Source organism: Amblyomma mixtum, chromosome 7 (assembly GCF_055824585.1).
Source record: "Amblyomma mixtum isolate Tamu chromosome 7, ASM5582458v1, whole genome shotgun sequence".
Lineage (NCBI taxonomy): Eukaryota > Metazoa > Arthropoda > Arachnida > Ixodida > Ixodidae > Amblyomma > Amblyomma mixtum.
The window spans coordinates 101,329,174-101,401,262 of record NC_143018.1 but is presented as its reverse complement, the minus strand read 5'-3'; positions in this window follow the sequence as shown (position 1 = coordinate 101,401,262).

The window sequence follows — 72,089 nt, the reverse complement described above, 5'->3', positions numbered from 1 at the left end:
ATGAAGGCGACGCACTGCACTGGAGCGCTGGCCGTGGTGTCTGGGCGTTGCTCTTAGGGACATGTTCGTCAGGTCTGGGTCAAGAAGATGAGTCCTCCTTGAAGCTCTGCTTCCTAATCAAGGCCCGCTCCACAACCCGGGGCGCTGAGTTCCTGCGATAGGAGACAGTGAAGAAATCAGGCTGAGAGAGCACCTATCGTGCCATCTACTTGTACTATAGATTGTAGACAGACAGACAGACAGACAGACAGACAGACAGACAGACAGACAGACAGACAGACAGACAGACAAACAGTCCACATAATATGTGACATGCCCAGGCCTATCGTCCTGTATGGGGGAGAGAGCCTTTATTGTATTTACGTTTGTGATTCTACTGTTATCAGTAACTACACTTGGAGGGAATAGCAGGATAGCAGGTAAGCAGCTCCGCGAGATGTCACGTAGTGGTGACGGCAGTCGAAGCAGTGAGGAAGACAGCGCAAATTTCTTCTTAAAGAGAACTGTTTGCTGGGCCGACTTGCGCCCAGAATGGACTGAATGACTCGGCGGCGGCGAAAGCAACAAGCGTGCTCTGCGGTCGTCGAACAGAATACCCGCTGCGCTCGGCAGTGCTAATTTAAAGCTGATAGCGAACTTTCGAGATAAAGCGTGCAAAGTTACTAGAACATCCTGGCACAACATAGAATCGGCTCCGCCTGGATACGATCAATCGAGATAAATCTGGTCGCGTCTTGCGTCACAAACAAGGTGTTACAGCGGTGTGCCGGCAGCTTTTGAAGAATGAGCAAACAAACAATACAAAGATTCGCGGCAATATTGGTCATGGCTTTGCCTGGCGGCATCCGCATTTTGAACTGCAGGGTTTAAACCAAAAACCGTCTAAATCGCGGACGCTCTGGCTTGGCGTCTGCCATAATCTCTCCCAGGAAGCGTGCTTTTCACAATATGCTTTATGCCTATATTAGTTCGACTAATTCTCGGGATTCGGAACCGACTTTCCGACATCTGAACCGGGTTAATACCTAGCTTCTCTAGAGTATGTCTACCTGTGTTTTATCGCGACAGCCTCTCCCTTTGACATATTTTGTGCGCCTCTACCAGTTCTTCAAATGTGTTGATCCCTAGTTTTGAGCATTCCCTCAGTGCTAGCATATTGTGAGGAACACAGGGCCATCTTATGGGCCGTCCGAATTGCACAGTTGAGGGAATTGTGGTCGCTTTGCCGCAAAAGGACGTATGGGAAGGCATACGTTATTCTAGTCATGCGAAAGACTTGCACTACTTTGCACATGTCATGTTCTTTGAGGTCTCTATGCTTATTGGCAGTCCTTCTAAGCATACCCCCTATTTCTTTAGCTTTTATTTGAAGCCGTTTTCAAGCTTCCTGATTTCCGGTGTTTTCTTGTATAAGCGTACCCAGTATCCTTATAGTTCTAAGCGTGTTGACCTCTTCCTCATTTACGAGAATGTAATTTTGGCACCCTCATCACTTGGTTTACTGTTGTTGCTCTGTATTTTCCAGATAACCAGCAGTTCCCAATTGCTGGATGAACAGGTTCGACCTTTCGACCTAACATAGCTGCCCACTACAGCTACTGCCTTCTTCAGGCTGTCCTGTATTTCACCGTCATTTCCTGTACAGGTCCATATGGTGACGTCGCCCGCATATATATGTATAGCGTGTTTAATGTACAGTGTGTGCCAGTGCACCCAGGGACTGCAATGCTTTTGCATTCCCACACCTAAGCAGTCTGAAGTGTATCTGGCGAATTTCTTGTTCGCAATATATTGGAAGGATTTCCATCGCGGAGGAACCCGTATAGAAAGTAAATAAATATTTCACTTTATTAGCCTGTTCTTGCTGCAGCGTTTGAAGACTGTTGATGCAATATAAAAGGCTGGTTTTCTTGCGCAGATTATTTACTGGCGTCGAATGTCGCACAGTTTGACTCGTGTTTCAATCAAGCCGACGAGGAGCGCAAACTCCGTTTGTTCCTTTTGACATGCTGTTCGTCACAGAGCTACTGAGCAAGGACCGCGTGTTCGGTACTGTTTCGATGAGGAACGCCACAGTGGACGGCTGCGATAAATTTCGACAACCTGGGGATCTTTAACGTGCATTGACATTACACAGTACACAGGCGTCCAGCATTTCGCCTCCATCGAAATGCGAACGCCGTGGCCGGGATCGAACCCGCGTCTTCCGAGTGAGCAGCTGTGCCCCGTAAACACTGAGCCACCGCGGCGACTGTGTTGGGCAGCAATCACGAGATAAACTGCCCTAGCAGTCTGCCCTATGTACCGCTTGCTGCATTTTAGCGAGATGTGAAAAAAAAATTCTGCCTTTCCCGTAACCGAGAGTAGAGTAAGCATGAAATGTTTGTGGGTATAACACATTGGTTGTAGATGGTACTAGTCAAAATCTTGAAATAGGTCTAGTGTTCAACACACCACACCACACCACACTCTTCTTGTTGCGTCGAAGCGATCGCCTGGAATAGTGCGGGCTTAGGTAGGCAGCTGCGAACCGTGGCGGCCTAGTCGCTTTCGGGAGCGGCCGCATAATGATTGCGTTGTCGGCAGGGAAGACTGCTTAAGTCTTCTGCTGTGGCGTATCACTCGCAAAGCGATCGCTTTCCGCAAGACGCTTCCCACCTCTCCTTTCATAAGGCTCCATTGCTCCGCTTAAGCAGCTGCGACAATGGCGGCATTAAAATGCAGGACGATGCAGAAGCGCACGCGGACACGACGAGACGCAGGCCTGACAAGAATGTATATGCAGTGCGTTCGAATACTCCGCTAGCGTGTATACATCTGCCTGCCAAAGGGGGAAACGTCATGAGCTGAAGGCCCAGCGGCCGGTTTTTTACATGCGTAAGTGTGGGACCGCAGCGCCATCCTTGGGGACGACGCGGAAACAGTTTTTACGCCCAAAGCCCTTCTCGCCCTGGAGCTCCCCTCTTGCTCTACGCGGCCCTCTCTCTTATATTGTCTCGTTAAATCTCGTGGTGTCCGGATGTTCTCGTTTCAGTGCCCGGATGAGTGGAATTCAGTGCCCGGATGTTGGCTCTCGGTCTCGGCGTGACGTCACCACAATGCCGACAACGGGAGCTAAAAGCATTTCATGCTTAAAACACCTTCCGTGGCGCTGGTCACAAACGCGTTATCATGCTTCTTTTTCAGACCTTGTTGCCTAAGCCAGAGATACGCGGCCAAAGTTCTGAGATCTTTTTGGGGGCTCAAACTATCAAGAGCATTCGGCGTCTGCCGCCCGCTTTGTCCATAATGTGAGTGACCGGAACAAAAGGCACAGCTGCTTTTGATGTCATGTGAACTTTCACGGCGGCCTTTAAGTTTTTGTGGAAGGCTTCAGCAGGTGATCTTATGACCACACTACGGAAGCTTGCTACCATAATTATGGAAGCGCAACTCAGTTCTTTCTAGGCCGCGACGGATATTATGCTCCTTCGGTGGTTCTGGCCGATGCTCTGAATAAGTGATAAGATGTTCGAAACCGGATCAGGAGCGCTCTGTAATATTTTTGGTTTATGCTTCGTGCTACGTTTCCGACCTAGCAATGTGGTACGAGTGAAAGAAAAGGGAAAGTCGGGGCTTTTGTGAGTCGGTTCTTGCTGTATTTGGACGTAATTTTTTCTCAACGAACAATGACAAAAGAGTACAGATGGGAGAAGCATTTGTGTGTGTGTTTGTTTTCTTGCACAAGTCGGTTCTTTGCGCTGCAATTATGTAAGAACAATCAAGCCGATGTTCCCAAAAGCTTCTCTGACTGCATATCTACGTTCTTTTGCAAGTGTCCAACACGGGAGAATGATGGTTTCTTCACTGTACAAGCCATGAGCGGCGTGAATGATTGTACGCCTCGTCTTCATGTGTGCCAGGGCTGTGCACTGCGGTTTTCTTATTCGATTTACGAATCCTAAAGGCATCGCTGAGCGCTCTGCCAGGTACATGTTGCCTATCGCAGCGTAAGAAAGGAACAGTTCACTGCCTTTTATTCACATCGCTTGGGACAAGCTGGAAAGTACAGGAATTTCTTGTGGGTAATCCACAAGGAATGCAAAAGTTTTACTTCACCACAAAGCACACATTCGGCTTAGGGAGAAGAGATGCGTATCCAACTGAAAAATGCATAGTTCAGTTAATTTGCTATCACTTCATCACATCTCAAGGTGAGGCCAAATAGATAAGAATGTGTTCTGGATGTTATAGTTGTAACTTACTCAAAAAATCAGGACAAAATCATTTTTGAGCGAGGAAACGTTTATGAATGGAGTTTTTTCCTAGAATGTAAGATTTCACTGTAACAATCAATATATCTGCATGTCACTTGACGGCAATCTTTCATTTTTTTTCTCTTAACGTTTTTGCTATCATCAAACGCGTTCCCCATTGGTTTTCTATGGCAGTCTTAGATGTTGGATGCGATCGATGCAAACACTTTAAGGAAAGATTTTGCTGCGTATCACAATAATAGATCATTACCTTCGATATGTCCATAACCACATCTTAAAATTTGCTGATTTTCAAAATTTTTATCCGAGAATGCTGGTCATGATCCACTTGGCCGTTGCCAGGAGGAAATTAGTTACAAATGAAAAAATAAAAGAAAAACCTTTTGGGCTCTGTTTGTTTTATCCTCGGGATTTACTAATATCTGTGTCGTCCATTTAGCGCCATCGCCTTCCTTAGGGGCTGGCGAGGGCTCGGAGGCCATCAATGTGTGCGCACCCTTTCCAGGCCGCAAATTTGGTTTTCCCAGCACTAAAACAAGCATTTGACAAGAGGAGTTATCTAACATCGCTGATCACACAACTCAGTACATTAAGCAACGCTCACACATCCAACCTTATATCCTATCATTTATGTTTCATGCATGGAGAATGCCAAAAGTTAAACCGACATTTGAACTAGTTGGCCACGCCTCGAGAAGGAAACTCACAAACACATGCGCTCAATTGGGAGCACAGCTGTCCGTTCTTTCTGCGCCCGCCTTCTCTTCGCTATTTTTTATGCGTAGCACATTGCAATCACTCAGTTCAGCCCTTGGGCGCGGCCGAGCAGCCACCAAACCACGTGACGTGACGTCACGTGCTTTGGTGACCACGTAAAAAAGGAAAAAAAACAGCAAAAAAAGGGGAAAAAAGGAAAAAAAGATGGCTGAGCATGGTGGCGGTTGCCACCGCCCTGTTTCAAAGGGGGCGCTCCTATCCATCCATCCATCCATCCATACGTCACGGAGGAAAAGCTGCTGAGAAAATCGAGTGCCGCCAAGCAATACCTCGCGCAAAAAGACCGCGCAATATGCTACGCATTCTTGGCTTAACCAAGCTAAGCCTGGGCATCTTTTTTTTCCCGAGAGATTGCCTATATTTTCCGGTTGTCCAACAACTGATATTTATATCGATGTGCTCCACACCATCGTTTATACAGGGAAAACTTTACTTACTTGGGTTCCCTGATAGTTTCCAGTGTACCTGGGCCAGAAATGTCCACACACGAGATGATTTCTCCATCGCTGTAAAAAAAACTGTCGCTAAAATCTTCCACAGAACGCTAGGGCCGGTTGTTTACGTACGAATTGAGACACTCCGAAATTGCTTTATGAAGCAATTACGAATATCAGTTTGGCGTGTTTATTTATATAAATCTGAAACACAATCTCCTCTAGTGCCCATACTGTGAGACGCAATCAGGAGCTAATCGTAGTCTCAATTACAGCATCCGTTGGAGAAAAAAAAAGATTAACGCTTCGCTGGTTCCTGAATTAATCAAGCTTTGTTACACACACACACAAAATAACGCGCAGGCTCACAGACGACTCAGGCTAGGGTGGAGACACACCACACAATCAATGCAACGTATTGATCCGCCGCGTACTAAAGACACTTGCAAAATGTTATTTGGTGCATTTTTGAGCTCCTTAGGGATTGGATATTGTTAAGAGATCCTGTTGCATCTGAGGCTTATTCGCATGTTTTATTCCGGTGTAATATAGCATTGTAAGGCCAATTCTGCCCACTAGCCATTTTTCGTTCTGAAAACATAGTGTAAATAATTGGTGGTGGTTTAACGTAGTTAAACCGAGAACATGTGCGAAAGCAGGTGTTTATTCTACAACTGGAGGGGGCAATTAAGCTCCGCCTTAAGAGCATGACGCGATACCAGCAGAGGGTGAATGCACAAGCATGCGGAATTTTTCATTCTCTATTTAACATTCATAGATGGCGTTGAGTCCTCATACCAATACCAATACATCGGGATATGGCTAAACGAAGGGCAGATATACACGGAAAAGCATGAACAGGCTCTTAAGGCAAAAGGACGAAGAGACGCCGGGATAATGAAACATAGGGCATTATGGGCGTACAACAAATATGAAGTACTAAGAGGTATTTAGAAAGGAATAATGGTACCGGGGCTTACTTTCGGCAATGCGGTTCTGTGCTTAAGGGCAGAAGTTCAGTCGAGATTAGAATTATATCAGAGAGCTGTTGGAAGATCAGCACTAGGTGCCTACGGCAAAACCACAAAAGAGGCAGTACAAGGGGATATGGGCTGGGCATCGTTCGAAGCACAGGAAGCTAAGAGTTAAATACTATATAATGAACGCCTGAGGAAATTGGACGATAACAGGTGGGCAGCTAAGGTATTTAAATATTTATGCAGAAAGAGCGTTGACTCACAGTGGCGGAAAAGAACTAGAAAACTAACCAGTAAGTATGCCGGTCATGAGGACGGAGAAAGAAAGACCATTAAACGATAGGTTAAAAACGCGGAAGTTAAAAATTGGATGAATTCAATGGAAAAGAAACACAGTGTAGAACTACAGTCTAGCCCGTTTATAACGAAGCCACTTATAGCGAAATAGCGGTTATAACGAAGGGATTTCAGTTTCCCATTCTCATTTTTGCATTTTCAATACTTATAGGGTACGGTTTTAACGAAGTAAATAAGAGCGCGTCAGCGGATATAAAGAAGAGATTTAATACCAACCGAAAAATAATCTGCCAATCAACACATTTTTGCGTCCTTGAGGCGATTTTTTCCGCGAAAATAAAAGGAAAATTCGGCTGACGGCGTACTTTCGTCGCGTCGTCTGCTCTCCTGCGGAGCGAAAGGTTGCTTCACTGCATCGCATGGCATGCCGGTCTCGTGTTGCGCCGTCCTTCAACGGCGTCACGGCGTAGAGCGGTAGAGCACGCCGCGCAGGGAAAAAATGTAAAAAAGAACACAGACGATTTTTTTTTTTTTTTGATGGTATGGAAGCCGCAATACTGAAGTCCGCACTCGCGAAACATGTTCAGGGGACGCTGGACGACTTCTTTCAGCGGCAATAACTCGTTATGCCGATGTTTGAATTTTTTTTTCGTAGTCCGCATATTACGAATTAGCGGATATAGCGAAGTGATTTCCGATTCCCGCCGACTTCGTTATAACCGGGCTAGACTGTATATCGATACTGGAAATGGCAGATCAGGAAAGAATTTTTCTATGATAACTCAAGAGGCAGTGCCGTACTTTTTGAAGCTAGGTCAGGGTGTCTTAGAACGCGCAGCTACATAAAGAAATTTAACGAAGATGACACATGTGCAGTGTGTGGTAGATCTGTGGAAACAATTGAACACCTCATACTCAAATCTGATGGCATCCATCCGGATGTCGATGCAGACACAGTCTCTCTTCCTGAGGCCCTGGGGTTTAAAGATAACAATGCTCATGTAAATAAATCTGCAGTGGAAGTTAGCAAAAAGCGATTGGAGGATTGGTGGCTGAAAAGGAGAGATGTGGCGTAAGGTTAGAATTGTACGAAACCGTAGGTAAAGATGATGGCGAATCTTAATGAGAATTGCCAACACAATAAACAAAAAATAATAAAGAAAGAAAAGCTGAGCATGGTGGCAGGTGGCAATTGCCACCACCCCGTTTCAAAGGGGGCGTCCTATCCATCCATCCATCCACCCATCCATCGATCGATCGATCGATCGATCGATCAATCAATCAATCAATCAATCAATCAATCAATCAATCAATCAATCAATCAATCAATCAATCAATCAATCAATCAATCAATCAATCCATCCATCCATCCATCCATCTACCAGCGCAGTGGCGCCGCGGTTAAGAGATTTTCCACTCCACTGGCAGGTGGATGTTTCTATCACAGTCTCCCGTAGGCTTTGTGCGACCCATGTTGCTCTTACCGAGCCGCCTCTCGCGCAGCTGGCGCGACGCTCTTCCGAACTTACTCGAGCTCACCCGAGTAACTCGGGCAAGCTCGGGTAACTCCGTTTGCTAGGCGAGGCGCCATCTGTTGGAGCGCAGCTGAAGCGATTGCTAGGCAACGGCAAAGGGGGGTCCACGGACCACACGACGAGCGGTTAGACCTGGCGTAGTATTGGTTTCGCAATAATAATTGCTGCTGTACTAGGCTCTTCGGGCACAAAAGCATAGCACGACACAAAGCACAAAGCGCAGAACGGCGTTCACTGACAGTCAGCGGTTCCAGCAGCACCAACCCGAAGCACGCGCTCACCGAGAGCAGTCGTTGTTGTTGTTGTGTTGTCCTCTAAATAGAGGCGCGTACCCACTGCGGGGGATTGGCCAAGACACAGGCGGCAACCCCGCTGCCGTGCGGGCACTTCTTCGTCCTTACAATGGCCTCGTGTGAAAGAGGAGCCATCCTGGCAACTGAAGGCGCAGTACACATCACGGGTTCGTGGTACGGCTTCCCTCTGTAATGCGAAAGCCCTGAGGGTAAAATGAATGAAATTAAATGAACGGTTTCACGGCCACGGCGGAGATTGTGAGAGGAGGGTGTTAATGCTTCCACAACGTAGTTCACGGGGGAACTCTGAGAGAACACGGTAAGGGCCGTGATATTAGAAGAGGGATTTAGACGACAGGCCAGGAGGGCCAGAAGGGACCCAGAGCCAAACAACAGAACCGGCAGGTAGGCGGGTAAAGTGTTGACTAGAATCACGGCGTCCTTTCTGTCGATGTTGATCGTAGAAACGGAGGGATTGGGCTAGTTGGTGGCATTCTTCGGCGTACTAGGTGATTTCAGAAGCAGGCGACCAGTCAGAGGCGTTAGAATGGTAGGGCAGGATGGTGTCAAGCAGGGAGGTAGGTTCGCGTCCGTAAAGGAGGACGAATGGCGAAAACCTAATAGTGGACTGGACGGCGGTATTATAGGCGCATGTGACAAATAGGAGTACGAGGTCCCAGTGAGAGTGGTCGGGAGTGACATACATCGTGAGGATGTCACCGAGCACCCCATTAACCCTTTCGGTCAGCCCGTTCGTAGTGAATGGTACGCCGTGCTTGTTCTGTGAACTACGCGGCCTTCTTGTAGGAGCGCCTGGAAAACATCTGATATAAACACGCCGCCGTGGTCGCTAAGAAGCTCGCGGGGAGCACCGTGGCGAAGAACAAGGTAGCGTAAAAAGAACAAAGTCGGCGTCAGAGTGCTTGCGCCCGGAACGGTAGATGACTCGAATCTAGTACTCCTGAAGTCCCAGTGCCCAACGACGAAATCGGCAGGATGGATACTTCAACGACGACAGAAAACAAAGCATGGTGGTCGTTGACTACGTCAAACGGGCGGCCGTAGAGGTATTGTCGAAATTTGGTTATTACTCAAAAAATGGCCAAACATTCTCTTTAGAACGCGGAGTAATTGATCTCTTCTTTAGACAGCGTGCGGCTGGTATAGGCAACACATTCATGAAATCCAGGTTTCCATTGTGCAAGCACAGCAGCAATGCCGATGCCACTAGCATCCGTGTGGATCTTGGTTGGCGCGTTCGGGTCGCAATGGCTAAGTGTGGGCGGTGAAGTAAGGAGCCGGTGCAGTGTAGCGAAAGCATCATCTTATTTGCAGCACCATGACGACAATGAATTTTGGACTTAAGGTCACGTCAAAAGTGAAACGATGGTGGCGAAATTCCGGATGAGCGCCGAAAATATGAGCACAGGCCGATGAAACTCTGCAGTTCGTTGTGCGTGGATGGCTTCAGAAACTCGGCGACCGCACGAATTTAAGCGGGATCCGGAACCGAGGATGGTCAGTTGGTGAGCTCCGAAATGGCGTTTTTTCAAATTGAGTGGCAGTCCTACGGTGGTGAGGAAAGTCAGCACTTGGCGCAGACTACACAGATGTGTCGAGAAGTCGGCCGAAAACACGACGGCGTTGTCAAGGTAGCAGAAGGCACGCCTTCCAGCGTAGGCCACGCAGGACATTATCCATCATTCTTTCGAATATAGCAGGGGCATTGCAAAGCGCGAATGGCTTTACGTTAAACTCGTAACCCATCAGGCATGACGAATGCTGTTTTTTCGCGGTCATCTTCGGCCATGGGTATTTGCCAATATCCAGATCTCAGATGGAGTGACGAAAAAAATTCTGCTCCTTGTATGTAACCGAGGACGCCTATCCGGGTTACAGTGTTCAGCCGTCGATAATCCCCGCAAGATCGGATAGAGCCGTCTTTCTTTCGAACGAGCACGACCGGGGAACACCATGGGCTCTTCCAGGGCTGTATAATCCCGCGCTCAACATGTCGTCCACTTGCTCGGTGATGACGCGACGTTCCAGAGCTGACACGTGATATGGTCGGTGGCGCAGAGGATGGGTGCCAGTATCGATGGTATGTTTGACAGCGGAAACATGGCCGAGTCGAGTTTGGCACGCATCAAAAGACGAACGAAATTCGCACAAAAGAGAGAACACCTGGTCACGGCACATCGAATGATGCTCTCGATCGATAGCACTTCACAGGATATCAGAGGGTGGTCGGGGCGACAGGGGAGTCTGGGTGAGAGCATCGAGCGACGGTGTAGGAGCGGCTTAAATGCCGTCGACGACTTGTAGGAGTTCAGGCGATGCGACGTATCCAATGCATTCACCACGAAGCAGAGTCGCAGGAGAGGGTAGATGATGCTGATGAGCATGGTTATTGTTCCGGAGGTCACCGTGAGGACATCGAAGGGAAGCGGTAGGTTCCGGCGGCGAACGAACAATTCTGAGGGAGTAAACTGTACAGGTGTGTCGGGTGGGTCGGCTGGAGAGACATACGACAGGAAGACTACAACTGACGAGGATGCAGGAAGGTCGACATGATGGGAAAGAAGTTTGTTCAGATACTCAGGAGTTTCGGCTGTGGAGTCGTCGGATAGAACAGAGAGAGCGACTTCAGCACGGGCGCAGTTGACGACAGCAGTGTTCCGAGAGAAAGTCTCACCCATGAATGACGTAATGCGAGCCGGAGGAAAGTACCACGAACTCAGTTGTGTAGATGACGTTCTGGATAACAACTCGTGCAGTGCAAGCGGCGAGCGGCTAAATTTGCTGGGTGTCAGCAGTACGGAGCGGAATTCCAGAAAATGGCGTCATAACTTTCCTGATGCAGCGGCAAAATTTCGCGTCCATAACTGATAGAGCTGCTCCGGTGTAAACAGGGCACACGTCGCAACACCGTTTACGACCACATCAACGACGTTGGCGGGGGATGTCAGAGGCCTTGTTAAGTTCGCCAGAGGCGTAGCTCTTGCCTTGGGAACTGCACTCACTAGTTTTCCGCTTCGTTGGGGCTGACGCGGCAGCGCATGGGGGAGATGGAACGGCGCCGCGAAAGGGAGCGGTGCGGCGTTGCAGATTGGCTGTCAGTTGTGAACGAAGATGGTGTCGGACTAGCATGCGATAGTGCTGCATGTGAGATCCGTATGGAGATGGCGTCATGATGTCAGGAGGCCAAACAACTGCAAAACAAATGAACCTGTTGTCGCGAGTGCGCCATGGGCGACGTTAGTTCGGAAGGGGTGCCGGCGCCGTACATGTGCTGCAACGATGGTGGTGCCGGAGCCCTATACGTCCTAACAGGCCGCAGTGCCAGAGGCTGCACAATGCGGCGGCGTAGGTAAGCGGGGCAGCCACTGTCTGGTGAACGACGGGTGGCACGGCATCCGCGATCTGCTGGGCATCTGCACCTGTGGCTGGGTGGTCTGCTGAAACGCCGGAAGAAGTGCTGGTAGCAGAGCTGGAGCCCCATGCACGAGCGCGAGTTGACGTGCGACCTCTTCACGGATGAACCGTTTTACCTCCTGCGTGAACTGAGGATCTCCTGCGACCACGGCAGCGGCGAAAAGTACCTCGGCCTATCGTATGGGGCGACGAGCGAGGGCGCGTTGCTTGCGGAGCTCCTCGTAACTCTGGCACAAGCTAATGACGGAGGCTACGGCGTCCGGCTGCCTGGCAAGAAGCATTTGAAAGGTGTCCTTGTCGATGCCTTTCATAATGTGCCCGATCTTATCGGCCTCAGAGATTTGAGAGTTCACGCGCTTGCACAGGTACACCACGTCTTCCACGTAGCTGGTGAACGCCTCATCCGGCTGCTGCGCCCGCTCACGCAAGCGCTGTTCACCGCGGAGCTTGCGCACACAAGCACGGCCAAATTATACCTCGGTGAAATTCATCTTGAAAGCCGACCAGATGGGGATGTCCGCTTCATGGTTGCGGAACCAGAGGTTGGCGACGTCAGCGAGGTAGAAAATGATGTTATTTAGATTAATTGTGCCGTCCCAGCGGTTGTGCGTGCTTACCCTCTCGTAGGACGATAGCGAGTCCTCGCCACCATTATCGCCGGTGCCGCTGAAGACAACTCGGTCCCGCTGCCGTGGCACGCCGGCGCAGACAACAGGTGCTGGCGGTGGCGGCCATGAGGTGTCTCTCGGCATTTGGGTTGTAACGGTGCCGTTTCTCAGCTCCAAGACGGGATCAGAGTCCACCTCCAAAACTTGCAATGGGCTTTTAGGGCACAAAGCACAGCAGGGTACAAAGCACAAAGCGCAGAACGGTGTTCACTGACAGTCAGCGGTTCCAGCAGCACCAACCCGAAGCATACGCTCACAGAGTTGTTGTTGTTCTTGTCCCCAAAATAATAGCGCGTACCCACAGCGGGGGATTAGCCAAGACACAGGTGGCGACTGACAGGTGCTCAAAGTGTCAATGAAATAAATAAATCAATGTATATATAATGGTAATAATAGATAGATACAGAGAGGGGGAAAAAGGCAGGGATGAATGGTAATAACTAAAATAATAATAATAGTAATAATAATAATAAGCCAATGCATAAAGGCATTCAGATATGTAAATTGAAGTAAACTAAACAAATACTATGAGATCGGTGACTGAAAGAGTAAACGGGGCTAAACGTGCCATGTTTTGGGAAGGTATCGTTGCAGATAAATATTCATCATGAGAGCAGTCCCGCAGCCGCGCCGGCACTTCTTCATCGTTACACTGGCCAAAAAATTCTTGAGTCATGTATCAAGTCAGTAAGAGGAAGCATATAACGAAATTTGTTCATCAAAGCTGACGACTAAGTCGTTGCCATCCATTGACGAAGGTGTTCCGAAAGGAATTAACAGCACTGCTGTGACGCGGAGCTCATAGGGATCTGGATTTAATCTTTTTTATCGCGCAGTACCCCTTATGACCTTGAGCTTACCAGGAGCTTGCAAAAACCCTAATATGGTCTTAATGCAGAAGAAAGGAGGCGTCAAGGAATAGAAAAATTACAGACCAATCAGCTTATTTCCGTTGCCTACAAAGTATACTTACTGAGGTAATCGCTAATACAGTCAGGATAACCTTAGACTTCCATCAACCAAGTGATTGGACAGGCTTTCGTAAAGGTTACTCGGCAATAGACCATATTCACATTATCAGTCAGTTTCTAGAGAAATGATCAGATTATAACCAACTCCTATATAAAGCCTTTAATGATTACAAGCAAACATTTGACTCGTTCTAAACCTCAGTAGTCATCCAGGCACTGCGGAATCAGAGTGGAGAAGCGCCTTATGTGAAGATGCTAAGAGATATCTATAGCGGCTGCACAGCTACCATAGTTCTTCATAAAGTTAGCAATAAATTCGAATAAGAAAGGGTGTCAGGCAGGGAGACGCGATCTCGCCAGTGTTATTGATCGCCAGGACTGGGAACTGATAGGGATAAAAGTTAATGACATTGCCTTTATAAGTCACTCAGGACAGGACCTGTAAAGCATGACATTGCCTTTATAAGTCACTCAGGAGATGGCCTGTAAAGCATGATCAATGGCTTGGACAGGCAGAGCAGAACTGTGGGTCTGAAAGTGAATATGCAGAAAACTAAGGTCATGTTCAACAGTTTCGCAAGGGAGCAACAGTCATACAGTATGGGTAGCGATGCACTGGACGTGGTAAGTGATCAGGTCTACTTAGGGCATGTAGTGGCCGCAGATGCGAATCACGAGAGGGAAATAACTAGAAGGATAAGAATGGGGCGAAGCGCATTTGGGCGGCTTCCTCAAATTATGAATGGCAGTTTACAAATAGCCCTCAAGAAAAAAGTATGAAGCAGCTGTACTGTAGAAAGGTGGAGGATAACGAAAGCGGTTCAACTTAAGTTAAGGACAACGCAGGAAGCTGTGCGAAGGAAAATGATAACGTCTCACAGACGCCGAGAGAAACTGCCTGGCTGATCTCGACGCTTTCGAGATGACGAGAATGAAAATTTGCCAAGGAGCTGTGCCGGACGGTCGCCGACAGAAAAAGAAGGCTTCGAGTTCTGGCGGAACTTCGAAAGCAAGAACCACGCTCGATAGAGAAGTAAGCGTTGATAGCTGAGTTCTGTGTTGTAGATACATGATCACGGTGGTGATTTTCGTTGCAACCTAATTTAATCTCCCGTTACTAACGTAACCGAGCATGAAGGTTCAAATTTATTACACTTCGCCTTCATGAACTATGAACTTGAGAAGGCTATGAACTATGATGCTATACAAAGGCTATGAACTTGTAAAACTTCATGCTGGCGGTGGTGCCCTCAGTCAATTAGTTGATAAGGACGATGTTCGGCTGGATCCTCAGATGATTCAGGCTGTCACCAAATTCACAGCGCCGTAGTCAGTACTGAAGGAATTTCGCAGCTTTTTAGGATTATGCTCTTATTTTCACTGTTTTGTTGCGAGCATTGCTGACGTCGCCTCCCTTCTTAAGTGCCTCCTACACAAAGACATGTTCATTCAAGTGGACCTCTGACTGTGACTCTGCATTCCGCCTTGTGAAGTTTCTCCTGACGTCAGGCCCTATCCTGCGCCATTTCTGCCCTTCTGCTCCCATCGAAGTTTGCACCGACGCTATCGCTGTCAGAGTTGGCGCTCTGCTCATCCAGCACCACGACGAAGACCGGCATATGATAGCTTATGGCAGCCGGTCGTTAAGCAAGTCGGAACGCGACTACACAGTTACCGAATATGAGTGCATCGCGGTAGCTTTTGCTGTGCAACGCTTTCGTTCCTACCTCTATGGCAATGCTTTTGCCATCATGACCGACCATCATTCTCTTTGTTGGCTCGTGAACTTCCGTCACACATGCGGCCGGCTTGCATGCTGGGCTTTGCACTTAGAAGAGTTCAATTTCAATGTCATGTAAAAAAGCGGTCGTCAAAATGGCGACGCTGAATGTCTTTCACGCTGCCGCTCCCGACGACCGGTTGCGATGGCGACAACTTCGACAACTACCTTGCTACTGTATCACCCACGTTCACTGATCTTCCCCTCTTCAAGACTGAACAGCACAATGACACCACATTAACGCCACTCTTCGATGCCGCACGTGATTCCCCTGCCATTTGTTGCTGTATCCGCCCCGATTTAGGTTACAAGAAGAATTTTACGAAGTGATGCTGCGGTTAAGCGGTGCGCGACTTCTCTGGGGTGGCAGGTGCTGCCACCGGTGGAATTTCTGCGATTCGCGTTGTCATGGGCCAGCTTGCGCGACCAATTATTAGTTTAACGGCCACCTGCAAGGTTTCATGAGAACGGTATCTTTTATGGGTAGCATCGAGTGTGTACACACAGGCATGGGTATTGATGCAAAACAGCAAGTAAAGCCGACGCCTTAATGAAGTTGTAGCCTTTACCGGCCACGAGTAAACTGCGGAACATCAACATAGTTTCTTGGGGGCTGCTGCGAGAGATGAGGTTACGCAGGCATTCACTTCAAAAATTGGAAGGGACACTTATGCAGGCTTTGACGGGATAGCGTAAGCGGGTAAATGCTCATGTAGGCGGAATTGGTCTTTCTCCATTTAATATTCACAGATCCTTGGAAGCCCTCATAGCATTCCTGGCGCAGTAGTTGAGCGATTCAGCACTGCCCTGCGATGGCAGGTGCTGGAACCGGTGGAGCTTGTGAGACCAGCAACCTGTCGTCGTTTTACCGAGCGAACTAGCGGCTTCGCCGGCCTCACGACGACGACGACAGGTTTTGTGCAGAACGGCAGCCTGAACGCTATCGCGTTAACAGCATCTTTAGCGTACCTTTTAGCATGTTACCGTTACCGGAGTTCCGGGATCCCGCCCTCTGCCAGTGAGCACGCGCGCTGATTGGACCCCATGCGGCAGGCGTGCGCGCAGCTGTCGGGCACCTGGCGCCATCTGACGCCCTCGACGCGATCACTGGATGCGCATTGGACGTGGCAGCGCTCCCGGTATTCCCGGTAGGAAAGTAAACGGTATGCCAAAGGTGTCTAATACGGTGACCACGAAGTCCTTAACGGTGTACGCGTTGGATGGGGAAAGCGAGTAGCTTGAAATATTTCCAGTGTGCTTTTCTCAGCAATAAAGGTGGCTTTCAGCGCCAGACAAATGTCAGCCTACCTAGAAAAAGCCACAGAACTAGAGGTTTGCTTAGAGTAAGAGGCGAGCGTAGTGTCCCAATTAATGCGCATAGATGTGCTGAGTTAGACTTCTTACATTATGCAATGCCAGAGTATCGTTCTCGTGGATTGTATGCAAGGTTGATCTAAAACGAAAGTGTAAATGTGCTTAGCGTATATTGGATGGCAAAATATAACTGATAATGCTGTTTTCGAGCCCCTGTATGGGAGCATTTCTCACACTCATGTTTTGTGGATAATGCAGGTGCAGTTCTTACCTAACACTTTCCTCCGAGCTTGTGGCCATCATAATGGGCTCTGGTGAGATAAAAAGAAGAACATGTTAATGTTTTCAGGGCGGTAGCTGACTGATATAAAAGATTATTAGCAAAAAAAAAAGATTTTATTTGCAGCGTTTAGCAACTAGCATACTTGAGCTCAGGAATGCCGAAGGCGAGGGGCTTGATAAAATAGTTGCAGAGAGAAAAGAAGGCGTTTTTCGCTAGCCATGGGGCCACTTTTTAATGTTAGTGCAGGAACTGGAGCATGTTCAGAGGCGCGCATTACGTTTCATATTCTCCCGCTTTGAGACGAAAGATTCAGTGTCTCCTTTGCACCGTAAAGCCAACTTACCGCTCCTTTCTGTTCAAAGAAAACATAAACGACTGTGTCTCTTTTATAACATTATGAATGAAATTGTAGGGATTGATAAACAATGTTACATAAAGAAGTGCACATCTCGCATAACCCGTAATAAACACACTCGATATGTCGAAGAATTCCATGCTGCTAAAGATTGCTTTAAATATTCTTTCTTTCCGCTCACCGTGCATCACTAGAATCGGCTACCTGATAACGTGGTGTCTGTGGAATCTCGTGATGAGTTTTCGTCTCAGCTTTTTGACCATTTGTGTAGTACTTATTAGTCAGCATATTTTGCTACGGGTTTATTTGTTCGTACTAGTTTGTCTTGGTATTTCTGTCACTATACATGTAATGTTTCCACTCCTACCTTAGCCCTGGAAAGGACTGGTAGTATGTAATAAATAAATAAATAAATAAATAAATAAATACCTTATCTTACCTTACATTAGGCAGTTTTCAGCAATATGAGCTGCATCTTATAAAGAAATCTTGGTTAAAATGTCTTGGAACAACCTGATTACCTTTTAGATTGTGGCAGGAGCTGGAAAACGAAATTGGCTCGAAATATATAATTTTTCAATTTAAAAATTATTTTTAGATCATTCAGGGGGAAGGCCAGATATCACTAATTATTAAAAAAACCACGTACCGTTTTCCTTGGTTAAATGTCGGATATTATAATACAAACAGCGTTATATTTACCTTATATAGTTTGTAATAAGGCAGTAATTACTCATTGGCATCCACCCAAGCGTAGCCATACGGCTACAAAGGAAAGCTATACAGCTTTCTCAGAAATTTCGTAGTTAAAGAAAAATTCGTCCTGGTCCGGGGTTCGATGCCGGGACCACCGCTACACCGGAGCAGTCGCTCTACCAACTGAGCTAACCGGGACGGCAAGCTTATGGTAGGGCGAGAACGAATTGACCAATAACTCGAAGTGGGAACAGCGTTGGTCAAATGTTTAGGGGAATCCCCCAAGGTGGAGTAAATTTGTAATAAAGGAGTCATTACTCATTGCCATCCAGCCAAGCGCAGCCATACGGCTACAAAGGAAAGCTATACAGCTTTCTCAGAAACTTCATAGTTAAAGAAAAATTCGTCCTGGTCCGGGGTTCGAACCCGGGACCACCGCTTCACCGGAGCAGTCGCTCTACCAACTGTGCTAACCGGGACGGCAAGCTTATGGTAGGGCGAGAGCGACGAATTTTTCTTTAACTACTTTAAAAAAGGCGGGAGCTGGACGTTAATCCGATTTAATTAGGGAAATCGGCCACACAGGGCAATAATTCGAAGTTTCTAAGAATGCTCGGAACGTGTAGATCGAGTTCCCGCGGCAAAAAGACGAGTTCAGATTCCTCTGCAGTGCACCTTTCAGCCATGTTGCTAACCGTCTTGTGCAAAGCACCCTTACCGGTCAGACGGGGCGCGGCTTTCGTTACCGTGCCACGCGTGGCAGGTGTGTGTCCGGAGTGGATGGCTGTCTGGAACAATTCGCACCGTGGAATCTAAATAGACTAAGAGTTTGGGCTTACGATTGAAGTGCGCCGCCACTCTGTTGGCCTTATGAGTTCCAAGAGCATTGACGAGGTCCAGAGGTTTGACTTGCTCCATATATGTTCTGGAACGCACGCCCATTTCACGAAGCGTTCTCTCCAGACACACGAAGTGGTTCTCATTGGCATCAGGCAGCAACGCACGGATCTCGGCCAAACTTTCGTCCACAATGGCTTCATTGGACTGGGAAGACGCTGGGACTTCATGCTTGCGAGCGAACGATGCGTCAGGGTTCTGCAAAAAAAAATTGCGCAGTGCCATCTTGAGAGTGCAATAGAAAGTAAAATTGCTCGCACACTAAACGGCATAACTCTGCTCAAGTCACTCTTTGGAGGCTCTTGTTTTTTTATAAATTTATTACAAATGGCCACGCCAACACAATACACTGCAGCGGCTTCAATCGTACACAGGTACGATTTCGTCTGCGTGTTTCATCTGCGTTATTTAAGCACTGTGATTTGTTTACGCTTTATGACGATCTATATGATTTCCAGAGATAGTTTTCAACCGTGCAGCTTACACGGTGTGAATTGATTTCCATTTACTGCCCAGTCCTGACGTAGAACATACAAAGAGCCCTTTGAAAGTGAGGCTACAGCTCCATATTCAGAGGAGATAATTATGAAGCAATTTTTACTACTCGTGTGTAGCTGCCACTCGTGGTGTTTCGCACTCACTGGAACGTGAAGAAATTAGAAATCTTTTGGCGAAAAGTTTGTTCGCTATTAGCATTGCACCGTAAAAGGCGCACCTTCTTGCCTGCAACTAAGAACCTTTCGTTCTCCTTGGGAACTTGGTGCCAAAGTTTGCTGAACGGGCTTTATAGACTTAGGAATGTGTAGTTTTGGAGCCGAGATTATTTTCTCAGGTTATTTTATGTTTAGATGATGTTTTAGTCTCAATGAGAAGGTTTGTGCTCACGTTGATGGGGTTTTTAGGTATACGTCTAATGTAATTTTAGGGCGCTCCCATTAGCTCTTCGATACAGGCAGTTTCTCTCTAGAACGCAGAAATGATATTAGGAAACATTACTCTTCTGGAGTCGATTCTTCAGGATCGGAAAAACAGACAAAAGCCAAGGAGGTTCAATTGAAGTTAAAGTCGAAAAAGAGCTGTCATCGTCAGATTTTGCGTCGTAAACTGCTATTAACACATGACTTGACAATCGCAACACTCCTACAAGAACTGCGGTCATGTTTACGTATTTAGTAAGCAGGCGGAACTATTTCGTGGCCAGAAATTTCACCGTTAACAAGGGTTCGAAACAACTGAGAAACCAATGATTGGCTATCAGATAGCGAGGTAGGTCTTGTGTGTGTGCTCATATTGAGTCGGTGTCCCCAAACTTATTGCACAATCAATTTTTTAGGCCGACTGAAAATTGTTCTACGCATGTTCTTGCTCCGCCTTCGCTCCTGGACATGTAAATTTCAATTTTACGGTTTCATCTCAAAATAATTTGTAACACAAATGCCGGTTTGTTTTTATTTTCGTTCGTAAGGCATAATCACCTATTTTCAAGATCACTCTGAAAGTAGATAGTACCTATGTGGTTAAAATTCTTGCTTAACCCGTGAACGCGTGTCAAGAACATTGATTGATTGAAATGCGCCCTTCAGTAAAGGCCCTGATGTGCACATGGCTCGAGGCATTTATTTATTTATTTATTTATTACAATACCTTCAGAGCCCCAGTGGGGCGTTACAGAAGGGAGTGGTTAAAAAAGTATAGACAATGCAGCAAAATGAAAACAAAAAGTAAATGCAAAATGTAATGTAATACAGCAAAGCAAGAAAAAACGTAAGCTTGAACAAAATACATATCAGATTAGGTAACAAAACAGCCTAGTCAAACACATAGTTTTCCGCGGCATTTTTAAATAAACATGTGTCAGAAATATCGGCAACCAAGGTGGGCAGGTGGTTCCAATCGCTCGCCGTCTTGGGTATAAATGAGTTGAAGTATGGATTGCTTCGGCAGTATGGAATGCGTACCTTGTGGCGATGATCCGTGCGAGGTGATATGATTGATGGTTCAGATAAAAGATCCCGTTTTAGCTGATGATTGTGGTAGTAAATCTTGTGAAAAGTTAGCATTCGCGCGAGTTTTCTACGAAGGGAAAGGCTAGGAAGGTTCAAAGTATTTTTCATTGCAGTTACACTAGCAGTGCGAGAAAAGTTAGACAAAATAAATCTGGCGCTACGATTCTGTACTGACTCTAACTGATTAGTAAGAGTTTCATGTCCCGGGTCCCACACAGAGCACGCGTATTCTAATTTTGATCTAACTAAGGTTTTATAGAGTAGTAGCTTTAAAGAAGATGGAGCCATGGAAAAATTACGACGCAAGTAACCAAGCATGCGGTTAGCATTGTTAACAACATAATCAACATGTGCCTGCCATGAAAGGTTAGAAGTTATATGAACCCCTAAATATTTATATGCGGTAACTTGCTCAAGGAGAGTACCTGAAATATTGTAGGGAATAAGACTTTCGTTAGCAGATCGGTGTGAAATACGCATGACCTTACACTTGTTAGTATTCAGTCTCATGAGCCAACTATTACACCAATTAGATACCTTATTTAGGTCACTTTGAAGTATGGATGAGTCTGAAGCGGATTTGATTACTCGATAAATAACGCAATCATCTGCGAAAAGCCTAATTGTGGAGTTAATAGAAATTGGCAGGTCGTTAATGTATATTAGAAACAATAGCGGACCGAGTACGGAACCTTGAGGCACGCCGGAGGTAACAGAGCATGGTGAGGAATCAGCGTTATTTGCAGTGACGAATTGAGTTCTGTTACGCAAAAAACTTTCGATCCATGAAAGAATGTTTGGGTCGATGTTCAGTTTACCGAGCTTAAAACAAAGTAGTTGGTGATTAACAAGATCAAATGCTTTCTGAAAATCTAAAAATACGCAGTCAATGAAAAGTCCCTTGTCCAATGCGTCAAATAAATCATGGGTGAAGGAAATGAGTTGCGTTTCACAAGAAAATGATTGACGAAAGCCATGCTGATGAGGGAAAAAGAACGAATGATTTTCTAGAAATTTAACCAGATTAGAAAAAATGACATGTTCAAACAGTTTACACGGGACACTTGTTAATGATATGGGTCTGTAATTAAGGGCACAATGAGCATCACCAGACTTAAATATTGGTACCACCTTACCCACCTTCCAGTCCCCGGGCAGCTGTCCTGAATTCAAAGATTGCGAAAACAGTGAACACAAGTAAATGGAAGAATAAACACTTGTATTCTTTAAAAATTTAGAATTTATGTCGTCGATTCCCGAAGATGAAGAAATTTTGAGATTATTAATTAGACTTTCTATACCAATACTGTCAAACACAATTGGGTCCATTAGTGGATTCTGCACAGACTGAAAAGAGGGCAGAGAAACAGATGATTGCTGTAAAAAAGCATTAGAGAAGGCGTCGTTGAGCACTTGAGGGCACTCTGATGAAGGAATGGCTGCGCCGCTGCTATCGTTCAGAGCTATTGCTTTATGCTTGGGACCAGAAATGATGTTCCAAAATTTTTTGGCATTATCAACCAACAAAGACGGAAGCGTACTCTGGAAAAAAACCTGCTTGGCGTTTTTTAAGGCTTTTCGATAATCAGATGTTATGGCACGATACAAATCCCAGTGATCAGAGCAACCGGTGGTTTTCGCCCTGCGGTAAACTCGTTTTTTTTTACTTAAAAGGCGTTTTAATGCGGTAGTGAACCACGGGGAACGTTGCTTGCCTGATATGACGCGTAAAGGTATGTATTTTTGGACGAGAAAATCAACCTTTTCTTTAAAAAGATGCCAGTTCGTTTCCACAGAACGGTTATAAAAGTTTGGCATGCACTCACCTAAGAAGATTTCGAGTTCTGCGTTAATCGACGGAAAATTTGCCTTTGAATAATCTCTGATATATTTGGGATTGGGTCGCACACGTGTGTTAGTGTCTTTAAGCTCAAACTGGATGAAGGAGTGGTCACTGAGGCCTGGTAGAATTGCCAATGAATGAACTAGTTCAGGAAGCGTAGTTAGAACAAGATCAAGAATATTCGCGCTAGTAGTGGTGGTACGGGTTGGCTGGGTAATGAGCTGGGAGAAATTGAAGTCATTGCACAGATTTGTGAAGCCAATCGTGTCAGGCGACGAATCTAGAGTGGAAGGAAACGCGCCAGACCAATTTATTTTTGGCATGTTGAAATCCCCAAGTAAAAAGATTGGCGATTAGTGCGGTCGTGTGGCCCCACCGTTGTCACGGCGGCCGATGCGGGTGCTGATTCGGTCCTCGCCGAATGTTCTAAGACTTATTGCTCGAGCTTCTGCCACAAATCCCCTAGTTTTGCAAAGAGTCGAGCTGAGGGCGTGTTATCGCCTGTTGCTGGAAAATTTCAGCCGCTGTGCGTGGCCGGGCAGATAGCAATGGGATGTTGTACGAGCTTTCTTCCACGTAGCTCAGGCTATTCCTGGCATTTATAGACGATGTAGGTAGCGGACGCCAGAATTCGGTAGCGACGGCACATCCCTTCATCGGAGTCAGTGCTGAAAACGTTGCGCTTTAATACCGGAGTAGCGATGTTTAATTGGCTGGGCAGCGCACTGGAGTCTGCGTGCCCCTCGGTAGCTCCTGTGCCATAGACGGAACCGGACGCTCCTCTTCTCGTATACAGAGGAGGTGTTGAAGGGCCTTACAGCGCCGCTTGTTTGCGATATTTATTGCGAAAGCAATACTGATTGCACTTTTCTGCCATCGATGGAGGTTCATCCTTAGCTCCGGCGCAGCTGCGGCGCGCTACCACGTGACCGCGTGACGTCACGGCAGGAGGAGAGCTGGGGGCCCGACTCGTCTCATCGATGGAGGTTCATTAATTTAAATAATTAAATTATTTATTTCATTAATTTAATATAATATAATTTAATTTAATCAATTAATTGATTGATTTTACTTAATGCCGAAGAAGAATCTATGAGTAGTGCAGAGCGATATAATCACAAGAGAAGAAAACGCCGTGCGGAAGAAACGCCGAAACAGAAAGAAGAGCGGCCTTCTAAAAGAAGAGCGCAGTGTACAGCCAAGTAGAAAGAGCAGAGCATTATGGTGATTCGAGACGGTGATATCGTATCTCAGCGACGTGAAGAACAAGAGATAAGAGTTGGCGAGTTAGAGTCTGCTACGCGTTAATTCGAGAAACGAAACTACCAGCAGAACCAAGCGCAGCCAGGTGTTATTGCTTTCGCAATCAGCCAGGCCTAACCAAGCTAAGCCTTCAGCCAATTTCTTTGAAGGCTGGGGACCCAGCGGGCAAGTGGGTGTACTGGCTTAAGTGGCAAGTCCATTCACCACGCTTGCTATCCGTTATGCTGCCGCTCCCACTTCACTGCTGGACCACTCATTGCCTTGAGCAGCTGCATCTGCAGGAACCCAGGAAGTCGAGCTCTAATGCTTTGGTTTAGGAGCGCTTCATAAAGTATAGGTAAAAAATTATCGACGATGGCATCATATTTTTTTTTGATACCTCAAAGGCCCCTGGTATGGGGCATTACATGAGGGATGGGCATGACAGTTAAACAACTATGGTCTTGATAGCGTTCTTAAAATGGATGGCATTGATGTGATGCACGGCGTCCTGTGGTAGATCATTCCAGTCCCGGGATGACGTGACGAAAAAAGATCGGGAATGAGCGTTAGTTCTTGCGGTGGGGGCGTAGACGGCCTTATTGTGGTTAATACGGCTTGAGAGGCGATAAGCAGGTGATATGACTGATTCTCCTAAAGATGAATGATAAAACATGAAAGAGGCACAATGGAGAAATTTTACGTCGCGTTACAAGGCTGGGTAAGTTAGCTCTAGATTTTAAAGCAGACACACTAGTGTAGTACGAATAGTCAGAATAAATGAAGCGGATAGATCGATTTTCTATTTTTTCTAAGGTTAAAGAGAGGTTAGACTGATGAGGATCCCATATTGCCGAAGCATATTCTAATTTAGGACGGACAAAAGTTATGTATGCTAATTATTTGATGGATGGGGTGGCAAATCGTATATTGCGCCGTATGAAACCAAGGGTACGATTAGCTTCGTTAGCGATGTTCGTGATATGAGATGACCATGTTAGGTTTTGCGTTACAGTAATACCCAAGTACTTACAGGAAGAGTACGGACGACACTTCTGAACCGAAAAGAGTGTATTTAGAAGGAGTATGCATCTGCCGACGATGGAATGAGATTAAACATTTTTTGGAAATATTGAGAGACATTAACCAACGTTCGCACTAAGTTTGGATTCGGTTAAGATCTTGTTGAAGAATGCCAGCGTCAGTACTGTTAGTGATTGGGCGGTAAATTACACAATCGTCAGCAAATAAACGGATGGTAGAGGAAATATTGGACGGAAGATCGTTAATATATATGAGGAACAACAAAGGTCCTAGGACTGTACCTTGGGGAACACCTGAAATGACCGGGCTACGTGGAGAAGAATGATTGTTAGCATAGACAAATTGCTCTCTGTTAGTCAAAAAGTTACAAAGCCATTATAATACTAACGGATTAAGATTTAGACACGATAACTTTAGTAGCAATCTTTTATGCGGTACTTTATCGAAAGCTTTTTCGAAATCAAGGAAGAGAGTGTCAGTAGGAACGTTTAGGTCAAGATTGGAGCTTAGGTCATTAATACAGAGAGCCAGTTGGGAGTCACATGAACGTCCTTTCAAAAAGCCATGCTGGTTAGTATGAAAGAATTTTACGGAGACAAGGAATTTGACTATGTGCGAATAAATAATATGTTCCATTAGTTTCGAACAGACGCTTGTGAGGGAAATGGGGCGGTAATTTTTGCATGAAACAGGTGAGCCTTTTTTGGGGACTGGAATGATCTTACCAACTTTCCAATCTTGTGGAAGGACACCTGTTGATATGGACTGCTGAAAGAGGTGGCAAAATGTTACACTTACAGTGTTTTTAGTATTTTTTAGGATTTTAGAATTTATGCCGTCAACACCAGATGAAGAAGTAAGTTTCAATGATTCAATGAGTTTCATGATTCCATTAGCATCAATTGTAATCTGTGGCATAGCTGGGTGGCCGAGAGCTGCGAAATCCGGTAAGTCACCGTCAGGTTCTTTAGTAAAAACTGAAGAAAAAAAGTTATTAAGAGCGTGGCTAGATTCGTGTTCCGGGATAAGGTTGTTGTCGTCGTCATGTAATGTTAGAGGCTTAGAATGTGATGGGTTTATAGTTTTCCAGAACTTGCGGGGGTTGGTGTGCAACATGGAAGGTAGAACAGACGAGAAAAATGTACGTTTAGTTTTGCCTGATAAAGATAAGTATGTTTTTTCTGCAGAATAATATCTTTCCCATGCAGATGCGGTGTCAAAGCGTTTTGCAGATCGAAAAAGTCTTTTCTTTTTGTTTCTGAGGCGTTTCAGCTCTTTGTTGAACCATGGTGACGATGGTTTTTCGGTGATGGTGATAGTAGGGACATCTTTATCTATAAGTTGATGCATTTTGTTCCTGAAAAAGGACCAGTTAACTTCGATTGATCGCTCTGAAAAATCTCAGAGAAACCACATGCAGAAATCAGCTAGTTCAGAATTAATGGCTGCATAGTTGCCTTTGTCGTATAGAGTTAATGTTTTTCGTATTTTTTTTGTGCGTGACAACTGGCAGGAGTACGTGGATTGAATTACAGAATGGTCACTGAGTCCTGGTAAATGAAGAAGCGGCGGGATGTTATCAGGGTGAGAAGTTAATACGAGGTCGAGTATGTTGGAGGAATGATTGCTTTGTCTTGTCGGGTTTGATACGAGCTTGGACTGACCAAAGGTTAGACACGTGTTGACAAAATCACTTTCGATGTTATCTTTACATGTAGTGGTGGAAAGGTCGGACCAGTTTATAGCAGGAAAGTTAAAGTCGCCGAAAAGAACAGTGGCGGTATGTTGGTGAGCCGCGGTTATCGCGCGAAGTGCTTCGTGAAAATTAGCAACAAAAGAGTCGGTTAAATCAGGTGGACGATAGCAAACGCCAATGATTACAGGAGGAAATGAAGCGTGGCACTGAATGAACAATATTTCTAGAGGAGATGAAGTTTCGATTTCAGAACAACGAAGCGAATCATGGGTTCCTATTAGTACGCCTCCTCCCCGTCTATTAGTTCTGTCGCGACGGAAAATGGTGTAGTTAGGAAAAATGGAAAGTATTTCGGAGTCATGTATAGATGATGTTAACCAAGTTTCAGTGAGTATGATTATGTTGCTATCTATTGTGCGCGTAAGACTTTCAAGGGCGTCAAATTTGGGCAGGAGGCTTCGGATATTCGTGTAAAGGAAGGCCAAGGAGCCGCGCTTCGGACGGACGGGAGGTTTATGCAGTAGCTATGGCGTGCGGACGGGGGAGGGCGTGCGGACGGAAGGGGGCGGGGGGTGGAGGGGAACCACTTTCTGTGAGGAATGGTCGAAAATATAGGCAGTGTTATCAATGATTAGTTTATTATGGCGGAGTTTGTATGTTTGTGGTTGGAGTTTCGCAAATTGCAGTAACTGTTTCCTGACAAATAGGGTAGGTTTTGAGTAGTCTTCCGAGATTCGGTAGTCACTGTTTTTTAGTTTCTTGGCTCAAGAAAGAACTTTCTCTCTAGTTTTGAAGTGAAGGAATTTAACGATGATCGGCCGTTTCTTGTCGCTTTGAAACTTTCCAAGCCTGTGCGCTCTTTCAACATCCATGGGGCAGATTGTGACGTCGAGGTTGTCCCTACATAACTCCGTAACCAACTTCTCAGACTCGGCCCATGGTTCATTGTCAGTGTCTGACAAGCCGAAAAATAATAAATTGTTTCTGCGTGATCTATCTTCAAAATCAGCTAGTTTGGAAGATAGATTCGCAACTTCACCTGAATTTTGCTCCGCAAGCGTTAGCACGTCGCTAATATCGTCCCGAATTGCGGCAAAGAATGCACAATCTTCTGCAATTTTGACGAGCCTTGTCTTAATTTCTTCAAATGTTTTATCATTCTGAGATAATTTAGACCGAATGCGGCAAAGAATGCACAATCTTCTGCAATTTTGACGAGCCTTGTCTTAATTTCTTCAAATGTTTTATCATTCTGAGATAATTTAGACCGAATGCTTTTCATTTCGCCTAACAAAGTTGCTTGCCCAGTACGTATTTCGTTCAAGGCTTCCATTATTTCATCTGATGCATCAGTAGAGCGAGTGTTAGGTCCGGGATTTTCCTCAACGTCACCTGCCAAGATTAGTAATTGATGGATGACACTGATAAAGTCATAGGCAATCATTAAACAACACTGTGGGCTTGGCAGCACAAGCAAGGCAGCATGATTGGTACGCTTTGCAAATAATGGGTAGCGGTAATTTACCTGCGCAACAAAGAGGCGACGCAGGTGAGCGGACGTGACCATCGCTGCCGTGCTGCCAAGCCCATAAAAGGTGGCGGGTAGTGGAGTGGTCCTTTTATGCCATTCACGGGTTGATGACGTAGGAGCACGTATGCCGATGATCGATGTAGAGAGCGGAGGGAGTGGTTCGAGGCGCGCATTCAGCCAGATAGCAGAGTCGTTGCTGATGCAACGGTCCAAGATAGGCCACACGGACAGCTGGGTGGACCGAGGGCACTGGGAGTGTTGAGCTGGGTCAGACGATTGTAGTCGGGTGGTGAAGTGGATTCCAGCGACGACACGTACAGGCGGCGGCGCCGGAAGGACCAAGGCGCCCACGACCCCCTCGGTGCCGGTTGTGATACCTTCAATCGGACCTAGCGGCCCAAGAGCAAGCACCAGAATCTGCACAACAAAGAGGCGACGCAGGTGAGCGGACGTGGCCATCTCTGCCGTGCTGCCAAGCCCATCAAATCCAAGCCCATCATATGCTGATGGGCTCGCATATGATGGGCTTGGACGGGGGGGAGCGTTGGAGCGCCGACAATTCAATGTGTAAAAGCGAGGCGACGAGATAAAAGGCGCAAAGACACGGAAATTGAAATTTTAGCTAAAAACAACTTAGCATCCAGAAAACGCCTTAAAAAATCTGGCTGGATAATATGTGAGAAACAGCGTCCTTTAATATTCTAGGCATACCACAACGTTATTGACAGCCCCTTACAGAGCCGCTTTGACAATGTGCAACACCGTAGGATCCATTCGCCTTTGTCTTCCCGTTTATTAGTGTTAATTGTAAGATTCGCTTCACTGATATCTACCCGTAATATCAGTTAGCCTTGTCAATTCATACCCTCTCGAAATTCTATAACAGTGCCATGGACCTTTTCAATCTTTGGTCCATTATTCGCAAATAATTTAAAGCGGTATGAAATCCGAATTTTCGCTGCTACTTTTATTCTTATAGTTGCGTGAGTAATTCCTAGCAAACATGGCCTACAGCATGGAGCTCGCCTGTGGCTAGTAAGCAATTTATATTCCCAACTATATGTTTGTAATTCGCGTCAACTCTTACGCAAGCGTGCCATAGTAGATATAGGTCCATCTCGCAAAAAAAAAACAGCTGCTATACTGCAACGTGTGCACGCACCACGTGACCTCAGTCTACCTCTAACGTCTAGCTCAGCTGCTGAAATCTGAACTACATTGGAGAGGCATTTTAATCCACATTATTCTCCGGGTGTACACTAATTCCACAGGCCGTCGATATTCATTTAAATTTTAGACTTTTAGACACCAGTCAAAAGATGAAAGCATGCCACAAAAGTTTTATATCCCTACAGCTTTTGACCTGACCCTATACCTTTCTCAAGCGCAGTCCAAAAATAAACAGCTCTCATAGTCTTCACTTGCACCCGATCATTCTGAGTATACCTGGAAACTTAAAAACTGAATAATACATTACGCAGTGGGCTGTCATCGGCTTTTCTCTATATGCTCGGCAAAGAAGAACTTACATTCCAGTGAACGATGAGAAATGACAATAAAAATACTGCGCGGACTTCTATCCGTCTCACTTATAGTGATGCCCCTGAATGTCCAAAAATGAGACAGGGGATTACAGTCGGTGTTCTAGGCGATAGCAGACTTGTAATGCTTACATTCTGCTCGGAAAAGAAGTCGCTGTTGCAGCAGTCGACGTCCCATGCTTGACCGTACCTTTCGGCCTGGTCTATGGTGCCGTTATCGCTCAAAGATGCACGCTCCGCAAAAAAGGGCACCAAAGCCTGGAATGAGATGCAAAACATACATTATACACAATTTACTTTTTATGGGACCTCGGGGCCATGGCCACTTTTCTTGTCACAGTAGCTCACATAAACTGGCTAAGTAAAGGTAGAGAATACGGCTAAATAATAACACTTCGGGAAGTTTGCTGAACACAGTTCCGCTTTCTGCATCGAACAACACGAAGATTGTGCACTCAGCCGGTGCGCAAACTTAGAACCATTTTCTTACTGCTGCATGCTACCTCTATTCTACCTTCAGGACATGGATCTTAAAATGTCATCATCGTCATCATGAGCCTGACTACACCCACTGCAGGGCAAAGGTCTCTCCCATGTCTCTCCAATTAACCCTGTCCTTTGCCACTTGCGGCCACTGTATCCCCGCAAACTTCTTAATTTCATCCACCCGCCTAACTTCGTGCCGTCGCCTGCTACGTTTGCCTTCTCTTGGAATCCATTCCGTTACCCTTAAGGACCAGCGGTTATCTTGCCTTCGCATTACATGCCCCAGCTGCCCAAGCCCATTTCTTCCTCTTGATTTCAACTCGGATGTCATTAACCCGCGTTTGTTCCTTCACCCACTCCGCCTTATTCCTAAAATGTATCTTAAAATGTACCTTGTTTTAGAACGATTCATAGGCAGGAGTATCAATACTCAGGCAAGTGAGTACGTTGCTTCACTGGAAGGGACCTTCAGCAGTAACTTAGCGCTACACGGCATAGAATGTGTGACAACTCCAACGTTTCAAGACGTCCGTATTGTCCTGAAAATCAGTGATGGGCTGACTGGAAAGATCCAAGAGCCCTTGCTATTTGCGAAAGCGTTGTCATCGCGTGTCACACGCATTCGGCTGCTTTCTGAGAAAGGAAGGGACAAACTGCCCGCTAAAATGGACACCTTGTAGAGTACTGCCTCTGGAGCATCTTTCAACTCTTCGGCCGGTATTGTCACCTAGTGGTGTCGGCAGTCTGGAGATCGGGAAGGCGGCGAATATGGTTTCTAAACAAAACGCTTTATTTAGGCAGATTTTCGCCCACAAAGAACTGAATGAGTCGACGGCGGCGTAGCAACAAGCGCGCTCGGTAAAAGTCAAACCAAATCCCCTCCGCTCTCAGCCGTGCTGAATTTAAAGCTGACAGCGAACTTTCGAGATAAAGAGTGCTAAGTTACTACAACATTCTGGAACGACGTAGAATCTGCTCCGCCTGGATGCGATCAATAGAGATAAATCTGGATGCGTCTAGCATCACAAACAAAGAGATAAAGCGGCGTGCGGGCAGCTTTGGAGAATGAACAAACAGTACAAAGATTCTCGGCATCCCTCCGCTCTCGAAGAACCACCGACCAAATGCTTTAAGACATAGGGAAACTACAACCAAATAAAACGAATTATGGAGAAATAGATGCAGTGTGGAAGCATAGCGTCCTTTAGCACAAATATCAGGGCTTTAAACGAAGGACATGGACAATTTCTGGTCGTACGCGCTGTCGGCTGGATGCGGCTATTTCGTCTGGACGACTTCATAGTCCAGTTCACCTAGGCGGCGAAGAACATTGTGCGTGCCGAAATAGCGGCGCAAGTTTTTCGCTCAACCCGAAGCGGCGAATGGTCGTCCACACCGAGACTCAGTGTCCTGGCTTGTATTCAGCGTTGCGTCTTCGTAGGTTGTTGCGTCTGGCTTCGCGCCTCTGCTGGTCTTTGATCCATAATCGGGCAAGCCTTTCAGCTTCTTCTGCGCGTTGGATGTAGGCGGCGACGTCGACGTTATCTTTGGTAACGTTGGGCAGCATGGCGACTAGCAGGGTCGTGGCCTCCCTGCTATGGACGTCCCTGAAAGGCGTCATCTGTGTGGTCTCCTGCACTGCGATGTTGTAGGCGAAGACGATGTAAGGCAATATGACGTCTGAGGTCTTGTGTTCGGCACTGACATACATGGCGAGCATGTCGGCGATGGTTTTGTTGAGGCGGGCGCTCGGTCAGTCCGTTGGTCGGCGGATGGCATGCAGTTGTTTTCCGGTGGCTGGTTTAGCTATAACGCAGGATGGCTTGCGTCAGTTCCCCGTGAATGCTGTTCCCCTGTCCGTGATGAACACATCGGGGGCGCCGTGTCGCAGAAGAATGCACTACACGAAAAATTTGGCTTCTCCTGCTGCTGTTCCGTTCTGTAGGGCTTTTCCCGTGACGCAGCGGGCCAGGTAGTCAGTCGCTATGATGATCCACTCTTTGCCAGACTCTGACTTAGGGAATGTGTCAAGCAAGTCTGCGCCGATCTGCTGAAAGTGCCTTGAGGGCGGTTCAATGGGGTACAGAGATCTTGCTAATCGGGTGGAAGGGGGCTCTCGCCGCTGAAAGTCTCGACAGGTTTTCACATAATGTGAGACATCGGCAGACAGTCGGGGCCAGTAATACTACTCTTGAATGGGGCGGAGGGAGAGAGTAAACCCGAGATGTTTATCTGTCGGCTCGTCATGTGAAGCCCAAAGAAGTTAATTCTACAGAATTCCAGACAGAACAACGACGTAGGCTGTTTTGTTCTCTTTAATGTTATTCTGTGCACAGAATCAAGGCAACCCTCGCTCGAACGAGGTGGGGGAATGTAGAAACCTTGCCTTCCAAGTAGTCGAGGAGGCGTTTTAGGTCCGGGTTTGAGCGTTGCTGCTGTGCAAAAGGGCTTGAGCGCATGGGTCCCAGGCAGGCGTCCTCATCGTCGTGCGGCGGTGGTGCATCTACAAGCTCTCGTGACAGGCAGTCGGCGTCAGACTGCTTGTGTACGGAGTTTTAAACAACGGTGACGTCCAACTGAGGCGTAGGCTCCACCGGCGAAGCCTGCCGGAGGGGCCCTTCAAACTGGCAAGCCAGCACAGTGCGTGGTGATCTCTGACCACCTGGAACGGTCGTACGTACAGGTAGGGCGGAATTTCGACGTCGGCCAGATGATCCCAAGACACCCCTTCTCAATTGTCGAATAGTTAGCCTCGGCCTTGGAGAGGGAGCGGGTAGCGTATGCGATTACCTTCTCCAGTCCGTAAGTTTTCTGAACGAGGACAGCGCCTAGGTCCACGCTGCATGCGTCGGTACGTTTTTCAGTCTCGGTATTTTCATCAAAGTGCGTGAAGATCGGTGGGGACTGTAAATGACGGTGAATTTCCTTGAAGGCTTTTCTGCTTTCTACTCGCGGCCTTTCTTTGAATAGAATGTCTGCCTTTGTCACGTCTGTCAGAGCCTCGGCGATGCGGGAAAAGTTCCTGAGAAATCGTCGGTCAAACGTGTACAGTCCGATGAATCTGTGCACAGCTCTGTTATTGGCCAGCGGCGGAAACAGTGCGATAGATGCTGTTTTCTGCGGGTCTGGGTGTACTACCCCCTTGCTAACGATGTGGCCTAGAAACAGCAGCTCTTCATAGGCAATGTGGTACCTCTTTGCTTTAAGTGTTAGGCCGGACGACTTGATTGCGTGTTGTACTGCTCCAAACCTTTTTAGGCACTCTTCAAAGTTTGAGGTGTAAACAACGACGTCATTTATATATGCCAGACAAATTGGACACTTCACGCCTGCCAGCACTGTATCCATTACTGGCTGAAACGTCGCTGGTGCGGAACTGAGACTAAATGGCATCGCCTTCGTTAATGAGGTCTTCCCGCGATGTATTTCATCGACCTCATTTTGCCAGTAGTCGCTGTTTAGGTCCATTGATGAGAAATACTTGGCGTTACCGAGCCGGCCCAATGCGTCATCGATGCGGGGGATAGGATAGACGTCCGTCCTTCTTTGTTGTGTTTTTCAAGCAGCATAAACCAACGCAGAATCGAAGTGTGCCGTCTTTCTTTCTCACTAGAACAACCCGTGCCACACAAAAGCTCTTTGAAGGCTTAATGATGTCTCCGCAAAGCATTTCTCCCACTTGGTCCCGGATGGCTTGTCGTTCTCGAGGCGACACACGGTAGCGGCTTTGGCGGAGAAGTCGGATGTACTGGTCGGTTATAGTGCGATGGTTGGCAGCCGGCGTTTGTCGCACCTTCGGCGATGACGAGAAACACTCGCTGTAGCTACACAGGAGACAGCGGATCTGGCCTTGTCTGTTGCCTGGCAGGGATTGGTTGATGTCGAAAGTGGGCGAGTTCTCTTGCTCAGGCGAATCTTCTGCGGATGGGCCCGAGAGCGTGAAGAGGTCTCGTACGTCGGATATTTCGTCGAGGAATGCAATCGTCGTTCCTCTGTTGACGTGCCGCTATGCTTCGCTGAAGTTAGTGAGCAGTACCTCGGCTTTGCCATTGCTTACATGGGTGATGCGTCTTGCGATACTGATTCCTCGGTCTCGAGCAATTTCATGTTCCCCTCGATGATGGCTTCAGTGTTATTGGCTTCCGTAGTGCCTACGGTGAAGATGATGCTTGAGTGGGGTGGGACACTCACTTGCTCCTCCAGGAAATTCAAGGGCAACTTGATGTTCCGGAGGTCTCATCAAAACCATGGCTTCGTCCGGCGAGAGCGTAATCAGATTGGATCGCAGGCCAATGACCGCCTGATGCTCACTAAAGAAATCCATACCCGAGATCTCTTGGCGGGAACATTGCCGTAGCCCAATGAAGGTCGCGGGATAGGTATATCAGTCACTTGCGCTGTGCATGAGCCCTGGTGGCGTAATAAGGTGGCCCCCTGCGGTGCGAATTGGTGGGCCGTCTCAAGCGGTCGTTACTTTGCTCAGCTGCGCAGCGAATGTTCCATTCATCGCCGAGTAATCGGCTCCTTTGTGGACTAGAGCCGTAACATGACGGCCGTCGATAACCAGTTCTAATTTGTATGTCCTGGCTCTGGCGCTGCACGTCGTCCTCGGCGTCGGGTCCCGGCTCCGTCGGTTATGCGAGTCATAGGTGGGGCGTGTGGTCGAAGCTTTTTGAGCTAAGAGGACATTGCAGTTGAACCTGCTTCTAATTGCCATAGCATGTATGGTGACTAATATTTTTGGAAGACATCACCAATTCACCCCCAACAGCTATGGCGCGCCGCAAATGACCAGTGCAAGGTGAGCTCCAGCGTATGCTGTCAATTCTAAGGAAAGCAATGTTAAGTACTGCATCCGTTCGTTGTGTATTGTAGTGTCCTGCTGCCACGCTCGTTCCTACTTGTTCCTTGCTGGTTCCTGTAGCATACATAAGCTGTAATAGCTGGGGACGGTCTGGTTCACCAATCTTACGTACGTCAGAGTTGTAGCGAAAACTGTTGGTTATGCTGCTTAATGCATCGTGTTAGTGAAAAAATATTTAGAAAAAAATTTGTGATGATGATTATTTAGTTTCATTAAGGCAAGATTTCATCTCGTAATCTAGATAATTTTCTAGTGCGAAACGCTGTACGTTAGGAGTAAACGTAATCTGAACTGTCAGCAAGTGTTCTATAAAATCTTGAGTTGCATGTTTTTCTTTTTCAAGACAAAAATTTCTACCAAACATCATTCAGGTAAGAAGTGAACACGTGGAATAACTGCCCTATGATGATGTAGCCAATATTGAAGACAGGACAAGACCACAGGACAACCGCCCTTAATCGTAAAAGTGCAACCATGACTACTAACCTGCTTAAGACAGATGTCCCCAGTTAGGCCGGGGCCATTGGAGGTAGAAACCTTAAGGTTCTCTTTTGTGCTCTTCAGCGGCAACGTTATGTTCTCAGGAGGTGTCCCTGTTGAAATCTCCCAAGGCAAAGCATGCATGATTGCAGATATCCGGATGGTTGTGCCCTTCGGCACCAGTGAGTCATTTGTTGAGCTGGAATACGTTTCAGTGTTGAAACGATACTGAGGGTCGGACTTTCCAGCCAAGAATTCTTCCATTCGCTTCTTTGTCCCAGTAAAGCCAAAATCGCGCTCCTGCACAGGGAAAAAGAGTGGTTTGTTAGACTACACACACGGCATCGGTGCACCGAGGCTTCTGTTTCCGTGTCCGCAGCTCATTATTTCATTCACACATACACTGCGGCCTATTTCTGTAGTTTCATACTGTGGGTATATTATGCAGAGCAGTAATGCAGAGTCACTGCTATATCTGAAAACAGCTTTCCGCACAATTAAAAATTCACCAATAACAACTCACACTACACTCTATTTCGAGAATAATATTTCTAATTTTAGGACAAATATTAAAGCGAACTAGCTACTGTATTAAGTTTCTCGAAACCAACGCACAAGGATTCCAGGAAAATTATCTAACCAGTACTCACTATTACCTTCGACATTCAAATGCAGCATTACGAAAGGTGGAATGAATTACATAACTGATAAATTACCATTAAATTTCCATGTCTTTTAAGCTCATGCAGTTTGCACTCCAAAAATACTTAAACTGCGTACATGCGGTTGCGGGCCAAGTCACAAGTTATCTGAACATCTGCGTTCTGAGTTTCATTGCGTTCTTCATTGAAAAAATACGTAACGTTGTTTCTTGTTAACTTCCTCGTTATTCTCCGCACTCATGAAATGCTGTGTCTTCAATTATTCATATAATACATTTACTGCCTCTCTTTATCTCATAATATCAATTAGTACAGGGTTTGAGTGCCGAAATTGTGTTACAATGGTGGTTGCCTGCGTTTGATATTCCCGCGTAATCTTTTCGCACGCACATATTAAGCTTCTATTGTATATAACCTAGTGTCGGCAGTACACACGTTAGTTGATTATAGAGACGTCAGGTCCCAGTATTGTTCAAATGACTTTGCTTGTACTTTTTCTTACATTCCACCAAAAATATAAGCCAGAAAGAAGGTGTTTAAGAAGACAGTGTGAAGTCGGAGCAACAAGCTACAGTGGCAATCAATATGAAGGTGATCGCTCGAGCGGCGACCGAGGCAAAGAGCAGCGCCACGTTACGTCATCACCCTCCGTGGCGAAGAGAACATCAGAGTAGCTTCCCTCTCTCTTTTCGCTGTTCTTTGAACTGCTGTCACTCCCTTCTAGCAAGTCGCAAATTTCGTTGTTTTTTTTACGCGTCAGCAGATAGATACGCATGTGTCGTAATCTTGTTTATACTGTTAGACCGGACGGTGTGTTAAAAATGTGCCACGCGAAGACGCTGTCTTAAAGATTCGTCACCCTTCGTGAGATAACCTTCAAACTCATTCATTATCGGCCACGATATGAGGCAACGACGCGGACACATGGTTTCCATGAAAGAGAACAAACACAGAAAAAAGGTGGCGAGGTAGTCATAGGGGCGACGGTTGTTGCCCGGAAGAGCCTGCGAGGGAAAGAAGGCAATGCAATTTTTATCCTCGCAGGTCCGATATCGGCCGCTATGCAGCTTGAAAGGGCCGCCGGTCGATGCTCGCGCGATCACCTTGAAATTGATCGCGACTGTACATGCTGACGCCAGCGTCTGGCAGTATGGGTCGGGTGGCGGTGCTCAACAATTGTGCTTCATCGCAGCTTAAGGTAAAGCACCTGAGGAAAGCTTTATAGGAGATTGTTATACCTCACGGATTTCCACTGCTGCGCACTTGCTGCGCTGCCCGAGGAAGGTTAGAAGCCCCCCAAGGCGCATTGTCTGCAACAGAAGCAGTAGGAAATGGAAATAAATAAAACAACTCGAGCGTATGCATTAGCCTAGTTGCTGATCGTCTTGACCACGGTATCTTGACCACATGTTCTAGTGACCTTCTAACACGGAATATGAATCGTGGCATAGCTATCAAATTGGCATCACGAATGAAGCTGGAGAAAAATTCATTTCAGCAGTCTGGTTCGACAAACAATAAGGATTGGTTTTGGTTTATTGAAGTTTAACGTCCCGAAGCAACTCAGGCTATGGGGGACGCCGTAGTGAAGGGCTCCGGAAATTTCGACCACCTGGGGTTCTGTAACGTGCACTGACACCGCACACTACACGGGCCTCTAGAATTTCGCCTTCATCGAAATTCGGCCGCTGCCGCCGGGATCGAACCCGCGTCTTTCGGATCAGCAGCAGAGCGCCGTAACCACTGAGCCACCGCGAATAAGGACTAAGTAGTATAAGTTCGCTGTTATGCGAATCTTAGAGAAAATTATTAAACTGCTTGTGCACAATCATTGTGACGGAGCGTGGAATAGGTAAAAGAACTTCCTCAGCTCGCTTGACAGCAGTCGGGAGACATGTGTGTAAGATCTACCATACTAAGAATTCGAAGTGGCGCCCTCTAGTTTCTCATAACGTTTTAAGGCCACACCAGCCTTCCCAGATAGAGCTTCATAAAACATCCATCATTCAGATTATGATATACCTGCCCCACCGCGGTGGCTCAGTGGTTACGGCGCTCGGCTGCTGACCCGACCCTTATAAAAATGGTCTATAGACTTTCTATAGACTTTTTATAGACTCTATAGCCATCCTATAGATTTTTACTTTTGTCTATAGACAGTCTATAGAAAATCTATGGACTAAAGTCTATAGCTGCTTCAATTTCCTTTTGTCTATAGACTCTCTATAGACAAAGGTCTATAGCCGCCTCAATTTCCTTTCGTCTATAGACTGTCTATAGACCCTCTATAGACTAAGGTCTATAGCTGCCTCATTTTCCTTTTGTCTATAGACTGTCTATAGACTAAGGTCTATAGCTGCCTCAATTTCCTTTTGTCTATAGACTGTCTAAAGACACTTTATAGACTAAAGTCTATAGCTGGCTCAAATTTCCTTTTGTCTATAGACTGTCTATAGACACTTTATAGACTGAAGTCTATAGCTGGCTCAATTTCCTTTTGTCTATAGACGGTCCATAGACTCGCTATAGACTGAAGTCTATAAATACCTCCATTTCCTTTCGTCTATAGACGGTCTATAGACTCGCTATAGCCTAAGGTCTATAGCCGCCTCAATTTCCTTCTGTCTATAGACTGTCTATAGACTAAGGTCTATAATTGCTTCAATTTCCTTTCGTCTATAGACGGTCTATAGACTCGCTATAGACTAAGGTCTATAGCCGCCTCAATTTCCTTTTGTCTATAGACTGTCTATAGACTAAAGTCTATAACTGCTTCAGTTTACTTTCGTCTATAGACGGTCTATAGACTCGCTATAGACTAAGGTCTATAGCTGCCTCAATTTTCTTTTGTCTATAGACTCTCTATAGACGAAAGTCTATAACTGCTTCAATTTTCTTCCGTCTATAGCTGCCACAATATCCTTTCGTCTATAGACGGTCTATAGACTCTCTATAGACTACAGTCTACAACTACCTCAATTTTCTTTCGTCTATAGACTGTGCACTATAGATAGTCTACTGCCTATAGACCAGTCTATAACAATCGTAATTTTATCCAACAATGTTCGATACAATGACTTTCGACTAAGTCCAGAACAATGTCAATTCATTTTTGCACTGCATGTTGAGGGGAGCTGCATCTAGTGACTGCAACTATGTCGGGAGTCCCCCACCTCCTTCGCTATTACGGAAATTAAAAAGTATTGCGTAAGGCCATTACAACACCCTCCTGTATATTGTTTTCAGGAGCATTGACAAGCTCCTTTTCGTTATACCGTGACGTATATTGTCAATACAATTAGATATTAATGCTAACAAGTAAGCCGAGGAAAGGCAGCTGTTCTTGAACTAAGGGCGCCCGCAAACCGTACTACATCGAACGAATACGCTGTCCCTTAAAGGAATCGCTCTACACAATTCCATTCCATCTTTCGATCGTTACTGTCCAACGCGCTGGAATTAGAAACATTTCATCAAAGGTTCTACATTTCTCTTTAAAACGTCCTGAAGATAAAGGGGGAAATACGGGTGTGAGAATTCAAGGAAGCGCCCATGCCTTAGAAACGCTTTAGATTAATCTCAAAGAGCCTGGTCCTCTGTGCGATTAACATCTGCCATTTCTACCTTTGCAGTTTTTATTCACGTGAATAAGTGCTGCGACGCAACAGTCACAAAGCCAGTATTTTTCGTTCCTACCCTTGCACCTGTTGCTTCGGAGCCGATGACACGCTGATGTGGCGCATATCAGTTTTCTAAACACGAACACATGCAAAAAAGACGTTGTGCTATGCAACCTTATAATTATTATTTGAGAATTGTTCAGCATACTATTCGGTGAGAGATGCGGCGCGTATACCGACAAGAAGTTAGATTTCGGTTCTGTTTTCACGAAAACAATAAGATTTTTAGAGGGTAAGCGAAGAATTTAAGCTTGTAAACCAATTGCCTTCTGTGGTCTTGGATATCAGATCAAGCTGCACACGGCAAGAGTGCGAGCGATAAAGATACGACCGTGAAATGGGTTTCTGTTTCACGTTTTACCCATTTTACCGCTAGACGACGGAAAATCATTCGGGCTGCTAACAACCCTGTGCGTGGCTGCATCAATGGCGTTGGAGTGTTTTTCGCGGATTACGTTTTCTTCAAAATCCAGCTTTATCGTCCGCTTACGGTAAGTCTACACGTTTATATTTTATTCATTTGGTCTCCTAAACCACTCTAAGCAGAGCTGTGTGTGCAGAACAGATAATGTGCGCAGTTACAAACGTCCTATCTTGTCCTATCTTCGTTTCTAAGGCGGAAGCCATCGGGTTCTCGATGCCGCTTATCTCTGTCCCGCTGTCTTTACTAACGCGCGGAAAGGCAGTCTGTGCGATGCCCTTGATGATAAGCCGCTCCTCGCGAGCTGTCTACTAGATTTTTCGTGTTTCAAGGTAGATGCGCGGCCAGAAATGTCGTTTAGCCTGTGAATGACGGCCGAAATGGAACTTTGTGTTAGTTAGCGCCGTGTTGGCTCAATTTACTTTGCACCTCCGAAAACGTACTTACATACAGTCTCGCTCAGTGGTGGATTACATTTGTTTTCTTATCTTTGTGTTATCGCCTCTCTGGACCATGGAGTGCTGTTCTTTTTGAGGTGTGCATTGCTTGCTACGTATGGACGCTCGGTCGGTGCGCGTCGTGGACGCCGACGTTTCAGCAAAGGTGTCTTGTAACGCTATAGACTGGAGCGCGAGACGTTTGTCAAAGTTGTATTCAAGCGGCGCTGGAGGAATGCTTATAGTGTGATGGGTGAATAAAATTCGTTGCCGGCGCGAATGGCCGTCGTGCTCAAACACCGCGAAGAACCCACGAGCTTCATCCCATCTCCCCTTCGTTGCACACGTATGGATTCGTCCGTGTCTGTCATCGGAGCCGTTGGCCGCCGCCTCTGGCTTGCGGGCACTTCATTTTGAAAGCTGGGTAAAGGTCGGCTCGACAAGTGGTGGCTTACATTTCGTTCCGAGTGGTTCGTTCATGAATCCCGCTCACGCGTGCACAGATTTCTAGAATACCATTTGCGCGAGAGGCAAAGTATGTGTTTCTGATTTCAGACTGCTACGTTACGAAAGCGCCGATGTGACTCGCCGCTTATTTGCGCCTAAAATTAAATTAAGCTCTCGTGTTATTATAGCTGCGCCTGTTGAAGGCGTTAATTGTTTCATTGAAGTACTTCCTACTTTGAGCACGTTCAATGCTTTCGCTGATTTTTCTAGCAGCGTTGGGTTAGCTGCCTCCATGCAAGAAACACACCTCTTTACTGCGCTGTTGGAGCTGCACTTGAAGGAAAAACTAAGTGAATTTCAGGCGGTATTTTATCGTGACAGTCAGTAATTTGCTGTCTCAACCTCGCGACTGCTTTTGAAACGGCGCAGCTGCAGCCTCTGTGTACTGTATTAGTTTTCTGAATAATGAGCGCGGCATGGAAGCGCTGCAACCCGCTTGTTTCTAAGAGCGCGCGCAGATGTACGAGTATGCTGTTCCGTCTTTGTGCTTCAAGTTATAGGCGCAAATCTGTGGTGAACTGGTTGCTTCTGCCTGCTGGTTTTGTATAGCTTGTGCCCGTTTGAGTATCGGCTTACGTACACTCGGCCAAATCTTGAACTGGCTTAGGTGTTGCATCGCTAAATGCACCTGTAAAAAGGTGCCTTTTGGCTACACTGCTGGCATATTCATGTTGTAATTTGATGCGTGAGATGGCATTTCATAGTTTCTTTTTGTTAATATAATGTTTGAGTGGAGTACTTGCATGTTTAGATCAAAGTTATCAGAAATATTCATCGTCTGCCGCTAATGAGCCGAAACAAGCGGAATACGCAGCAATGGTTATGGTGGCGCATTTGCACTAATCTGGGTAAACGACTTGTCCGCCATGAAAGGAGTGGTACTTTACCCAGAGGATGAGGCCATATGGACAAGATCCATTGCTGCGTATGCCGCTTGTTTCAGCTGTTCGTAGTGGCAGACGAATGTTTCTGATAACGTTGATCTAAACACGCAAGTACTGCACTCAAACATTATATGAACAAAAAGGAACCACGAAATGACATTTCACTCGTTAAATTACAGCATGAATATGCCAGCAGTGTAGCCGAAAGGCACCTTTTTTACAAGGTGCATTTAGCGATGCAACACCCGAGCCAGTTAAAAAGTTGGCCGAGTGTACCAGGCTTAATTCACGCAAGGTATTCTGAAGCGCTTCTTCTATAGCGGTTATAAGAATAAATGCTGCAATATTCTCCTTTTTGCATCCCTCTGTAAGGTGCACTGAATCTGTATTTTATGGAGGTGGCATTCTTTACAGCTCCTTGCGAGTCAATGCAGATATGTGGCACAATTGTTCGAAGTCTTCTGTTACAAATAGTGTAAAAGGATTGCCATAAAGAGATCAGTATTGGCTGTAACAGTATTGCCATACAGAAATCAATATTAGTACTGGATTCAGAGTAGAGTGCTCCAGGGATTAGGGGTCTTTGTTACAATGTTTTATGACGACACTTATAATCTGTCGTGTATTTACTGAAATGATTGAGCCGGCGTGATAGCTCAGTGGCTATCACGTTCGCCTGGCGGCCTGAAAGATGCAGGTTCGATTCCAGCCTAGGTGGTCGCATTTTAATAGAGGCAAAATGCTAAAGGCCTGTGTACTCTGCACAGGTGACCGAAATTATTCCCCACCCTTTCACTTTAGCGTCTCGTAGCGTGTGTCGCCTTGGGTCTTTGAACCCCATAAAACCACACCAAAAGATCAAGATTGCCTATCTAGAATGGCATAGCCAGGATATGCCTTGCATTGTAAAGCACATGTGTAGAGATGGAATGGGAATTTTTTTTTCAGTTCCTCTTATATTATTTTTTTTCCTTCGTGCTGTACAGGTGAACATGTCCGGATGATTTACTGCAGACAACAGGCCACAAGAATGCTTCTGAGGAAACTAGCCGGACTGTTACTTTCAACTTTTATGTTACTGTGGTGCATTCTTATGGTGCATGTATTGCATATTCCCAGCCTGGATAGCTTGGAAATAAACAAAATTTGTAAGTATATTGATTGTTTCATGTGTGAACTCTGTCTGGTGACCTTTTTCAATGATTGTGGACAGTCTATAGGCTGTCTATAGATAATGGTCTACTAATAGTTTAGTAGACAGAGGTCTATAGACTGTCTATAGACAAAGGTCTATAGCACTGCCTGGCCACACACCTATGGAATGTCTATAGACAGTCTATAGACATATGTCTACTGGACCAGTAGACTTTTGTCTGTAGACTGTCTATAGACAGTAATCTACAGGAAGTCGATGGCCATAAGTCTATAGGTCGTCTATTGTCCGTCTATAGACAAGTGTCTATAGACGGTCTATAGACAGCTCTATAGGAAATGTATGACCATAAGTCTATAGATCGTCTATAGACTGTCTATAGACCTGTGTCTATAGACTTCCTATAGACCTATAGACTTTCAGTAGACATTTGTCTGTAGACTGTCTATAGACAAGTCTACTAAAAGTGTATGGCCATAAATCTATAGACTGTCTATAGACCAGTCTAAAGGATTTGTCTATAGACAGTCTATAGACTTCATAGACTAAAGTCTATAGACAGTCTATGGACTGTCTATAGAAATTTTTATAAGGGGAAAGATGCGGGTTCGATCCGGGCTGCGGAGGCTGAATTTCGATGCAGGCGAAATTCTATAGAGACCCATGTGCTGTGCGGTGTCAGTGCACGATAAAGAACCCCAGGTGGTCGAAATTTCCGGAGCCCTTCACTACGGCGTCTCTCATAGCCTGAGTCGCTTTGGGACGTTAAACCACAATAAACCAAACCATAATATAGCTATAGTGCAAGCACGCAATGTCCGAAACAGACGCAAGCCTAAAAGGCCGCAAGAAACCTCGAAATTATTATAACGATGATTAGAAATAATATTTGTCGGAGCTTCAGGAAAGTGTTCTGTCCATTTGCATTATTGTTAATTAGTTAAAAAAGAAACTAGGATTGCGGAAAAGTATGAAGATGCGAAGTCACGCTAGCATGTCGCGGCTTTTGGAAGACTAGACAATAGTGCTGATAAAATTAGAAAACAGTGCAATAAAAGTGATGTCAGCTTCCTTATGCTTCGGTCTGTTATCCCTTTATACTTCCGTAGCCAGACTGCAGTTCCGATAAGATTAACATAACAGGCTAATGGCTAATTGTTGCCGGCCAGGTCTGCGTCATGGCAGCTGCAAAATCTGTGCCCAAGAGAACAAATTGAAAACAACATTGCAGCAATTCATAACTGCTTATGCAAACACCATCTCCATTGAACTTTGAACTTTATAAGATATCCCGAAGGATCACCTAGGTTAAAAGCTGTAATCAAACAGCTTGAGAAAGGCCCAGGCAACCCTTACAAGGCAGCGCAGTCGAGAACTTTGAATAAAATGTAGAGATGAAAGTTTCTTTTACAAGAATAATAAACTTACAACAGCACAATACGTATAACTAGAGATAAGAAGACCAAAGGTCCCCATAATCATGACAAAATTTTAGAAATTACACGACCTGCTTGAAACGATGAAAAGACATCTCCGTGAAGAAATGCTAACAAACAAAAATTATTAACTTCAAGAAAAGTACAGTGGGGAAAAAATTTGGATTACAAATTGAAAAAATCGTGCAGTAGCTGTCCACGTGTTGGGAAATAAATGCGTTAGTAGTTGTGTAAAATAAGCGGATGATTATGGCGCAGTGAGGGGGCACTATAATCGATACAGAAAGGGGGGTTGAGACGTAAAACTTTCTTTTTGGTGTTTACGATCTTAGTATGATGCTGTAATGGAGCAGTGATTTATATATGTGACTGAAAGGAAGCAGATGAAACTTAAGTATAAAAGTCTGTGTTCATATATGGGGTTTGTGCGTAAATTTCGTAGAGCCGAAATTAATGTAAGGTGGATGACTAGTGGTCAAGGCAAAATATGTGATGAAAAAAGCCTTTTTGTGTAAAACGACAATTTTGTTTAAATTCTGTTTAGGTGTGAACCACACAAAACTGCAGTAATTAATTTGTGATGCTAGCAAAGCATAATAGTTTTAAACTTTTACTTTCTATGTGAGAATCGCACGGTCCGTGCTATTGCTGCAATTGAAGATGTACATAAGTTCTATAGCTATTTTCTCCCTATGTAGATTCGACTTAAAATACGAATAGGTTGTAACGCTAAGAATGCTATGGTGGTCTGCAGCTTCAAGTTCCTCTCCGACGCATTTATATGGGTGCTCTATGGTGCTTGCTTTATTATGAGCCCGGGAAAGCATCACCTTTGTTAGGAAGAGAAAGTATCTCATTAATAAAATGTTTTTTTTTCGTTGACCTTTTATTCACCGCACGAGAAATGTGAAAACAGTGCAAGTCTAATCTATCCTTACACGTCTATCCTTAGCCGACCGCCGGCGGTGCTTGCATATTCGTCGTGGCAATGCTCGCAACGAATCTTCCCGTGTTATCGTTTTCCGCTGGTTAGCACAATGCAGCTCAAAGCATGGATAGTTGTTTTTGGCGCCACTGGGCCGCAGAGTTGGTGTGTAGAATTCACCGTCAAACTACTAATTTTAGAGAAGGCCTTAGAGAGCCAAATCACCTGATGAAAAAAGGATGCCATATCAATCGCTGTCAAACTTCGATCATTTAAGAGCCAACCACTCAGTTTCTACCTTGCTGCTTGAGGCTTTCGATTCCGCGATGGTTTTGTTAGAAAGGCAGTGGAAGATTTTTAGAACAGTGCAGGCACCAGTTTATATGTATCCCAATGCTGGAAACCATCTTCAGCGAGCGCAATGGCGATTGCACGTCGGCAGAAGTGATCTACCAAGAATTAAAATAATTCTGATCCGCCAGGTAGTTATAAGGTTATTTTGTTTAGTATAGTGTCCAAGTCCGTTCTTACTCGGAAAGTTGTCAATGACACAGGGGTGAGCTCTTCGCCGAATAACATTTTGGGGGACTGTGGCGCGCATACTCAAGTCGCCCACGTACCAGTCGCCTTCATCCTTTAGTCGCACAATTCAAATCGCCCACGTCCCGACAAGGAAACTGCGACACGCCCTGGTTAATGTCAAAGACGTTCTTCCCAGGGAACAGTGCTCTGGCGTTGTAGAGCATCCCATATATTACGGCTGTGACAGAGTATACATTGGCGAAGTAGGTGATTTTAAAAGGCTTCTTAAACGGCATTGCAACGATGTTCGAAATCGAAAAGTTAATTGCAATGCTATCACCGAACGCTCCGTATCAACCGGCCACTACATCGATTGGGGTAGGGCATACGTGCTCGCAACTGAAAAGAGTTTGTTCCGTTGCGTGAACTCGAATAATTATTTATTCAAACGACTAATCACACCCTCAATCACAACACTAGATAATAGAGTCCCTTCATACGCAGGCTTCCGGCGCCTACTTTCCAGGTATGTTTAAACCTCATCCATTGCTCCCGTATGGGAGCCGAAACGGCGTTCTAGAGCGCAACCCTTTGGCGCCCGTTTCTGCGTTTGCTGCATTGCGATAACATTCCAAGCGTTCATAAAGGTAATTAGTACAGTTTTCTTGTTATATGTCATTGCTTAAGTGTTATATGTACGTTGCTTGTCTCTTTCTTTTAGTTTCAAAGCTGTTGACTGGGACTTTCTCTTCATTGCAGTTCCTCGTAGTTTTGTCACTTCAATTGAACTCTACGCCTTTTTTCGTTTCACACAAGTTTTCTACTGCGAGCTGTCATTTTTTCGCTTTCGTTTTCAAGTAGTTGTGTGCCTGATTATATTCGTTCCTCACAGCAGTTATTGTCATATCAGATACCTTCAGTTATGTGCCAGAATTGGTGATGCTGAAAGATCTCGTTTATTTTCTTGCTTTTGTTGCATTTAACTTGAAGGTGATTTCCCAGTTATGTGTATTTCCAAAAATCTAACTTATATCTGGGTCTGTACCGACAGTGTGAAGGAATGAAAGAATAAATAAATTGAATTTCTTTCTTGTTGGCTTTCTTCTAAAGCGCCGTCGTGTAAATTAATAGGATCGTTAAGCATCTGTAAGGAATAACTTTTTGTGCGCATAATTCAGTTTGTTTCAATTTGCAAGCAATTGCAACGTTTTGCTGTTAATCATCTCAACATTTCAAAATAGATGACTACTGGTAGCAGTTCGCCAGGCTTAAGAAGCGATTATTTCCGCCTCCTCAGTGGCGTGCGAATTAAAACTAAAAAAAACCCCGTCAGCCAAAGCATTTCTGTGCAGTGCAATTTATTCGCGGCCACCATTTTTTAATGCGCAAAAAGTCAGCAAAGTGCTGCCTTCACCCCACTCTTGTGAATTGTTATTATTTCACTGGTGCTCTTCAAAGCGCAACAACACATACAGAGAACGAGCGGTGATTCAGAGCAGTCTCGTAGTTCCCTGGCTTTTTCGCGGTTTCAAGTGCAGATATGAACGCCGTATTTACTTCTAAAGTCCTGCCCTCGAGTATGGCCTTCATACCCACTTTCGGACGCAGAAATCACAAAAGAAACGACACCGAAACCGTCAAGTCTCATATCTTCAATGCGCTACTGCATAGTGCAAGCGGCTTTTCCGCCGTTTAGCATCATCATTTTCGCTACTACTGCTTAATCACCCGTACACATAACCCCACTTTGGAGGCATTACTTTTCTTTGCTTCGGTTCTCCAAGAACTGAAAGTCCGAGGGCAGCCACTGGCTTTTGCAATATTCAGTGCATAAGTCGCGCCAGCGTTACTTTGTTTATAAAGTTGTCCTATTATGTAAGAAGGGCTAACTGGTGTGAGTACCTCACCCGGGCAGAATTCAGAAAATAATGGGCGGGTCTTACTCCAGTAAATACGGTATGTACAAGCTAGATAAATTATATTATGTTCTGCTTGAATCCTTGCTTTCAAGCACTTTACTCCACGTGGAGAATCATCATGCGTACCGCTTGGTTTTTGTGTTTCTGTGCACCGGGCAACCAGTTCCTTTATGCTCGTTCTGTACAAAGCCTTTCCCATCCGTAGCCAAATTGTTTCAACCGACAGCCAAGCACGGATAATATCTTCATCACCTTCACATATCATCATCTTCGTCATCTTCAGAGCGGAATTTTGACTGAGCGTGAATGCACGTGAGAAACAAAATGCACATCACATGGCATTGTGGCAAGGTGTTAAGGCTCGAAGAGACCAATGGACAACGAAAGTTCCTCGTAAGTGTGCTGCAGTTATATGACGTAATCTTGATATTGTCATCAAAATGTGTGTTACCCACGCATGTTATGTCTCTAACAGAAGAGACAGCACCGTTAGTAAATAAATAAAAGGAATGAAAACGCACTAACTAACCTGGACAATGTAGAACATTTCCATTTTGGGCCACATGCCCTTCGTTCTGCCGTGACCACCGAGGATGGTAACTTCAAGGCAGCCCTCTGTAGTGCGATGCAGCAACATTACGCACTGAGTAGCGGGCGCTGTTGGAATACAGCGAAGCACGGAAGGCGAAGAGCCAGGATACCGAGGCGGTGAGCTCCGTCTCACGGGTGAATAAGCTGTACAGTGGAAACGGGGGGCGGTTCGGGGTAAAACCCCGTTTTCGATATGCGCAGGCGTGAATTCTTTGATTTGCTCCGTTGTTCCAGCGATGTCAACTCCAAGAACCTGCAAAAGGCGAAAAAAATTCAGGGGGGCACTTTGTTGACCCATATGCGGTGAGGTGAAAGCGTTTAGCGCGGTGTTGCTGCTTGTGTCACTGGTGTATGGTTAAGATATTAATTAAGTACACAATTGTTTGTGAATCTTAAATGGTGGAGACACTGGAGAGCGTTCGGTAGGCATCCGTCTGATTCGACGCCTTTCTGCAAACACTCTTCAGCGTCGCAGACAAGGAGAACTACGTGCGCGTTGGCAGGAAGTAGCGTAGCCATTAGCATGCTCGGCTATGGAACGGAAGTATGGTGGTTCGAATCCCATCGTGCAAAAAATTTTTCCCTCCTCTGACTAGAAAAGCGTGACCCCTCTGCTGACAACCTTCTGTCGACAACGATGAGGCATTAAAGGCTTTCGCCTTAAAAATGGCTGTTCGCACTCGTTAGACCAAATGACCATCTTTGGTCCCTCTAACCTACTTTGCCGATGTCCGGTTCTTGACGGTTCATTTATGCATTTATTACAGCCTATAGTCACATAACAATTATACTACGGAAACCAACAACAAAAAGCTATTGCAATTACAGAAAGGAGCTCTGCAAAGAAATGATACTCTCCCAATATTGAGAGCACTACAGATAATTTTTCCAAGGAGATTTCTCACTTTGGGACAAAGATCAAAACTGATTAGAAGCATGAAGTGGAAGATGGGCAGCGGCGGCAGCTGCACCGCCAGCTTACGGCGCGAGATCATTGCGCTGATTCTCAGTGTTGGGGCCACCATTTTGGTTAGCTCTTTTTAAGCTGTTTTCCCTGTTAATCCCGTTTCAACTTGTTGGAGGTGCTGGGCGTAGTTTGGCCTACTTCCTGGAGCTTCACAGCAGAACCATCACGAAAACTATGCCCACCGAAGCAAGCCAGTAATTACCCGTTCACCTACGCCAGTAATTTACCCTGCCGCTCTCCTACAGCGGTATGCAGCTATCTTTAGTGCGTTCGATGACCACAACGTGGAGGCTTGGCTTGCCTCCTACGCGCGGGTAAGCGGCCACAACCAGTGGGACGATGCCATGGAAGTGACCAACGTGGTGTTTTATCTCTCGGACGTGGGCAGCCTATGGCACATAAATCATGAAGCAGGCGTCGCCACCTCGTCGGCCTTTAAACGCGCCTTTTCACCATTTCACTATCTTTCACCTTTTAAGGCCGGAATACATGGAGCGTTTTTACCGCGGCGAGTCGTCGATTTTCGCCCGACGGCGCAGATTTGACGCCCGGCGTCGAGAAAAACGCCCGCCGCCGCCGATCAGGACCGGCTAGATTTTGACGCGCGGCGTCCGGTGAGACCGGAAGCGGCGGCTGAAGCGAGCCAATAGCAGCGCAGAAAGCCCGCTCTTCCGGTCCTCTGCCTGCCGCCGCCAACATGACCGCTATGGCCGTCGAGCTACGCCGTGTTTTTGGCACGCAAATGTTTTTGTCGTGAAAATAAACGCTTCGTCAGACTTGAAATGCCGCTTTTTTTTAGAGAACATGGCCGAATCTTGGATCGGAATGCCTGCGCTCCCTCGCTGAAGCGAATGTGTCGAAGAAAACCGCAGCCACTGGTGTCCGCGGCTGAGCGGCCGTCCAAAGGTACGCGACGGCATGCATTCGAGCACGCAAATCTTTATAGATTCTTAAGCGCGCGTGCTAAATTTTGTACAGTGGTGTCGAAGTGAAACTCCTGATTTTAACAGAATGGTCAACGTCGCTGCTCTCACCGACCTCCTTGCACAGTGGTGTCTGCCACTTGGTGATCACATTTGCTTTCGCGTCGAGGTATGTGCGGCGGCGCGCCGCCGCTTCAACGCTCCATGTATCTCCAGCCGGGCGTCGCGCCGCCGCGACGCTTTCTGCCGCGCGAATGTCGTCGAAAAAAACGTCGCATGTATCCCGGCCTTTACACCAAGGATGTAATCAACCTCTGCACACGAGTGGATTCGTCTATGTCCGAGGCGGACCGGTTAAAGCACGTTGTGAAAGGCATCGATGCTGACGCATTTCATATGCTTATCGCCCGAAACCGCACCATCGTTATAGACATACGCTTTCCAGCCTCGCGGTGCCGGCCTCTAACAGCTCGCTGCTGGACCAGATCGAAGACTTTGTGCTTGAGGAGGTGGCCTAATACCTGAGGGTAGGCTGGATTCCTAAAGAAGGCGAACGTATCAGGGGGCAGCAGAAAGTTAGGTGGGCGGATGAGATTAAGAAGTTTGCGGGGATACGGTGGCCGCAACTGGCGAAGGACAGGGTTAATTGGAAAGACATGGGAGAGACCTTTGCCCTGCAGTGGGCGTAGTCAGGCTGACGGTGATGATGATGATATATCTATCTATTGCGTACTATCTTTTTCGCTTATTAAATGCCCGCGAAGTACAAAAAAAAATACCTGACATGCCCGCTTCTACGCCCCGCTTGCAATACTCTCAAATACTCTCAAACTCTCAAACATTAATTAGGTTGGTGACTACCACCTTTACGGCCACAGGGCAGCAACACATGCACTGGCTGTGCGCTTTACCCCAGCGATATACTTATCTCACGGCGGTACATGATAGCGATAAGGAGACGCAGCGCTTATTCCTTGCGCTGGCTTAAATCGCAAAACCAGCGCCTACGTCCCTGCCTTGTCACATTTTAGATGTAGCGCGCCCGGCTAAATGCCATGTTCATTTGTACGCGGAATGTTTGGGAGTATTGCAATCGCGGCGTGCAAGCGGGCATGTCATGTGGCATTGTTCATTGTATTTTCGGGCATCCGCACTGAGCGGGGAAAAATATGTGGTGAATGGAAAGTTAAAAGCTTCCATTCGCGCGTTCTGCGGGCATTTGTACAATTGTCTAACTGGAATTTTTTGCAGAACTTCGTGTATTGAGAAGTTGTTCATTCAATCACGACTAATTATGTATTAATCAGAACACAAAAAATACAGTGACTTGCTCCACACAATCGCTAGCAACATGCATTTGGTTGCATCGTCTAGAGTGCGTCTGCGTACACCCTGAATAAGGATAGCAGCGATGCCGTATATATATATATATATATATATATATATATATATATATATATATATATATATATATATATATATATATATGTGGCTTTTTTTTTCTTCCCCCCTCTTCGTCTTTCTTTTCTCCCCGCGACCGCCGACGTGGGTGGCGGGCGGCGACATTTGGTCTCCCCCCTTCCATTTCCGTTTGTGTATTTTTTTAGGATTTCCCTCCCGCATTTTCTTCCTGTTGTTCTGGTTCATGTGCCGAACGCCTGCACAGATGAAGACCCCTTAAGAAGAGAAGCGAGAACCATGTAACTTCCATGTAACCATGTAAGTTACATGTAAGTGAAAAAGGACAGGCGCTGTCAGAAACGTCGACTCGGAATAAACGTTAACCTAAATGAAGGGTTTCATGCATATATATATATATATATATATACACACGCATCAGGGGCTTCAGCGAATGAGCAGAAAAATTTACAAATAGGCTTTTTCAGGTATGAACACGGCTTCTGCGGCGCAATACTACCAGCGTCGACGGACATCACAAAACAGATGATAATGTTAATTACTCAGCCGGCTAATTACTACTGATCAGTAACTTTGTTACTTTTCACATTTAGTCAACTGGTTGGTGGAAGAGCGGACAGTTGCCTTGCCCTTCTTCACTTCCGCTATATCCCTCTTACCTCCGCCTCCTTTCTTGTTTCTGCTAGCTTTGAAACCTTCCTATATTTCCCTTAATCGACAGGAGCACTCTTTCGCTGTGTTTGTCTACTCAGTTACGTGATTGTTTCTTTGAAGGAGAAAGAGCGAGAGAGTTCCCCCTCTCCATCTTCATTTCATCCTCCCAATCTGCTGATTTGTCTGTTCGGTCATCTTACCCTGATGATGGACCGTTTCCGTTGCAGCTGCACAAACAGTGTTCACTGCTTATCTTTTAGTATCAGACCTCAAGACACATTATTGGTGAAGGAGAGTGGAAGTATGGGCGAGTTTTAAGGTAGCGGGGACACAGCGCGAAAACAACATAAGGAAAGGGAGAACAGGACAGAGCGCTGCCATCATTGTGTGTGTCCTGTTCTCCCTTTCGTTACCTCATATTAGTAGTGACTCGGTTTTCCCGATTTACTATGGTTGCTAGCGATTGCAGTCATCGATAACTCGACAAGATTTTCTGAAAATAGTGTTTGCAACTTGCATATGAATTCAGGCAGTGCATCTAAACAGGTCACAAGTCTTTTATGAAGGAGAAATTAGCTTTAAAATGTGTTACAAAATACCATTCTATTTGTAGCCTTTCTGAAATATTTGTGAGAGCGGGAACACCCATGTAATCAGCGATGCCGTATCACCCATTAAATGTAAACAACAGTTGTTAACTGCGCATGTTAATAAGTGGTGGAAAATTTGAAGTCATTCCGAATTCGAGATGCCTTCAGCTAAAAGTTCACCGACATATTTACGACCGGTTTTAGAAATTTGATCCCAAAACAAAAAACATTATATAGCTGCGATAGTGGGAGTCGGGTTCTCAGAGACAGCGTGAAGTAATAAAAGATGAATATCAGAAGCAAATTGTTTACTACCTTTCGAACTGGTGAACGTGACGATGAGCTGCGCGCTGGCTGGTCGCAGTGTTTCTCACTCGGCGTATTTACTGAGCGGATGCTCTGATCGTGCGTGTCCTCCCTATTTAGCAGATCTTCACAGTCCCGTGAGTCAGCAGCAGTCTCCGTCTTCCGGTCTTTCCTCTCGGTCACTGAAGCCTTGCAGTCCTGGCTGCTTCTCCCAATTAGACAAGCTCTTTTCTCACCGCAAACATTTTCTTCAACGCACTCGTCTCCCCCATTGCATTTTACTGAAAAACCTGCATTTTGTTCATCTTTACTCCTCTTGCAGCGCTTGTCCACTAGGCTTACTCCACTGTCGGCATTCATATTACGTCACCTGTCAGCCAAACTGCACAACTATATATGCATCTTCCGACGCCCACACTGCCGCGAGCTATAGTTCGTGCAACGCTTGGAGCAATGACGTTCGGGCTTGCAGCTGTCCAGGTGTCCGCACAGCGGTGTGGTTTTCCGATGCAATGGAATGATTCGCTAAGGCTACTGCATATTTGAGGAATAGATGCCAACGCCCGCCGAACAAGGACTTGCCCTTTGGAGCTAGAGATAGTCCTGATAAAGGAGTGTTTCGTATTTCTCTGGGCGGGGAAAGGAACAGCCAATCACATTAACGGAGAGGCATTCGTTCAATGCTCCGAACAAGACAGTGTCCTTATGAATCGCTCACGTAAGTTCTAAGGTCGCTGTCTGATACGTCGACCTTTAGACATTGCCCTGCTTTTTTCGTCAAAGATTACATCCGATAAAATGTGTGCGCACGGGGGTCATTTCAGAGCGCGACAAGAATTCTTCAATCATTGTCGAGACAACGAGCCATAAAAAGTCATTGGAAATTGCTGGGCATCGTAGACACAGACTTAAGCCGTCTTTCAGCAACGCGCTCAGCAGACATCGATAGAGGACATCAATTAGTTCGCACAGCCTGCGCAATGGGTAAGAGTCAAGAATATTTATTCTTGTAATTTTACTTGATGTTTGTTTTCGACCCAGCGCGAGTAAGGTCACTTGGCGCCTAATGCCTAATATGTTGTCACGCAGCTTATTAGCGTGGGTGCAACATAACTAACATTTATAGCTGGTGTTGTCGACTCAGCCGACCCTTCTTTTGTTTTGACTTATATGCATGCCCGAAAGCTCTTCAATACTGATGCCAAATCATTGCCGCATATAGTCGAACAGGGGCTCTCGCTGAGCTCTGTCCGTGCAAAATTTCTGGACCACGAAGCTGTCACACGGAGGTTCAGATTACAGACAGTTGGTGGCTTATACGTCTCGACACCAGAGCTTTGCCGATATTCGTGGTGGTTGGATGCTTTCCCAGCTGTACTCCTGTTATTACGCAGGTCACATTCAGACGCGATAAATGAGAGGAGGCAAATAACCCTACCGCTCGTAACTACAGAAGTGGATGTCAGAGAGACAGCAAGAAAGAGCATGTGGCTAACTTGGCGTATCCGCGAGCTGGCAACATCTATCTTGGGCCATTCATGGCGCCTCCTTATAGGTGGCAACATGACGAAGCTACGTTTTGCTGTCGGTGTAGTGAATTCCACAAATCGGGCATAATTTTGAACCGTGATAAGTCCGACGGGTTATCGATGCTAATCTCTCGTGTGGTCGCTTGCGTAAAGCAAATGCGTATGTTCGCACAAAATTACTAGCTGAATGGCCGGCGATCTCTCTTCGAGGACTCGTAACAAGTAGTCTTTGCCAAGTGAGAAACTGCGAGGGATAATAAACTTTCTTGAGTTACACCTCGCAATACAGCTGTTTCCGTGCTTTAAGTGCTCCTGAATCGTACTTGCACACAATAAAAATGACTTTTGTCGCAATGCTTTGGAAGGTATTCAGTTTAGAGTTCTGAAGGTCACTGCCATCATTTTTATTGATGTCAAATAAAATGGCAGATGTGGAAAGCACAAAAGAATTCCACGGCGCAAAAGAAGCCTACGCCTCAACCTCGGGCGATCAAGCGCGGGCCGATTCCATTCATGAGCGAAGGAAATCGCCTTGGTGAGGCCGAAACTGTGATGACATGTTTTATCCCGATTTAACAAAGCATAGCTACTCAGAACCTACCTTGTGATCTCTAATGAGTGCTCAGTGCCATGTTCATTAGGATAGACGTTTCAGAAAATGAGCAGCTTAAAAAGAGCAGAAAACTGCGACCTGCTTCTGCATACTCGTATTCTCATTTCTCCGCCCTCACCCCATCTATTTTCCCGTCCCTTTCCCCTGAGGGGGAGGTTTATATAAGCTCCAACTTACCAGACGACAAGCAGACCACCCCCTTCATACCTGAAGAGTTTCCCTGCACTGCCATATATATAATCAAATGTTAAGGCCAAGGATCAAGATCGAATGGTGATATATATATATATATATATATATATATATATATATATATATATATATATATATATATATATAAGATGGGGGTGAAGATCGGATGGATCCGGTAGAACATAAAAGTAATTCGGTTGACACACGGTAGAAAAACAACGTTATTCTAACGTTTCGACCAGGTCCGACGACTCTGACGAAGGCCAGACCCTGGTTGAAATGTTAGAATAAAGTTAGAATAAGTATGTTAGAATAAAGCGTGTGTCAACCGAATCACGTTTATATATATATATATATATATATATATATATATATATATATATATATATATATATATATATATATATATATAACCCGTATAGAATAAACAAACAACGTCTACGTCTGAGCGGTGATTCCATAAGCCCCATCACATCTTGAATGAAACATCTTCATGCGCTTCTGGGATAACTCGGGGAGCAATCAACATTCCCATCTAATGACTACGCCTTGCATTTGAACGATTCTAAGAAGCAGATATATGTTACCTACGACCGGCCTGATAACAGGCTTGCACCAGTTCTGTGATGCATGCCCAAAGGCCAAGAAAGGCCGATAACTTCTCTGTAAGATCACTGTTGCTGCTTGAGAATGAATATGGGGACTTCTAAAATTAGAGACCAGGCGCTCTTCTTACTGCAAACAAAATTCTTAATGGACAGGCCGCTCCAATCTAAAAGGAAACAAAGTTTGAAGGGTGAGTTATTAATAACGCCATGTTTATATGTCACTAGTTCTCTTTTACCGTCTTTTATAACTATCTTTCCTCTTCGCTTATAATGTCCAGTAGTCATTTTCAACTTGGGCGAAGAAATAATTTTAAAAGTTGTCGTTTCATGCAAACTGATTGTTTCCATTCACATTGGAAGGGCCGGTACAACAGGTACTTTAGTGTTCTAGGAAATGCAAAGCTGACCGCAGTTTTGCTTGATCCATACAGACGAAGGTTAAGTCGCAGCTACTGTAATGGATGGATGAATAACCTTTAAGGCCATAGGAGAAGCTTAAGAGTTCAAGCCGTGCTAGGTTACTGTACGCGATGATGCGCCGTCTCCTGTGCATTTGAGGGACAGCAAAGAGTAACCTGAAGCCTCAACATTTTTTCTCTCTAACATGCGCGAACCTTCAACTCAAAGCAAGGATACTGAACATAAAAACGGTCGTTACAGTCCTTGACATTTGTTGTAAACATACTATGCATTTAATGCAGTTTCAGCATGCTGTAAAATGCATATGTAATTTAAAAACAAACCAATTTCTTGAACAGTTCTCACGCGACCCCCACTTTTGACCTAGAGTGCACAAACACCGTGTAGGAAGAACTCGAATGCAAGCCGCTGTATGTACCGCAATCCGGTGGCCAGGCACAGAATATGACCCTAAGTTCCCGAGCGGTGCGAGAGTGTGAAACATCTCAGGATGCACTTGCCGCGATTGAGTGAGGACGCTTGTCCTCATATAAGCGTTGTGGTAGTACTGCAAATCTAAAGAGTGGGAACGACATGGACAAAGAAAGACAATACTCGAGACGTACTTGCAACTTTACTTTATTGGAACAAGCATATACATCCATTCTAAGCGACAACTCAAATAAAAAAAGCCCAACAAAAGGATTTCAGTGATTCAAATATCGTAAAAGCCCCTGACAAGTGCCCTTGTTGAGAAAGCATACCCAAGTAGTTCACGCAATATATGGCTGGCTAAGCCGTTCGTTACCTTCACGTAAACTTTGCATTGCCTCGATGATTTCTCGGCTGGTGTGAATGAAGTCAGCTACCAAATGACCCTGGTCGAAAGGACTAAGTGATAACCTTTACTATGTTTCCAGCACATGATCAAGTTGGAACCCATACAGATTTGCTACAACTTCTCGTACTCCCTTAAACGCATATCGACACATTGGCCAGTCTGGCCCATGTACACTCCCTGCCAATCGCGCTGTTAAATTTGCAATACGATATCATTCCAGCTCGCGCAGGTATATTTTTCTTCTTCTATGTGTTAAGCCGAGCTAGCAACCGCACGCAGGCGATTCAGAGCAGAGAGAAAATGTGCATGCTCCCTGCTGATCCATGCCCCGAGCAGCACATGGTCCGAAACCATTAATTTCATTACAACTGTGATGACTATTGAAAGTGTGTTTGTTGTTCACGTCATACAGTTTGCGGACAGTGTCGGTTAGATATCTTAAGCCTGCATTGCATACGCCGCCGCGGTGGCTCAGTGGCTATGGTGCTCGGCTGCTGGCCCGAAAGACGCGGGTTCGATCCCGGCCGCGGCGGCTGGAATTGCTTTGGAGGAGAAATTCTAGAGGCCCGTGTACTGTGCGATGTCAGTGCACGTTAAAGAACCCCAGGTGGTCGAAATTTCCGGAGCCCTCCACTACGGCGTCTCTCATAGCCTTAGTCGCTTTGGGACGTTAAACCCCATAAACCAACCAACCAACCTTCATTGCATACAGCAAAATGTAAACTTTCTTACACAAACGAATGGAAACGCACGCGCGCTTCATTATAAGCTGCGAATGGCTGGAGCGGTAGGGAGGACTTTGAAGTGTGCAGCGCAAACGACAAAGTGATTCGAAGGACACGAGAGAAGATAAGAAGCTCTTTGTTCAAGAAACAAAAGGTAAATTATTGCGTTATCGCAATATCCGCTCTCCCACAACGGAATGAAAAACGGTCGCGGAATTCTGGGAACCGAACTCGTGTCTCCTTTGTCGCTCCTGTGACCGATTACAACAGCCGAAATCGGGCAAGGATACAGACGCAAAAATTCTGAATATTTTTTTTTCTTGAATGCTCAAATGCAAAAGCACTCGTCTTCAGCCCGTTTTTTATGACGCGACATGCAACCTGATTTATCTGGAGCGATTGCAGCCGCTCGCAAATGCTTCTGAGCTATTCGAGATTGTAGTAGGTGAGTTACGCGCTTTACCTCGAAATTGCTTCGTCAGTTTTAAAATGTGTGCGGCCGCAGGGGTCGGTGATTCTATACTTGGAAGATTGCCGGGAGCTCTTGTTACTGCCGCCATCGCCTGGTTGTTCATTTGTTTGTAGGCGCAAGTCGGCACAACACAGAATTTCGTTTTAAACAATTCATTTGCCTTCCTGCGAAAGTGTTCCTTCTTACGGACTGCTGTGACCAGCCCGTGACAGCACCAAAGAGTCGAAGATGTCCACAAAAAATGTGTCATAGTTCCAACGTTGCTTGCAGTGTGGAGTCGCGCGTTTACTGCGAAGTGGTGAAATAAAGTGTCCCATAAAGGCAAGAATCGTGGATTTTCTCTGAGCGCCTTTGGTTCTTTCCTCATACTTAGTAAGCTTTTGTAAGCTGTTTTTTCATCCTGACTCAGCGGTCTCACCACGAACCCTACGTTATTTAAGCAAGTTGGAACCAGCTTTCTTTGGAGCCATTGTGACCACGTGCATCAGCTTCTGCTGCCATTGAGATTGCTCTCCGTATTTGAGGCGCCTCATTATAAAGATTTATTTCAAACTTACTTTATGCAACGGCGCAAAGTGGAAAAGCCAATTGCACCCAGCACCGAACAACAGCTAGTCATGAGAAAAATCTGGCGCCAAAGTGTTCTGGCAGCTCGTAAATTAGTTGCAGTCGTAAATCATGTCTTCCACTAACCATTGTGATTAAAAACTAAAAAAATAGACACAATTACTAACATGGAGAGACTGCCACGAGATAAATTTACCGGTCCGGAAGCCATTCTGACTGAAACAGGGAACCTCAACTTTCTTGTGGAAGAGAGCTGTGAAGCTTTCTCAAGGGCTGGGCAAAGAAAAAAAATGCCAGGGGTTCAACTAGACTTCAACCTAGTTATACGAACGAAAGGTTTGTTAGGCATGGTTTCCACTTTCCTAAATCAAATGTCAAGGTGAAGGCCAAGGATCAAGGTCAAGGGTTAAGGTCGAAGTGAAGGTGGGGCACCGAGTGGTCATAGTCATATAATCATGAGATCACACTACTATAGCTTGGACCATTTACCACCACGCAGTTAAGTTCGGTTTGACCTTGTAAGGCACTGAAGGTCATTGTTTCATCCACATGAAAATTGGAAGTTGTATCGAGAGGAGTAGAGCTCTCATTCTAAAATATTTTTCCGTATTGCCTAAGTATAAAATTACAGTGCACAGTGGGGTGCCGCAGTTGAGACATATTCTTTACTGAGTTTGTTAGCTAAGGAGAGAAAGGATCCAAGTTCCGATTCGAAGAGCACTTAATTCGTCTTCAGTAACAAAATCAATGGCAGATAGTCATTGCACTCATTTGTGTCCATAACACCTCAGCGTGTTGGTCTCTTAAAACACATCTTTTAAACTAAACATTCATTTACATATTTCAGATGAGAGGAATTTTCCTCCAACACAACTTTTGAATTAAACATTTCTTTTCATATGTAGGCTAAGCCGAATTTTCCTCCTTGAATAGTCTCCGTCCATCCTTTCACTTTTTTCTCCATCTACAATCCTCCAATTGTCTTTTTCCTGTGGTCTAGAGCAGATGCGTCCTCGTTGCCTCGGTTATCTTTCAGCGCTACGGCGAGGTGATGCTGATCCTAACGATGTCGAGGTGTGGATAGACAGCGGAACGTCCTTACAATGTATTTACGTCTGCATTTCGACCAACACACATGCCACAGCATTTTGGAGCGAATAGCTGCACTTCTCGCATGCAAAGCTCAAGGTCAAATGAAGTTTGGATTTGACCTCTAACCGGAGGCTCACCGCAGGTGTGGCTGTAACGTCATAGCACGTGACTTGTCGCAGCTGCTACCACCCATTCCGCCGCTACGCCGAGCGCCGCTCCAACCGCTCGCTCTCGCTAGTTGTCTCACGTGACTAACCACGTATTGCTGAAGAAATTCCAGCGTTCGCCACCTGCACGCCGAAGAAACACAAAGCCCCTCAGAAACATGGAGCCAGAACCGGTCACCGGCACGAGTTGTTCTACTGAGCATTGGAAGGCCCGGGCTGCTTCTAGCGATCCCTACGACAGAGAGCGTCAGGAAGCCGCGTTGGCTATAGATAAGTCGCGAAAGCTGGCCGAAAGCTGGCGCGAAAGTTGACGGAGCCGATGAAGAAAGGGATATACGCCTCGATAAGCAGCGGCACAGGTAACAAGAGTATCTCATGCGGAAAGGGGCAGCGGATGCTGCCAACGTCTGCGCGTCGACATCGGGCATTGATTCGGTTGCCTTTCCCACCGTATGACCTGTCTCAGCCGAGTTGAGCCACTGCCATTTTTCTTTTGGTCCGAAAGCGCCCTTCTCAACAAATAGACGTTTAAGTATTTTCACTTCGACTAGTAGAACTAATGCTTCATTTTGGATTTGACACAAGCCTCCCTGGTTTCTTTTTATGTCTTGAAAGAACTCTAAATTAACATCACTGACGCGGATGCCAAATGCCTGGTCTACTAAAGAAGCATATCTCGACGGCAGCGAGTATCGTATAATTGTCTTTATGCATCGCAGGATCCGATGATTAGAGATCACTCCTAGGGTTTCCTAATCTGCCCCGAGATTTCCTATTAATCACACCCGGGAGTTCAGGGCATGCGCATTTTCCACGGGATTTTGTTTATGAACGCAATTTTTTCTTGTGCCTTAAGATTGTAGTACAAAAATAAATATCCGCTGGTGTCGATTCGGCAGGCTTGCATTTTATTGCTAATGACGTTTTTGCTATCTTCAAAAACTTGCCTAGTGGTTTTGGAGTCTTGCCTAGTCGATGCTAGCGATGGAAAAACTTCGGACGGTAGATTTCGCTTCGCATTTCGATAATGGAGCTGTAAAAAAGGAAGCGACATAACCTGTGCCCAGTAACCAGAAATCTTTAATAAGTTAGCTAACTCCTGTGCTCTGTTTGGAAAACCGTGGTGTCTCATTATGCTAGCTGCCATGAGGCAAATTTCTAGTGGAGCTTAACCATCTACGACACTTCGTAAACGACAGCCTACTAATCAAACATCTTGCAGTTTTGAAAATTTTCAACTCCTGGCAGTGAATTCTTTGTTTAAGGTGATTTTACCACCCTTCGCGTCACTAAAGGGATGGTTTTTTTTTCTCATCCAGCGAACGCAGTCCATCATATTTCTCGAATTATGGAACTCAGCACATACGCCCTCCGCCATTTCCTTGCTAACTGTTTTTGAGCTAGGAGTAATGAAAATTTTTCCCGATTTTCTGGAGTCGTGCGCATCTTCGAAGCAACAAAATGGCTGTGGCTTAGCTTGGTTAAGCCCGGTAATTGCGAAAGCAATATCCGTACCTACGCCATGGTACAGCTGGTAGTGTAGTTGGTGGTGGTGCTTGTGGTTAGACTTGTGGTGATGCATCGGTTATACAATTCAATCTAATCTAATCTTATCTAATCCAATCCAATGCAATCCAATCCGCGCCGCGCGCGGCGGGCGCAGGAGTTAGGCAGCAGCCACCACTCGCGGCCTCGCCTCGCGACGGCACAAGTTGGAGCCCTGCTCTCCAGCTGTGACGTCACACCGCTATAGGCGCGCCGCTCAAGGTCAATGGTAGCTACCGCGGCCTCGCCACGCGAGGAGCTAAAAGTGAAAGTAGTAATAGTAATAATAGAAGTGTAATAATAATAAGTAATAATAATAGTAATAATAGTAATAATAAGTAATAATAATAGTAGTAATAAAAGTGGTTCCCCAATCCCTGCTACGTTACCGATACCCCGTTACTTTGATGTTATATGCCGCGCTTCACAATGTCAGTTCCCATCTTGCTGCCGCTCGGGGCGATCGCTCGCTGGCCTCGGATTGTGTTACGGCCTACAAGAATAAGCGGGCAGAGGCATAGTCAGGAGCGCTCGCCCTAGGCCCGCTGCCATTAAATCCTGCAATCACCTTTCGTCATGTTGTTGTGTATTCATTGGCTTGCGGTCACGTGACAATATTTTTCAACCAGCGTATCAAACTATATAAGTGTTGGTCAAATGTTTAGGGGAATCCCCCAAGGTGGAGTAAATTTCTAACAAGGGAGTAATTACTCATTGGCATACACCCAAGCGCGCCATACGGCTACAAAGGAAAGCTATACAGCTTTCTCAGAAACTTCGTAGATAAAGAAAAATTCGTCCTGGTCCGGGGTTCGAACCCGGGACCACCGCGTCACCGGAGCAGTCGCTCTACCAACTGAGCTAAGCGGGACGGCAAGCTTATGGTAGGGCGAGAGCAAATTGATAAATAACTCGAAGTGGGAACAGTGTTGGTCAAATGTTTAGGAGAATCCTCCAAGGTGGAGTAGATTTGTATAAGGGAGTAATTACTCATTGGCATCCACCCAAGCGCAGCCATACGGCTACAAAGGAAAGCTATACAGCTTTCTCAGAAACTTCGTAATTAAAGAAAAATTCGTCGCTCTCGCCCTACCATAAGCTTGCCGTCCCGGTTAGCTCAGTTGGTAGAGCGACTGCTCCGGTGAAGCGGTGGTCCCGGGTTCGAACCCCAGACCAGGACGAATTTTTCTTTAACTATGAAGTTTCTGAGAAAGCTCTATAGCTTTCCTTTGTAGCCGTATGGCTGCGCTTGGCTGGATGGCAATGAGTAATGACTCCTTTATTACAAATTTACTCCATCTTGGGGGATTCCCCTAAACATTTGACCAACGCTGTTCCCACTTCGAGTTATTGGTCAATTCGCTCTCGCCCTACCATAAGCTTGCCGTCCCGGTTAGCTCAGTTGGTAGAGCGACTGCTCCGTTGTAGCGGTGGTCCCGGCATCGAACCCCGGACCAGGACGAATTTTTCTTTAACTGCGAAATTTCTGAGAAAGCTGTATAGCTTTCCTTTGTAGCCGTATGGCTACGCTTGGGTGGATGCCAATGAGTAATTACTGCCTTATTAAAACTATATAAGGTAAATATAACGCTGTTTGTATTACAATATCCGACATTAACCAAGGAAAACGGTACGTGGTTTTTTTAATAATTAGTGATATCTGGCCTTCCCCCTGAATGATCTAAAAATAATTTTTAAATTGAAAAATTAAAAATTTCGAGCCAATTTCGTTTTCCAGCTCCTGCCACAATCTAAAAGGTAATCAGGTTGTTCCAAGACATTTTAACCAAGATTTCTTTATAGGATGCAGCTCATATTGCTGAAAACTGCCTAATGTAAGGTAAGATAAGGTATTTATTTATTTATTTATTTATTTATTTATTTATTTATTTATTTATTTATTTATTTATTTATTTATTTATTTATTTATTTATTACATATTACCAGTCCTTTCCAGGGCTAAGGTAGGAGTGGAAACATTACATGTATAGTGACAGAAATACCAAGACAAACTAGTACGACCAAATAAACCTGTAACAAAATATGCTGACTAATAAGTCCTACACAAATGGTCAAAAAGCTGAGACGAAAACTCATCACGAGATTCCACAGACACCACGTCATCAGGTAGCCGATTCTAGTGATGCGCGGTCAGCGGAAAGAAAGAATATTTAAAGCAATCTTTAGCAGCATGGAATTCTTCGACATATCGAGTGTGTTTATTACGGGTTATGCGAGATGTGCACTTCTTTATGTAACATTGTTTATCAATCCCTACAGTTTCATTCATAATGTTATAAAAGAGACAGAGTCGTTTATGTTTTCTTTGAACAGAAAGGAGCGGTAAGTTGGCTTTACGGTGCAAAGGAGACACTGAATCTTTCGTCTGAAAGCGGGAGAATATGAAACGTAATGCGCGCCTCTGAACATGCTCCAGTTCCTGCACTAACATTAAAAAGTGGCCCCATGGCTAGCGAAAAACGCCTTCTTTTCTCTCTGCAACTATTTTATCAAGCCCCTCGCCTTCGGCATTCCTGAGCTCAAGTATGCTAGTTGCTAAACACTGCAAATAAAATCTTTTTTTTTTTGCTAATAATCTTTTATACCAGTCAGCTACCGCCCTGAAAACATTAACATGTTCTTCTTTTTATCTCCCCAGAGCCCATTATGATGGCCACAAGCTCGGAGGAAAGTGTTAGGTAAGAACTGCACCTGCATTATCCACAAAACATGAGTGTGAGAAATGCTCCCATACAGGGGCTCGAAAACAGCATTATCAGTTATATTTTGCCATCCAATATACGCTAAGCACATTTACACTTTCGTTTTAGATCAACCTTGCATACAATCCACGGGAACGATACTCTGGCATTGCATAATGTAAGAAGTCTAACTCAGCACATCTATGCGCATTAATTGGGACACTACGCTCGGCTCTTACTCAAAGCAAACCTCTAGTTCTGTGGCTTTTTCTAGGTAGGCTGACGCTGAAAGCCACCTTTATTGCTGAGAAAAGCACACCGGAAATATTTCAAGCTACTCGCTTTCAGCTTCAACGCGTACACCGTTAAGGACTTCGTGGTCACCGTATTGCACATCTATAGCATACCGTTTACTTTCCTACCGGGAATACGGGAGCCCTGCCACGTCCAATGCGCCTGCAGAGATCGCGTCGAGGACGCCAAATGCCGCCAGGTATCCGGAAACGGTGCAGCTGCGACCCCACCGCCATTGCGCATGCGCAGTTCCCCTCAAAGGCGTCAGATGGCGCCACGTGCCCGGCAGTTGCACGTACGCTTGCCGCATCGGGACCAATCAGCGTGCGTGCTCACTGGCAGTGGGCGGTATCCCGGTACTCCGGTAACGGTAACATGGTAAACGGTACGCTAAAGATGCTATTAACGCGACAGCGCTAAGGCTCCCGTTCTGCACAAAACCTGGCGTCGTCGTCGTGAGGCCGGCGAAGCCGCTAGTTCGCTCGGTAAAACGACGACAGGTTGCTGGTCTCACAAGCTCCACCGGTTCCAGCACCTGCCATCGCAGGGCAGTGGCGAATCGCTCAACCACTGCGCCAGGCATGCTATGAGAGCTTCCAAGCATCTGTGAATATTAAATGGAGAAAGACCAATTCCGCATACATGGGCATTTACCCGTTTACGCTATCCCGTCAAAGCCTGCATAAGTGTCCCTTCCAATTTTTGAAGTGAATGGCTGCGTTGCCTCATCTCTCGCAGCAGCCCCCAAGAAACTATGTTGATGTTCCGCAGTTTACTCGTGGCCGGTTAAGGCTACAACTGCATTAAGGCGTAAGCCTTACTTGCTGTTTTGCATCAAAACCCATGCCTGTGTGTACACACTCGATGCTACCCATAAAAGATACCGTTCTCATGAAACCTTGCAGGTGGCCGTTGAACTAATGATTGGTCGCGCGAGGTGGCTCATGACAACGCGAATCGCAGAAATTCCACCGGTGGCAGCACCGGCCATCCCAGAGCAGTCGCGCACCGCGGTTATACGCAGCACCACTGCGTAAAATTCTTCTTGTAACCTAAATCGGGGCGGATACAGAAACGAATGGCAGGGGAATCACGTGCGGCATCGAAGAGTAGCGTTAATGTCGTGTCGTTGCGTTGTTCAGTCTTGAAGAGGTGAAGATCAGTAAACGTGGGTGATACCGTAGCAAGGTAGTTGTCGAAGTTGTCACCATCGCAACCGGTTGTAGGGAGCGGCAGTGTGAACGACAGTCAGCGTCGGCATTTTGACGACGGCTTTCGTACACGACATTGAAGTTGAACTCTTGTAAGCGCAAAGCCCAGCGTGCAAGCCGGCCACATGGGTCACGCAGGTTCACGAGCCAACAAAGAGAATGATGGTCGGTGACGATGGCAAAAGCATTGCCGTAGAGGTAGGAACGAAAGCGTTTTTGTACAGCAAAAACTACCGCGAGGCACTCATGTTCGGTAACTGTGTAGTCGCGTTCCGACTTGCATAACGATCGGCTGTCATAAGCTATCACTCACATGCTGATCTCCGCCGTGGTGCTGGATGAGCACAGCGCGAACTCTGGCAGCGATAGCATCGGTCTGAACTTCGATGGGAGCATAAGCAGAAATGGCGCAGGATAGGGCCTGACGTCACGAGAAATTTCAGAAGGCGGAATGCAGAGTCACAGTCAGAGGTCCACTTGAATGAACATGTCTTTGTGTAGGAGGCACTTTAGAAGGGAGGCGACGTCAGCAATCCTCGGAACATAACAGCGAAAATAAGAGCATAATCCTTAAAACCTGCAAAATTCCTTCAGTACTGACTGCGGCGCTGTGAATTTGGTGACAGCTTGATCTTCTGAGGATCCAGCCGAACATCGTACTTATCAACTAAGTGACTGAGGACACTACCGTCCACATAAAGGTTTAGAAGTTCACAGCCTTTAAATAGCATCATAGTTCTTAGCCTTCTCAAGTTCATAGTTCATGAAGGTGTAGTGCAATAAATTTGAACCTTCATGCCAGGTTACGTTAGTAACGGGAGATTAAATTAGGTTGCAACGAAAATCACCACAGTTATCAGGTATCTACAACACAGAACTCAGCTATCAAAGCTTACTCCTCTATCGAGCGTGGTTCTTGCTTTCGAAGTTCCACCACAACTCGGAGCCTTCTTTTTCTGTCGGCGACCGTCCGGCACAGCTCCTTGGCAAATTTCAATTCTCGTCATCTTGAAAGCGTTGAGATCAGTCAGGCAGTTTCTCTCGGCGTCTGTGAGACGTTATCATTTTCCTTCGCACAGCTTCCTGCGTTGTCCTTAACTTAAGTTGAACCGTTTCCGTTATCCTCCACCTTTCTACAGTACAGCTGCTTCATACTTTTATCTTGAGGGCTCTCGGTAAACTGCCATTCATCATTTGAGAAAGCCGCCCAAATGCAATTCGCCCCATTCTTATCCTTCTAGTTATTTCCCTCTCGTTATAAGCATCTGCGGTCACTACATGCCCTAAGTAGCCCTATTCACTTACCACTTCCAGTGCCTCGTTACCCACACTGTATGACTGTTGCTCCCTTGCGAAACTGTTGAACATGACCTTAGTTTTCTGCACATTCATTTTCAGACACACAGTTCTGCTCTGCCTGTCCAAGCCATTGATCATTCTTTACAGGTCATCTCCTGAGTGACTTATAAAGGCAATGTCATGCTTTACAGGTCCTCTCCTGTGTGACTTATAAAGGCAATGTCATTAACTCTTAACCCCATCAGTTCCCAGTCCAGGCGATCAATAACACTGGCGAGATAGTGTCTCCCTGCCTGACACCTTTTATTATTCGAATTTATTGCTGTCTTTATGGAGAACTATGGTAGCTGTGCAGCCGCTATAGATATCTCTTAGTATTTTCACATAATGCGCTTCTCCACTCTGATTCCGCAGTGCCTGGATGACTACTGAGGTTTAGAACGAGTCAAATGTTTTCTTGTAATCAGTAAAGGCTTTATATAGGAGTTGGTTATAATCTGATCATTTCTCTAGAAACTGACTGATAATGTGAATATGGTCTATTGCCGAGTAACCTTTACGAAAGCCTGTCCGATCACTTGGTTGATTGAAGTCTAAGGTTATTCTGACTCTATTAGCGATTACCTCAGTAAGTATACTTTGTAGGCAACGGAAAGTAAGCTGATTGGTCTGTAATTTTTCTAGTCCTTGACGCCTCCTTTCTTCTGCATTAAGATGATGTTAGCGTTTTTGCAAGCTCCTGGTAAGCTCAAGGTCATAAGGGGTACTGCGCGATAAAAAAGATTAAATCCAGATCCCTATGAGCTCCGCGTCACAGCGGTGCTGTTAATTCCTTTCGGAACACCTTCCTCAATGGCTGGCAACGACTTGGTCGTCAGCTTTGATGAACAAATTTCATTATATGCTTCCTCTTACTGACTTGATACATGACTCAAGAATTTTTTTGCCAGTGTAACGATGAAGTGCCCGCGCGGCAGCGGGAATGCTCTCATGATCAATATTTATCTCGAACGATACTTTCCCAAAACATGGCGCGTTTAGCCCCGTTCCCTCTTTAAGTCACCGATCTCATAGTACCAAGGTAGCACCGAACATTAGAATAGTGTTATAAAAATGTTATGTAAGTTGGAGTAATGTTACATGTTGCATCGTAACTTTACATTAACATTAAAAATTAACATATAACGGTATAAGTTACATAAGAAACGTTACTTTCACGTTCTAAACAAACGTTGTTTTAATATAATCTTCGAAATTTTATTATAATGTTAGAGTCGCAACTATAAAACAACACTGCAAATATATTTCGAGCACGTGTTTCCAGACATTTTCTCGCTGTTCTTAGAGTAAAGATGTTTTTCAACTGACAGTACCTGGTATCCACATCTCTTAGATAGTACTCGCCATAGATTACATGAAGGCGAGCCCCATTAGTTTGTGAGAAAACTTTACTAATTACCCATTCCCCACGGTCACTCATGGGACATCCCGCAGTAGCGAGTATATAAGCTCGGCGGCATGACATCCGTTTGGAGGTGAGTGAATACGAGTTGCTGATCTGTAGTGTAGTGAAGACGGTGTCGCTCTTGTCGTTGGTTCTTGCAAAGCGTTGTAAGTTGTGTGCCGTCACCACTGGCAGGCCTGCATCCTTGTGCGGGGCTGGCTGTTATACCATTTTCGAGAAAGTTTCATTTATGTTGTTTACAAGTTTCATGAATGTTTGGGGAAGGTTATTCGAACATTTATATGTAACATTACAAAAACGTTAGTAAAAAAAGGACATTAAGGGCATTGAAATAACATTTTAGCGTAACAAAAATGTAACATTATCGCAATGTTTCGGTGCTACGTGGGTATTTGTTTAGTTTATTTCAATTTACATATCAAAATTCCTTTATTCATTGGCTTATTATTATTATTACTATTATTATTATTTTAGTTATTACCATTCATCCCTGCCTTTTTGGCCCCTCTCTGTATCTATCTATTATTACCATTATATATGCATTGATTTATTTATTTCATTATTTAACACTTTGAGCACCTGTCAGTCGTCACCTGTGTCTTGGCTAATCCTCCGCAGTGGGTACGCGCTATTATTTTGGGGACAAGGACAACAACAACTCTGTGAGCGCGTGCTTCGGGCTGGTGCTGCTGGAACCGCTGACTGTCACTGAACACCGTTCTGCGCTTTGTGCTTTCCACCCTGCTGTGCTTTGTGCCCTAAAAGCCCATTGAAAGGTTTGGAGGTGGACTCTGATCCCGTCTTGGAGCTGAGAAACGGCACCGTTTCAACCCAAATGCCGAGAGACACCTCATCGCCGCTACCGCCAACACCTGTTATCTGCGCCGGTGTGCCACGGCTGCTGGACCCAGTCGTCTTCAGCGGCACCGGCGATAATGGTGGCGAGGACTCGATATCGTCCTACGAGAGGGTAAGCACGCACAACCGCTGGGACGGCACAATGAAGCTAAATAACATCATTTTCTACCTCGCTGACGTCGCCAACCTCTGGTTCCGCAACCATGAAGCGGACATCCCCACCTTGTCGGCTTTCAAGATGAATTTCACCGAGGTATAATTTGGCCGTCCTGGTGGCCGTCCTGGTCTGCGCAAGCTCCGCGCTGAACAGCGCTTGCGTGAGCGGGCGCAGCAGCCGGGTGAGGCGTTCACCAGCTACGTGGAAGACGTGGTGTACCTGTGCAAGCGCGTCAACTCTAAAATCTCTGAGGCCGATAAGATCGGGGACATTATGAAAGGCAACGACACGGACGCCTTTCAAATGCTTCTTGCAAGGCAGCCGGACGCCGTAGCCTCCGTCATCAGCTTGTGCCAGAGTTACAGGAGCTCCGCAAGCAACGCGCCCTCGCTCGTCGCTCCAAACGAAAGGCCGAGGTGCTTTTCGCCGATGCCGTGGCCGCAGGAGATCCTCAGTTCACGCGGGAGGTAAGACGGTTCATCCGTGAAGAGGTCGCACGTCAACTCGCGCTCGTGCATGGGGCTCCAGCTCTGTCACCAGCGCTTCCTCCGGCCTTTCAGCAGACCATCCAGGCACAGGTTGCGGAAGCCCTGCAGATCACGGATGCCGTGCCATCCGTCGCTCAGCAGACAGTGGCTGCCTCGCTTACCTACGCCGCAGTCCTGTCCAGCCTTTGGCACTGCGGCCCCTTCGGACGCATCGGGCTCCCGCACCACCATCGTTGCCGCACATGGCGCCGGCGCCCCTTCCGAACTACGGTCGCCATGGCGCACTCGCGACAACAGGCTCATTTGTTTTGCCTGTGGCATTGCCGGACATGTCGCTCGCTACTGCCGCAATCAGCCCTATCCGCCTCCTGACGTCATGACGCCATCTGCATACGGATCTTACACGCAGCACTACCGCATGCAGCCTAGTCCGCCGCCATCTTCGTTCACAACGGGCCGCCAATCTGCAACGCCCCACCGCTCCCTTTCGCGGCGCCGTTCCATCTCCCCGATGCGCTGCCGCGTCAGCCCCAACGAAGCGGAAAACTAGTGAGTGCAGTTCCCGAGGCAAGAGCTACGCCTTCGGCGAACTTTACAAGGCCTCTGACATCCCCCGCCAACGTAGTTGATGTGGTCGTAGACGGTGTTGCGACGTGTGCCCTGTTGACACCGGAGCAGCTCTATCAGTTATGGGCGCGAAATTTTGCCACCGCATCAGGAAAGTTATGACGCCATTTTCTGGAATTTCGCTCCGTACTGCTGACACTCAGCAAATTTAGCCGCTCGCCGCTTGCACTGCACGAGTTGCTATCCAAGACGTCATCTACACAAGTGAGTTCGTGGTACTTTCCTCCTGCTCGCATTACGTCATTCATGGGTGAGACTTTCTCTCGGAACACTGCTGTCGTCAACTGCGCCCGTGCTGAAGTCGCTCTATCTGTCCTATCCGACGACTCCACAGCCGAAACTCCTGAGTATCTGAACAAACTTCTTTCCCATCATGTCGAACTTCCTGCTTCCTCGTCAGTTGTAGTCTTCTGTCGTATGTCTCTCCAGCCGACCCACCCGACACACCTGTACAGTTTACTCCCTCAGAATTGTTCGTTCACCGCCGGAACCTACCGCTTCCCTTCGATGTCCTCACGGTGACCTCCGGAACAACAACCAT